This window comes from Lepisosteus oculatus, chromosome 3 (assembly GCF_040954835.1).
Source record: "Lepisosteus oculatus isolate fLepOcu1 chromosome 3, fLepOcu1.hap2, whole genome shotgun sequence".
In the NCBI taxonomy this organism is placed as follows: Eukaryota; Metazoa; Chordata; class Actinopteri; order Semionotiformes; family Lepisosteidae; genus Lepisosteus; species Lepisosteus oculatus.
Genome location: NC_090698.1, coordinates 34,855,464 through 34,927,552, shown reverse-complemented (window position 1 = coordinate 34,927,552; position 72,089 = coordinate 34,855,464). Strand labels below are relative to the sequence as shown.

The 72,089-nt window shown below is 38.1% G+C and overlaps 2 protein-coding genes across 5 annotated transcripts; one reads left to right on the top strand and one right to left on the bottom strand.

Annotated features, from left to right (window-relative positions):
* The first annotated feature begins 7,660 nt into the window (after positions 1-7,660).
* Positions 7,661-11,042, top strand: klf4 (Kruppel like factor 4). Of its 2 annotated transcripts, XM_015337261.2 has the most exons (6): positions 7,661-7,981; positions 8,102-8,210; positions 8,909-9,698; positions 9,785-9,949; positions 10,493-10,628; positions 10,907-11,042. In XM_015337261.2, exons 1-6 carry the CDS (start codon positions 7,977-7,979, stop codon positions 10,938-10,940), a joined length of 1,239 nt encoding a protein of 412 aa, XP_015192747.1. In that variant the 5' UTR covers positions 7,661-7,976; the 3' UTR covers positions 10,941-11,042. The 2 variants fall into 2 exon arrangements, with proteins under 2 accessions (XP_015192747.1, XP_015192742.1); XM_015337256.2 differs by having other exon boundaries at positions 7,663-7,981; positions 10,493-11,042.
* A 10,993-nt stretch (positions 11,043-22,035) lies between these two features.
* rad23b (RAD23 homolog B, nucleotide excision repair protein) lies at positions 22,036-71,787 on the bottom strand. 3 transcript variants are annotated; one of them, XM_015337275.2, is made up of 11 exons: positions 71,554-71,787; positions 57,280-57,361; positions 39,235-39,314; positions 36,574-36,785; positions 36,044-36,099; positions 30,805-30,932; positions 29,947-30,082; positions 28,791-28,918; positions 26,665-26,811; positions 23,176-23,272; positions 22,446-22,576 (listed from the first exon to the last, which is right to left on the bottom strand). In XM_015337275.2, the coding sequence occupies exons 1-10, from the start codon at positions 71,617-71,619 to the stop codon at positions 23,210-23,212; spliced, it is 1,098 nt and encodes a 365-aa protein (XP_015192761.1). In that variant the 5' UTR covers positions 71,620-71,787; the 3' UTR covers positions 22,446-22,576; positions 23,176-23,209. The 3 variants fall into 3 exon arrangements, with proteins under 3 accessions (XP_006627060.1, XP_015192768.1, XP_015192761.1); XM_006626997.3 differs by lacking the exon at positions 23,176-23,272 and having other exon boundaries at positions 22,036-22,576; positions 71,554-71,786; XM_015337282.2 differs by lacking the exons at positions 23,176-23,272; positions 57,280-57,361 and having other exon boundaries at positions 22,036-22,576; positions 71,554-71,786.
* Between the last annotated feature and the right edge of the window lie 302 nt (positions 71,788-72,089).

The following is a 72,089-nucleotide window of genomic DNA, read 5'->3' as shown; positions in this document are numbered from 1 at the left end:
ATGGTAGGAGACCGGAGTAATTTGGGAGAGGATGCGGAAAGGACCAATGAACCGAGGACCGAGTTTCTTAGAGGGTTGGTGCAGATGTACAGAAGGTTCCTGGTGGAGAGCCATACACATTTACCCCTCCTAAGTCGAGGTGCCGGGCGGCAGTGGCAGTTGGCGGCCCCAACATGACGTAGGGAGGTCTTCTGGAGAGCAGCCTTGGCAGCAGTAATGGCGGACAGAAGGAATATCTGTGGGCAGATATCCCAAAGAGCTGAAGAAGGGAGACAGTCCCATGGTTGAGATGAGTAGGGAGGTGTGGGCATATTCTTCCCAGGGAAGTAGAGAAGACCAATCATCTTGAGCGGAAGAGGTGTAGGACCTCAAGTAGGTGAGAAGGGTTTGGTTAGTCATTTCAGCTTGACCATTAGCCTCCGTGTGGTAGCCCAAGGTGAGAGAAACGGAGATGCCTATAGAGTTGCAAAAAGTCTTCCAGAATCTGGAGATGAATTGCGGGCCTGTGAACGACCTTGGAGAACCGTTCTGTCACAACCATAATGGTGGTATTACCACAACTCTTGGGGAGGTCAGTAATGAAATTCACCCATAAGTGGGGCCACGGACAATCCGGAGTGGGAAGGGGTTGGAGAAGACCAGCCTTCTTACATCGGGGGGTCTTGGACCTAGTACACACAGGGCATTCCCAGACATAAATCAGAGATGTCCTGCTTGATTGAGGGCCAACAGATCTCTCGACTGATAAGATCCAGAGTACGCTTGGAACCGGGGTGGCTTTCTGAGCAAGAAAATATTGCCCCTATTGCAGGACAGAGGAATGTAGTGGGTTGGGTACAAAGAGTCTATCAGATGGGTATTGGTGGGGGGAACAGTTGTGTTGGCGAGGGCACATCTGACCTGACGGTCGTTGGAGCTCTGGGCAACCATGCGGATCTTGCTGGGAGGAAAGGTCTGGAGGGTCGTGCAGGCGGGAGAGAGTTTCAGCCTTCAGGTTCTTCGAGCCAGGCGTATACGTGGTGACAAAATCAAAATTGGAAAAGAAAAGAGGCCATCTTGCCTGTCTAGGATTTAGCCGCTTAGCAGACTGGATATAAGCAAGTGCTCAAGAGCCAATTTAATGGCTAGGAGCTCTCGATTACCCACATCGTAGTTGACCTCGGCAGGGTATAGTTTCCTTGAAAAAAAGGCACAGGGATGTGGAAGGTTCTTCTCCCCATGGCGTTGAGAGAGCATGGCCCAAACACCGTATGCGGAAACGTCCACCTCTACTAAAAACGGAAGGGAGGGATCTGGGTGACGCAACAGGGGGGCAGTGGTAAAGAGGTGTTTGAATCGAAGGAATGCCTGGTTGGCCTCTGGGGTCTATCTGCCAACATTGGGACCCTTGCGGGTGAGGACAGTAATGGGAGCTGCAATGGAACTAAAGTTCCTGATAAGAAGCCTGTAGAAATTGGCAAAACCAAGGAAGCGTTGAATTTGTTTTAGATTGCGATGGAAGGGCCAGTCCTGGATAGCCGAGACCTTAGCTAGGTCTATCTCCACACCCCCGGAAGAGATGACATAGCTGAGAAAATGGGTCTCGTGCATATGAAAATAGCATTTTTCCAGCTTGGTGTAAAGATTGTTCTCAATAAGGCGAGGTAGGACCTCGCGCAGGTACGCTATATGATCCTGAATGTTAGAGGAAAAAATTAGGATGTCATCTAAGTAGACCAATATGGATTTGTGGATGAGATCCCTGAAGATATCATTCATAAAAGCCTGAAAAACTGATGGGGCATTAATGAGTCCAAAGGGCATCACGAGGTACTCATAATGCCCGTGGGTGGTCATAAAAGCAGTCTTCCATTCATCCCCCTTTTGGATCTGAATAAGATTGTAAGCTCCTCTGAGATCCAACTTGGTAAAGATGGAAGCTCCACCTAACGATTCTAAAGCGGTTGGTATAAGAGGCAGGGGATAGCGGTTCTTAATAGTGATTTTATTAAGATCTCTGTAGTCAATACAGGGTCGTAGGGAGCCGTCTTTCTTCTTAACAAAAAAAAACCCAGCACATGCATGAGACGTGGAAGGACACATAAAACCAGACTGCGGAGATTCCCGGATGTATTTTTCCAAGGCTCCAGACTCCACCCTAGAAAATGTATAGATACGCTCTCTGGGGGGGAAGGGTTCCAGGAAGAAGATCTATCGGTGTGGAGGGAGTAACAGAGCCTTCTGTTTACTGAATACTGAGCGCAGATCAGCGTATTAAGACGGGATGAGGGAAGGGTTGTCCTGCGGGAGTTGGGCTGAGGAAATCCTGATAGGACGATGGCAGCATGACAACAAACCGCGGGGATTCCAGGAGAGGATTTTGTTTCGTGACCAGGAAAAGTTGGAATCGTATTTAAGAAGCCAGAGGTATCCTAAAAGGAGCGGGTGTGATGAAGAATCCAGGATGAGAAATTGGATTTGTTCCACATGGGTGGCGTCGACAGTGAGGATAAGTGGAACAGTTTGCCCTTCAATCAATCCAGTTGACAGGGGTGAGCCGTCCAGTGAGTGGACTGAGATAGGCAGAGATAGGTGCACAGTGGGGATTTTCCATTTCCTGACGAGTGAGGCGTCTAGGAGGCTTTCGGCAGCACCTGAATCAATAAAAGCCGAAAAGGAGATTTTAAAAGAATTCCAGGACAGAAGCACAGAAAGAAACTGACCCGAAGGCACAGAAGAAGGGGAGGAATTGCAAACTGTGGTAGAAATTGAGCGCGCAGGTCGGGTACTGGCAGGTTTAGTGGGACAGGAGGAAAGAAGATGTCCTGGAGAGCCGCAGTAGAGCCACAGTCCTTTCCGACGTCGTCTGTCCTTCTCCTCCAGAGTAAGTTGGGTACGAGACACTGCGGGTTGCCCTGGTGGTAGGGGAGGGGAGCCTGCATCCTCCTGGAGATGTTCTGTCTTCCTGCCCTGAAGGCGAGCATCTAATTCAACCACCTGGGAGATTGCGAGATCCAGCGAGTGAGGGCTAAGAGGAATAAAGACTAGGTGGTCCTTCAGATCCTTGGAGAGACCCTTATGAAATTGGCAAATAAGAGCTTAGTTGTTCCAGATGGAGGCAGTGGCCAGAGTCTGAAATTCAATGATATAGTCCTGCAGGGGTCGTGGTCCCTGTTGGTGTGAGGACAGGCGGAGATTGACGAGGACAGTCCGGAATTTCTCGATGAAAAGGTAAAAATCCAAAAGTTCAGGAGCTGCTCTGGACAGTAGAGCTGTGGCCAGAGCCCTAGCTGTAAGGAGCAAGATGATGAATCCAATTGCTTCACGATTAGAAGGAAAGCGTTCCGGGTGCATCTGAATGCATAAGCAGCACTGAGTGATGAAACTCCGGCATTTCGCAGGATTCCCGTCAAACTTGTCAGGAGGAATCAGCGGCAGGGCTGTAGCAAGCGGCGAGGCAGCAGAAGCTGCAGGAGCAGGTAGCAGGGCAGGTGCCTGGACAGGCGCTGGTGCAGGGGTTGGGGCTAGAGAAGCCGAGAGCCGAGAGCCGAGAGACCTGATCCGTGAGGAGCTGAAGGGAGTGATGAAACTGGGTCAGAGCTTGCAAGTGCTGATTAAAGAGGGAGGATATAGACTGTAGGTCCACGGGGTCCATTATTAGGGCCCAGTATTCTGTCACGATTGACCCGCTGAGGAAACGGGAAGATGAACCCTATGCGGTACCTTAGGAGGGCTAGACAAGAGGTGAAGTCCGAGAAAAAGGTAAGCTAGTAGGTTTCCAATCCAGAATAGGGCAAGGCTGAAGTCGTAGTCTAAAGGCAGTTCCAGAATCCAAATGGTGTAGGTCAACGAGAAGGCTTCCTAATCCGATGGGGCAAGACAGTAGACATAGTCTAAGGCAAGTTCCAAGGTTTGTAACAAGGAGCGAGTAAGAAACAGAATAAAAGGCAAGGTAGGAGCTCAAAAGAACGACCAATACCAGGCAAAGAGCAGAGGGTGCAGAAGGGCTTAAGTATTGTGCGAGGAAGAGGGTGTGTTGCTTGATGGGGTGACGTGGTTGGCTGATTTGCAGGAGTGGTGTCGTTTGTTCAACAGAAGTGTTCAGGGCTGGGGAGTAATTAGCAAGGGTGCGTTTCGTGTGGGAATGTGGTAGGCAGAGTGTGTGACAGCAGAGTATGTTTTAGGTTAAGTGTTTAGATCTGAGTGTAAACATGACAGACCTAATTTAAAAAACACTTCATTTGATTTAATTAGCACTTTAGCTGTGACCCTCACCAGGGGCAGACTGAAATTGGTGGATGGGTGATTTTCAGTTTTCTAAAACTTTATATCAAATGGGGTATCATTACCCCCTGTAGATTATTACATGTGCATTTTTTATCTTACATGTTTTTAAAAGGATACCATTATTCAGATGCATGATCTGTATTTTTGTCCTTTTTTGTGATAGAATAGAATACATAGAATTAATGGCAAATACTGCTCTGTGTAACAAATAATTAAATGTTTATAATTTAATAATTAAAATGTATTATATCTTTAAAAGTTTCTATCTGTCTGTATATATGTATTGTTTTCTTTATTTGATCCCTCACGGGATCAATTAAGTATCTATCTTTATATGTAAATTAGATCTTATGACCTGGTGGTTCAAAAGCAAACCAAAGCATATCAAAGACTTTGAAATGGTACCAGACCTGATGCCTTTGCACATGGAGTTCAGCATATATGTAAGACAGGGGTAACCGACTCATTATCTGTTTTTCTTGGATATGTCTTAGCACCACGTGCCTTAAAGTCTAAGAGTGTTGATATACTAAAGAGATTTATCTGCTCAAGTTGATGATGAATGGCAGCCTCTGTTAGTCTAGCCTCTGATATTTACCGTAAGTATTCAGGTGTCTTCTTCTTCTATAGTTTTCCTTTTTATATCCTGGTACTCCTCTCACAGAATCCCCTCTTTGTGAACAGTTATTATGCATAGCTCATGGAGATTGTCATGTGAAAACAATCTATTACACATACAGGATTTGCCGTTAAAATAGAAGGTACACATATAAAGGCAAAATATAATATTCTTCAGGATTGATCAAACCCTAAGGAGAGGAACTTTTGTGTGAATGTTTTCATTATAATAAATTAACTAAAATACAATCAGGCTAAACCTAAAATATGTTAATCATAATGAATGAATGTTTCCTGACCTTAACTCCATTAAAGATTGTTTTAGTTAATCTTGACATAAAATTGTAACCACATAACATACTGTATGATGTACAGTAGGAACCTAAAACGTTATATTGGACAGCAACAGATGGTGATACACTTCTAATATTGGTTAACATAGTATCCAGAAAATGTGAATCTGTAATTGCTAATAAGGCACTTTGGATGAGACGTGTCTACAGTAAAATGCCATTCAACGTCCTAATTTGAGGGTTACTGAATTTTCATATTCATTTACTGTATATTGATTCTTTCTTAATTATATGAAATTGTCTAGATGTCTATATAATTTTGACCGATTGTATAAATATAGCATCATACATGTATAACATCATACATGGAACATCATAAAAGCCACAAATAAGAGGAAATCATTCAATCCATCAGGTTCAATTGTTTCTGTTTCTTTATTATCACACAGAAACCACTGGAGTAGTGGCTGCACTGGAAACAGCCCTCACACACACCCCACCTTGAATGAAAACAATTAACCACCCCAAGAGAACAGGAAGCAATCAGAGTAATTAAACTTAACCAGCATGCCTTTGAAGTTGGAGGAAAGCAGAACACCTAGAAAATTTACAATTACATCAAGTATTCTACACACAGGGAGAACAAGCAAACACCACACAAACTGTCCAGGACACAGAAGCATTGAAGCAGTTGTGCTAGGCACTGAAATGACATGAGATGGAAATAAATATGTGACTGTGAATCACTCCATGAGACAGATATGGTGCCTTAATAACATTATATACAAAGACATCAAGTTTTGAAAGCCAAGTCTTATAGCCGTAGATTTATGAATCTTCTTTAACATCACATTATCAGCATGTTATTCAGTTTGGTCTGAATTGTGACCAAACTGTTGATTTGGATAAAAGTGTCTGGCAAATAAATGAATTAATGTAAGTAATCCTCCACGGTTTTCACACATTGCTGAAAAATGTTCCTAATTGCTGTTTGTTTTCAGTAATTTGTTTTGGTGGCAAGGGGCACTGCCTTTTTGGACTTTATTGAGTTCTGATTTTAACTAGACCTTTGAACAATGATAACAGATTATTCTAGGAAGTTTTGTGTATCTTGGTGAATTAAGATTTCCTTCAATGTACATTTCATCACAGGGCATAATGATATGATTATTGTGAAGATTTTTCTATTTATAACAAAGCTTTATCTGAAGCAGTACTGTGTACAGTATATACTGTTGATTCAATGTCCCTGTTATACTTCTCATTCTCAATACATCAAAATGTACGTGACATTCACATGCTTTTGAGGTTCTGTGTTTACTTCATTGTGCATAGTTTTCTTACTTTACTTTGACTACAGCATAGTTTTATTTCAATGACACACCTCTGTAACTGGCTAGGAGCCATATCCGAAAGCAGTGTTTCGAAATGTAGAAACAGATTCACACACGTACTGTATATAAAACCGACTCCACGCAATACATAAACCTGCCACCTCAACGGACTTTTGCAGGGGGAAATGATTTGAATAATTAATGCATTATGCGACTACACACCTTGATATTCATGGAGCAAAACATTTTTAACTGGAGCACTGCGGTACGTTCTCTCATTACATTTAAGTTATAAAAGGAACGCTAAATTGAATTGAGAGAGAGATTTATTTCAACTCACAATTAAATATATACAAATAATTATTTAATTGAATATATTATGGATTTTTTTATTATAGATCAACAATAATCAAATGTTTCTTTGGTGTATTGTTAAAGTTGGAGAACATTAAACAAGGAACAAGGAGTTGCTGTTTTTGACTATTTTTAAAACCACAACAAATGCAACCATCGCACATTACAACTACAGTACACAGAATTACAGTACATTTACCGTCATTTATGAAATGACGTACATTTATTATGAAATGTGGCGGAGAGTATTAAAGCTGGGTATCATTTAAACCAGGGAGTATTTTGTGAAAAGTGCAGTTTTCTTATCTTTATTGGATTGAATTAAAAGACAATGCTCCTCCGAAAGGACGTCTGGGTGCTAGCCGTACAGTTTCATCCTTATATTGAACTCTATACGCTTGTGCGTAATTAGAAAAAATAAGTAACTACCTTTGGCACTCCATTGTTTAAAAAAACTATTGTATATAAGTTTGTTTATATGAAAATGATATAGGAATCCTGCACTGTATTCATTCAACAGTTTTTATCCATGCATTATGGTCTTTATTTGTCCAAACTGTTCTGTTGGGTTGCTAAATCCGGTTCTTCGCATTAAAAATAAATAAAAGCAAACAACAGCACACACAGGGCCTCCCTGTTGCTATCGCTGTGTTTTGATACAAACACAGTAACAAGAGACGTCATTCGTTTTTTTTCTTCTTTGCAAACTAGCTGCTGCCAAGGCGCTGTTTCGTCACTGCCTCTACCAGTCCGCCGAAGTTACTGTTTTTTCCCGTTGTCGGAGCAACAAGGAAGGCGTGTCCTTGAACATGATTTAATAAGTAGGGAAGCCCTCTTCACGCGGTCTGTCGGTCGTTCGGGCAATAGAAGCCAGTCTCTCCATGGCAGCGACTATACCAAAGCGTAGAGGGAATCCCCGGGTCTCGCCTCTTTCGTGATCAATTTGCATCACCATTCCACAACTGCTGCTGAACTTCTCCATGTGCTGCTTCCTCTAGATATTGGCATAACGCACACTACCGCTGTATAAACCTATGCAAAACAGGCTGTGCAGTTTCTGTACAGAATATTTGAAATTTCTGAGGCGAATACAAAAACAAGTTATTTATTGATGAGGTGCGTTTTTATATTGCTGATGTTTTCCTTCTTTTTTGCTTTTAGTACTTTCTGTTGAATTCATGCTGGCTCTGGAAAAGTAGAACCAGAATGATTACATTGTTCTGTGTGTTCTCATAGGCAGCCACCAAGTGACTTCGATATGGCTCTGACCGGGACGCTTTTGCCATCCATATCTACTTTCGCCGGCGTCGAGGACAAGTCCATGGGACCTGAACCTGCTAACACTGTGAGTACACTTACACATTACCTCCGTAACGTCAGTGTTCAGGACGGTAAAGACAGATCATACAAGCTACACGCGTGCCAGTATAACATAAGATTGTGTTCTCTTGCACCGCTTCAGGATGTAACGGTAAAATTATGTTAAAGTCGGCTATCGTGATCATATTTGTTTACCTCAGTGGGAATCGTTTGCGGTTATGTAATTACAAAAAATACAAAAACAGAGATGGCATGAGTTCGGTCTCTAATGGCAAAGTGTGAATTGTCCATAGCTGGTCGTTTGTTTCAAATCACAGTAATGTATATATAGTACTGTTTCTAGATTGGAGTATTGACACAATGACAAAAGTAAAGTTTTATTCCATGCTGAAAAGAGAAGAAAAGAAACACAGTGTTTCAGCTATGGGGCCTTCATTGGGTGTGACACAGCCGAAACATTGTGCTTCTTACTTGCTCCTTTGCAGCCTACACATGCTGACCCGGCTACCTACTTGAACCACTTTACAAAATGATGTATTTTTCTGTTGAATGCAGTATTACTATTCTCATTTTTATAATGGTAGGCCAAATTTTAATGGTATTCCATACTTGACTTTATGTCACATGGTACACTGTATGTATCTGAACAACAAAGAAAAGCAGATTACTACTACTGCCAAGTGACAACTTTATGAAATGACACAAAGGTTTTGTGATATATAGAGATGGAAAGAGGAGCTGTCCCATCTGAAGAGAGCATGTGCTCCTGCTGGAGCAACAGGACCAGGCCAGGATAACCCCACTGCCTTGACCAAAAAAGAGCCTGAAGACCTGGACTTGTTGGACTATGATTTTATCCTGTCAAACTCTATGCAGCAACAAGAGCCAGTAATCACCACTTCCAAGAACTTGGCTCCATCTCCTGGCTCATACCCCTATCAACTGCCGTCACCCCAGGGCACTGCCAGCAATGTGTTATACAACAGGGACACCTCTGCCTCATTCACTATCCCAGACATCAATGATGTTTCCCCCTCTGGGGGCTTTGTGGCAGAGCTCATGAGGCCAGAACTAGATCCAGCATATTTGCAGATTACTAGTTTACATGGAAAATTTGTTGTCAAGACCACTATGGATATGGCAGACTACAGCCAGACCATAAATATCAGCAAAAGCAGTACTGTCGCAAATGCCTCTCTGCCCTTCACCTGTCACAGAATCAAACAGGAGAATCCCAGCACTTGCACCGTCACCAGACCTGTGGATCTGCACCAAGGAAGTAAGTCAGCCTCTGGGAGTAGCCAAAAATCCCTGGTGGACCAGCACAACTTTCCTTCTGGGCAGCCAGTGACAGGTTGCCCTTCCACATCACTCTCTGCAGAGGAAGTCATGAATAGAGAACACCATCTCTCCCCAGAGGTTTTAAACCACCCACCACTGTCTCTTCCCCAGGGCTACCATACTTCTGTTAACTACCCTTCTTTCCAGCAGCAATCTTCACTGCAATACCAAGGTCAGTCCTATTTAAAGATGTTTAAGTCTTTAAACTTTCCACATCTGGTTAAAGGGGTGATGCTGACTCCTCCCTCTTCATTTTAGAGCTCATGTCCCAAGGAAACTGCTTGCCAGAGGAACCCAAACCCAGACGAGGCCGTCGATCTTGGCCAAGGAAAAGGATAGCAACCCACACATGTGACTATGTGGGCTGTGGCAAAACCTACACTAAGAGCTCTCACCTCAAGGCACATCATCGTACTCACACAGGTAAGGTTTGATGAAAACAGGAAATAATATGAAATGCACATATAGTTGAAATATAGAAAGTGCACACGTAATATAAAAATGCACATATAATATAATAAAGAAAGTGTTCAATTTGTGTCAATCCAATGCATGTTCTTCACAACACTATTTTAAATACTAACTCACCAATGTTCATAGTATTGGACATAGCATGGCTTAATACAATGCTATATTATATGAAGTGTTTATGTTTTTATAACTCACTTTAGCAAGCTATTTTATGTTGTATGCAACAGTATGCAGTCAGAAACATAAATAAATATAAAATAAATGCTTTATTTTAGGAAATCACACTACGAGAGAGCTATGTTTTTTGTCATGTGACAAGTAGAATAGAACCATTCAGGCTGATGAAAATAATACCTATTTTGATATTTAAGGGCACAGCTTTGCATTTACCCTTTCATACCAGGGAACGTAAGGACAAGGTGGTGCTATATGTATAGATTACTAAAGGTTTTATTCCTTGTGCGGAATGGCAATGTGTTTTTTGTTTTGTTTTAGGGGAGAAGCCTTATCATTGTGATTGGGAGGGATGTGGCTGGAAATTTGCCCGCTCTGATGAACTGACACGCCACTACAGGAAACACACAGGACATCGCCCATTCCAGTGTCAGAAATGTGACCGGGCTTTTTCAAGGTCAGATCATCTGGCATTGCACATGAAGCGGCACTTGTAAATTGACAGTCAAAAAATAGGACCTGTACTAAACTGCCTTTGTACAGTCTGCATTCTAGCCTCATCTCCTCGGGGCAAGGAACTGCTGCCAGAGCTGTAACTTCAATGCTATGACACTAGTCTTCCAGAGCCTAGAGATTTCCTAATTCACTACAGATATCACAGATATTAGTCATCCCAAGACGATCACTCTCTGTTTAAGTGATGGTCTTCTGAACTGGAATTTCTGCTTTTACCAGGGCGAGACTTGGAGGACCAGGTGCCAAAACATGACTTGAAAATAGTAGACATCAGGGAAAAAAACAGAACGACTTTGACCAACAACATTCCCTTTGTCTTCCCTTGAATGTTGTTCATTAAACATATATAAACAGATATTTTTAATATTACTCTTGAAAGCCATTTTTTACATATATTCTTCAGGTACAAACGTATTTTATAGGATTTTATTGGATGGTGCTCATTGATATAAATGTATTTAAAGGTACCAAAGGGAAAAGGAAGCCATTAGTGCCACATGCTTGTCTGTGATTTTTATTGAAATCTCTCTCCCACATACTGTACTTGACCAAAATCAGGTAAATGTTTTTCCTTTTAATGGTGAGGATAATCTATCTGCTGTGGGTGCAATGTGCAATAACCTATAAAGTTTAGTTACAGTAAATTCAACATGCATTAAACACTCAGAACAAAGTATTTTTGTCTAAAAAATGTAAAATATTTTTAAGTAATGTTTAGTTTTGTACATCTGTAAATATAAACGTATTTCTTAAGGATGATGTTTTATGTATTCTTTTACAATTCCCTAAATAAAACAATAGTATTTAAATACATTTTCTTTCACAATGTTTCCAAAAAAATGTGTTCTTATCAACATATCAATGTACAGTTTTTTTCAATATTGCTCTAGAAAGGAACACATCTCTCATTTTCCACTCTGTCCCTGACAGTTACAACCAAACCTGTCAAAAGAGGTTTATATAAATGCCTAAAGATATTTTAACCACGAAAAAGATTTTTACTGTGATAGGTTCCCTTTAAGTAGTGTGATGTCACTACCATATATTTGTTTTTTGTTCTAAAAAAATAAATTTGTGTTCTTATGTGTAAATGTAAATGCATTGCAGTCTATGACAAATAGGAATACCCAGTCATTGTCTATTGAATGTGCTTGTGGGAAGCCTCAAATTTCTTAAGAAATATCAACAAACTGTTGCTAATATAACATTCCAGCTAATAACATTTTCCCCTTAATAACTTGTTAATGGGAAATTTTAAAAATAGAAAAAACTTTATGGAATTTGACCATAGCAAGAGGTTCTGCATATACCTGTTATTTATGCTTAAATTAAGTTCACCTCAATGTATTAATTCATAATGTATACATATGTTGGGATAACGCAAAACTATAATTATATATAATATGAATATTATATATATTATGTATACTATAAATAATAATTATATTGTAATCTTCAGCATATTTCCTATAAAAGCTTAATATTTAAAAAAGTTTTGTTATTCTAAAATGATTTCATAACACAGCTCGCAAGTGTCTTCATAAGTTAATGGGAAACTTGCCCAGAGCATGGTTAGGCAACATCATAGCTAAATAAAAATTATACCCTGAAGAGAACATATTAACAAAACCTGTTTCCATGCTATTCTTTTTTTTCATTATGTTATCTATTTACCAAGCGTACTCAGATTCACCACATACAGAACAACATATGTGCAACATATGTGTAAGTTATTATTCAGTTCTTGCTTATTGTCCTGTGAAAGTTTCAATTTACATTTTTCAACCTGAAATAATATAGTATTAATTCTACCAAACACATTTAACTTAACCTGCATTCTTCTCAAATGAATATAATTTTGTTAGTCAAATAAACAAGTTAAGGTAAAATAAATAGTGAAAGAAGCCCTGATAGAGATTTAACACCTAATAACAAATTCATTCAAGTCGTTTACACAACCACACATTGTATTAAGAGGAAATATGCTTTCTTTGATGCATTAATCACCAAATATGTTTTAAAATGTTTTTGTTTTTCTGCATATGTCCAAAAGCAGGTCTGGAACAAGGCACATACTGAACAAGACTGTCAGTGAGTGCTGCAGTTTAAAAAAATCAAAGCTTGTTGTTAAGTACCAAAGTACACTCCCCAGACTCAATTTCCTATTTTTAAGAACCCATATAAAATATGATTTACAACAAGACTTATGTGGATTTTATTAGCAGAAAGGATGACTTGATAGACAATTAAAATGCGTTAAAAGAAACATCAGTTTTGGAGAAGGAAATTGTCCAAAACCAAGGCATTTTTTAAAGTAATGTGGTGATGGCAGCTAATCAGGCAATTGTGAAGTATTAGGAAAAAGCCATATTTCCATCTCCAAAAAATAGTGGGAGTGTTAGCTTAGAGTATGCATTGTTCTTTCAAATACGCATCAAAAGGCATGTTGAGGGAGGAGTGGTGGCACTCTGGCTAAGGATCTGCACCTGTGGCTAGAAGGTTGCCAGTTCAAACCCTGTGGCTGGCAGAGAGATCCTACTCCATTGGGCTCCTGAGCAAAGCCCTTAACCCTAACTGCTCCAGGGGCACTGTACAATGTCTGACCCCCAGGCTTCTCTTTTACTGTCTGTGTGTCTGTATCTAATTGAGAGCATGCTGGGGTATGTGAAAAGATGAATTCATAATGCAAGAAATTGTATATGGCTAATAAAGTGAACTTATCTTATCTAAAAGATTTGGTTCCAACATTCTTACAGCTCTAAGAAAGAAAACAGATTCCGTTGTCTACTAGAACAAAAAGGAAGTAGGATAAAAACACGAAATGTTCTGCATTATTGTGTCATTATTAATGTCTTTTTACCCTTCTCTTATTCGGACACAATTCTTGGAAAACTGTTTTTGGAAGGGGCCAGAAGTCTGTAATGTTTTTATGGCTATGGCTAAAAGCTTTGTATCACCTGCTATAATACCATCAGTATCACAAAGCTTTTAGTCATTGCTGTAGTACTAAGCCTCTGGTAGTATATCAGTCACAATCCACAAATTCTAACCTTTACTGCCCCTTTAGGACTAAACACATCTAATTTCTTCCACTCAAAACATTTGAAGCTATTTGAAGTTTGAGTTGGTATTGTTCAGTTGCTTACATTCAATACTCTCAATAGGAGAGTAAATATAAAGAGATAATAAAGCATACCATTATTATATCCATTCATGTTTACAGTATGAAACAGCTTAAGCTGTTCATGCATATCACTTGTGAGATTGTTAAAAATGTACATTTTAGGTGGTCATAAACAACATAAAAACCACTTAGTACAATTACTTGTGGCTTTTGGTGTTAAAAGTACACAAATTTAAATGAAAAAAAGGAGACTTGAGTCATAGTGAATAATAATATTAATGATGTGGAAAAACTATACAGTATATTGTATACAGCATACAGAAGTCTTGTATTAGGAGAACATCTTAAATTGGTTTTAGTGAAAATATTTCATGAGTTGTAGGATAAAGAAGTTCTAAGAGCAACAAAAGCAGGCTTTACTGAGCAGAAAATAATATAACAGAGCCCTGTAAAAGCAGTATTTATGTTAATTCTCTCTTGGGTGGCACAAATTGCTTTTTGTTGGGAAACAGTCAAATTTGCCTTGCTTTCCTGTAGTCTTTTCTGCTACTTGGAACCCTCTCAACATGTATAGCACTGTTTCTGCTATACTGCTACTGCTACCAAGATATCAGTCTTTGGAGACTGACATTTCCAGGGAGCTCCTGTTGCATCCAGAGAGTAAGGTTCTGTCATTCTACCCAAATTACCATAGCATTTCATCATGGGTTCTAAGATGAATGACTCGTATACCACTAGGTCTTAAAGTAAAAAGTGCATGGTTTATTGAGCAGTAAGTGATAAAAGAAACCATGTAAGCAGAGTGGTCAGCAATGGGTAATTTCTGAACCTGGGGTGCTAACTGTGTGGAGTTTCCTCCCTCAGTCCAAAGACATACTGGTAGATAAGTAGACTTCTGGGAAATTTGGCCCTGGTGTGAAAGTATGTCTGTGTGTGCCCTGCGAAGGACTGGCATCTTTTACAGGGGTAACCTGCCTTGTGTCTGATGCTTACCAGGATAGGCACTGGCTTGCCCATGATCCAAGTACTGAATAAAGCGGTGAAAAGAAAATGAATGGATGGATGGCAATTAAAATTATAATGTTAATGCACTCCAGCATGTCCCTGGTATGTGAGTGTAACTGTAGGGCTCAAGATTCTTTTCTGTGTTTCTCCAAGACATAGTGAAACAACTTTTATATCTAAAGATGCTTATCTTAATATTTCTAGAACCATCTGTAGCATTTTCATATCAACTGGTATGAAACTAAAGAATTAAAAAAAACAAAAGATTCACAAAAATATAAATAAAACACATTATTGCTGGTTTTAAAAATTAAACATTGGATTCTGCAGAATGACTGACACCAGTACCTCTAACTCCACCTTGTGGATTATACTAGAATTGCATTCTGCTTTGAAGGTATGAAAACATCTTCTTAACAGTAGACAATTAATAATAATAATAATAATAATAATAATAATAATAATAATTGCTTACACTTTTATACTGCTTTTCTGGACACTTCACTCAAAGCGCTTTACAGGTAATGGGGACTCCACCACCACCAATGTGCAGTATCTACCTGGATGATGCGACAGCAGCCATAGAGAGCCAGAACGGCTCACCACACATCAGCTATCAGTGAGGAGGAGAGCAGAGTAATGAAGCCAATTCATAGATTGGGATTATTAGGAGGCTATGATTGGTAAGGGCCAATGGGAAATTTGGCCAGGACGCCAGGGTTACACCCCTACTCTTTTCGAGAAACGCCCTGGGATTTTTAATGACCACATTAAAAGGTTTTACATCTCATCCGAAGGACAGCGCCTGTTTACAGTACAGTGTCCCCATCACTACACTGGGGCATTAGGACCCACATGAGCCACAGGGTGAGCACCCCCTGCTGGCCCCATTAACACCTCTTCCAGCAGCAACCTTAGTTTTTCCCAGGAGGTCTCCTATCCAGGTACTGACCAAGCTCACGCCTGCTTAGCTTCAGTGGGTTGCCAGTTGTGAGTTGCAGGGTGATATGGCTGCTGGCCATTATTAGCAGTGAGATAAGTTCAGTATTTAACGTCTTCCCATATTACACAACATGTTACAATTTAAAAAAGCATAAAAGCAAAGCTGCAATATTTGTTTTTTAATGCCTTTGTGTATTTTTTTTCCATAAGAGAGACTTCTCTGAACTGCTGATTGTTAGTGGAAGATTTGGAGACCAGAGGCATTATACTGATGTCACTGAGAGCTTTAGAATCATAGGTGGAGCTGATTAGGTGTAAAATGTTGCCACGTACATCTATAAAGAAACAAAATATGTTCCTCTTTTGCAAAGTGAAAGTGGTCCAGAAATTTCCAGAAGAAGCTCCAGCAACTGAGAGAGCACCATGAGATGAAACAGGCTTGCAAATTCCATATGATTGGAGACATGCTCTTTATTTAATCAGCACCTCTATAGCAAAAAGATAATGACACAGAGGAACATAAGATCATAATTCTATCCTTCTCTTTATGCTAATCAAGAAGGAATGAGAAGGGGAAATGAGGTATGCCCAGTTGGCCCATCTTACTTGTTTGGTAGTTTGTCCACTAAGTCATTTAAACAACTCTTATTTTTATTCTATTTATGTTTTAATGAATTTGGACCTGAACCACCTTAATGAGAAGCCAGTTTTCAAGTGTCCAATGCTCTTTGAGTAAACAAGTGTTTTGATTTCTCTATCCTAAATCAATTTCACTAAGTTTACAATCTTTGTGACATTGTTTCACTACAGAGTGAAAAAGGTTCAACATAAGAGACTTTATCTATACCTGTACCACTTAGGAGTTTTTATACCTATATTTTTAGACCTGCACTATCTCCATTAAAGGGGAACAGCAATGTTATTTTTATATTTCAAGGTTAGAAAGAATCAGCATTGATGAGTACACTTCAAACCACAATAAAAGTAAAATGAACACATTAACTTGTAAAACCTCCAATTTACATTATAAATAAATAATTTCCAGGTATGCACAACACCATATTCTGAGATTCAGAATGAACGTCCAGTGAAGTGAAGCGGCCTTATTACATTGTAAAGAAGCAGGCTTGTGAATATATCTCTTTTAATCCAATAGAACTGCTCTTCAAGACATACTGTATATATTTTAATCCAATAGAAATATTGCTCTTCGACTTGGAAGAGTTTTGCCAATAAATGGAACTTACTTAACTCTGCATGTAGATCGTGTTTGAAACTTTCTGCAGTGAAATATCTGCTGCACAACCTGTAATTCGCTTGTACATCACATTACATTAATTACAGAGACTAGCGAGCAGGAAGGGCCCCATCATGTTACAATTCATGGGAACTCTTGCTCTCACCATTGGAGAGATCAGGGGTTTGTGATAACATGGTGATTTACAGTAGTTTCAGAAATTAATGTACTTAATTTGAAAATTGCTATACCATCAATGAATGTATTTGATGAAATTGATTTTAACAAGATTTAATAACGTATCTGGGAAATTGGGACTGCAATTCCCTTTTCTTCTCTGTTCTATACTGAAGAGATCTAGTTTCTTCAACTTGTCCATATGACTGTCCCCTGAGTTTTGTTGTTCTTTTCTGTGATATACCAACTAAAACTGAAAACAGTCTCTGTTGGACTGAAGATCTTAATTATAATTTCCCTGAATGTACAGTAAATACCAAACCTTTTCCTATATATCCAAGCATTGTTTGATTATTTTCCTCCATATTTTAAGGACATAAAAGAATCTAAATTCCAACATCCCTTTCAATGTAACTTCTTACAGGACCAGCGCATGTGACATGTATAGTCACATGTATAGTCACACCAGCAAATTTCACTAGTTGGCTATGTTGAAATTATTACTTCCATATCACAGATTGTTTTTCTAAATATATCATATCATCTTTACTGTACCCTAATGTCCAAGTTGCTAATCTTATAATTCTAGCAAATTAGATTTAGAAAGGGAAAGACTTGTTCATGTCTTTTAAAATTGTATTCGTCTAATTTAACTATCATTTCCATAATTTTTCTAGTAACATAAAACTGGTCTGTAGTTTCCTGGTTCAGTTGTCCTTTTTTGTTCATTACATTATTTATTATTTTGTGCATTATATATCTATATACCCTTTTATATCCCTGAAATGGGCAGCATGGTGGTACAGTGGTTAGCATTGTTTCCTCACAGTGCTGGGACCCTGGATCTAGTTCCTGGGAAGCCATCTACATGAAGTACGTTCTCCCTTGTTTGTGTAGTTTCCACTGTGTGTTCTGGTTTCCAAGATAGGCTCCAAATACTCCACAACCCTGTATTAGATAAAGCACTTAGAAAATGGATGGATGGATATCCCTGAATCATGGACACACAATGCAGTCCGTGGCAGTCCACTCCTCTGTTCCTTCTGATTTTTTTCTTTATATCTCCATTAAATCATTTAAGCTATATTTTCCTGGCATTCGACTTCACCATTTAAGTAGTAAGTTTGTTTGGACCTTTAACATTGTATTTGACATTGACTCTATATGCATCTGTTCAGTCTCTCATTCCTTCATTCCAGTGGTTCTGTGCCATCTCTTCCCTTAATTATACAGTTTTTTTAAAAAATCACTAAGAAATCTATTAAACCAATAACTTAAAGACAATAAGAACCTCGTCTAGTTGGTGTTTTTAAAACTAACTGAAAACGCAATCATTAACCTCTTCAGCCACCTAAATTTCAGCTGTGTTCTCCATCACAAACTCCAATTTCTGTGTGGAAAGCAGAAATTGACAAAAATAACTTACTAAATAGCTTTCTGATGTCATGAGAGAGTAAGCTATGTGCATCCATATTCACATTAGGTTGTTAAATCGTTTTTCTACTTTAACCTTTATGGATTCTGTTGTATTACTACCTTCTTGCTTCACTTCTCCATCTTAAAGGTTACTTTTGATACAAAGCCCCTGCATGCCTGACTGTGATTAAAATGATATACTACAATGGCCATTGCCGAACATGGTGCAGTTCATTAAGTCTTTATTGTTGCAATAATAAAGCAGAGCATACAGTTCTTAAATGTCCAGGGTTGTGAGTCACCAACAAATTGGTGGGTGCCTACTATGGCAGCAGAAACACTGCAGAGCCTTATGTTCCAATGTCTTTGTTATGTGTAATACAAAGTGGAATCGCCAGCTGCTGCATGCCAACACAAAAATAAAGGACAGCCTGACACAACAACAGATGAGTCTCAGGCTGGTAAGTCAGTATAGATCAGTGGTTCTCAAACCTTTTTGACCAAGTACCACCCCTGATCAAACCAAAGCATCCAAATACCACCTACAAGTCATCTTCTCAAAGGAACCACAGTAAAACTCAATGACCAACATGAGCATGTGCACACACACATAAAAATAGCACTGAGTACTAAGTTAATTTGGATCGTACTGCCTTGTTTTCCGACGTTTTCTAACACGACCAGTGCTGTCTGTGTCAGGTTCAGCAGAAGAGCTAGTGTCGGTGGCTGATAGGTTTACCATACATCCGGATTTTCCCGGCCACGTCTTCTGTTTTGATCTTTATATCTCCGTCTGGGGGGAATTTTGAAATATCCAGAAATGTCAGGGATTTCCATCCCATTATTTTCACCTTAAAGAATAATAAAAGTTAAAGATATAGAATTTCTGAACTCTAGTTTGCTTCATCACCTACGTTGTCGTTCAGGTTCTGTCCTGTACATGTATGATTATGTAACAAGAGTGAAATCGAGCATCAATATTAGTGTCTTTATTCAGTTTGTGCAGTGCAGAAGCATTTCCTCGAAAGGTTCCCCATTTTCTCATTTTCCTACCCCCAAACACAATGCCAAAGTGAAAGTGTCAATTCACAGCAGAACTAAAAAAATAATTTCAGTGTATTCGAAGTGGCAGGGAAGACTGGGAAGCTGAATGTTTGGTATGTAAGCCTGGTAGTTTTGTCTCCGTGGCTAATAAAGGTGTACTTGACTTGCAAGCTCTTGTTGACCCAGACAGACACAAAAAGGCAATTCGAGGAGAGAGTTCCTAAACCAAATTTACAGATTCTTTTATAAAATCTGGCAGCAAAACAGAGGGTACTGTTACTGCAGCATTGCACATAGTTAACATCAACGTTACTTTACCAATGAACATAAACGTGGGATATTTTAAAAACCCTCTTTATCCGGACCCCTTTCACAGATAAGGCAATAGGAATGTTTCTCAGGGTGTCCCCCTTTTTTTAACCTTTAGTGGCCGATATATAATCCTCCTCGATCTCAACAGGTATGCATGATCTATTGGAGCTAGTGTCAGAACTCTTGGCATCTATTTCTTTCAGCCATGACATACTTGATTTTTGCAATCTTGAATTTTCGATCACTTGATCACAGTTGGCGAATGTGGCGCTAAGCTGTGTCTGAAAGCTCGAGAGTATGAACACTCAATTATTAGCGTGCACTGTATCGATGTAGCTAAATACTGCTGTGTATTTGATACATAAACTAATTTTATTAAAATATAAAATAAGAAAACCCATCTCAAGCTTTCTGAAACCGATTGAATAAATTACAGATGATAAATTTACCTAACTATTCATTATTAAACTTTTAATTCACAAATTTTCAGTGCACACAACACATTTCTAGGGTCATCTGGCATACCACCTGGGGGCACTCCATGTACAGTTTGAGAAACAATGGTATAGATGAATCCACCACAAAGCCGGATGCACCAAAATAATACACCACAGAACTGAGGGCTCCAAGTAAACTGGAGTAAAAAGTGCAGAGTTTACTGAAGAGATGAGGACTCAAAATTTAACATCAGAAGTTACATAACTTGTAGCTGACTCAGTCACTGCCATTTCTGGCCACTGGTAATATTAGGAAGGTGGTAGAGCAGTACTGGCCAATAGGAAAAGGAATCAGATTTCTACTGCAATTACAAGTGAAGGATGTAGGTGTGAAACAGTTGTCCATACCCTGATGGCTTGAGTCCACAAGAGAAAAACCAAGGGGACAACAGTGTCGAGAGGTGTTAGTGCTTGGGACCCTGAGCCTGGGATTCTGCAAGCAAAGGGCTAGTGTAGTTGTGTTCTGACCTCGATCCCAGAGGGGGGATCACAAAAGCAAATATCAAGTGGATAACTACAAGTGAAGGGCTCAAATATCCTCAGTCCAGCTATCGTTAAGGAGTAACCAGAGTCGTCTAGATTAACACCACCAAACACCTCACATCTGCATATTACCTCAGAATGAGGCCAATATACAACACTAAACTCAGAGGAGAGTATATGAAAACCAGAAAGTAACTCAAATAGTAGAGCAGAAAATTTGGCTTGGTTTGTGGAGAGCATGGTGATGTCATGCATCCATCTAGATCAACACCCCTAAGCTTGTGCCACCCTACACGGCATCACAGATGTCACTGTTATATATTTAAAAATACAACTGTATTTTTATAAGTACCGTTTTTAATGCATAAAGATCGAAAACATATCTAATTGTCTCTTACAGAAATATCACAATGTAACTGACATCACTAGAACTATGCACATATTTCAATACGAGGTAAAAGATTCATCATTAAATTACCACAAACGCATTCCCTGGAAGAGGGGTAACCAATGTGGTGAAGAGTACTATTGCAATTAGTCCTGGGATAGGAGACATCCAAGATAAAACAGGCTGAAGTCTTAAATGGACCAGTCTTCCCTATGGACCAACATTTCTAAACTTGTGCCCCAGTATGGTTAATGGAGAGACTGTGCTGCAGTAGGTGCTGTTCTTCAGATGAGACATTAAATGGAGGTTCTGACTATTTGTCATTAAAAAGACCATGAGACTTTATGAAAGACTGGAGCATCCAAGCCCAAAAGGGCTACATACAGCCTTAAAAAAAAAACCTTCATTCAACTGATGAAACAGTTTCTCACTTCTCTAATGCTGTATAGTGTGACTGCTGTACATTACCCAGGTGGGAGCTATATCTAAAGATTAAATCTTTCTAGGTCATGAAGATTAACAAGCACTTCAAAATACACTATTCGTGCCTGCATTAAAGTCGTCTCAATATTCATTCTAACTTACATGTTTTAAAAAGTGTTTATTTTACCTTATAGGGTATATTTATATACTTTGTGCACATCCTTTAACAGCTGGTTTAATGCCAGTTCGGGAAAAAAATCTTGAAATGTTCTTCAGATAGAAAAGCAAATGAAAAAGAAACAATGTTTAAAAATTTTACTCTTTCAAACTGAATTAAGCAGTATTGGGAATCCCAATTAACCAAACAAAAGAAAGAAAAATTGTAAACAGGAAAATGACATAAGAATGACCATAGAACCCTCCCACCCCAAATGGTAATTTGTAAAACATATACAATGATCAGCATTGAAAATTGGATTTGCTTCCCATTTATGAAGAAAACAATAATTTTTGTCCTAGTTTTTTAAAAAATAAAAAGGTTGCGCACACCAGTTATTTCAAACAAAGCAAGTTGACTTGCACTGCCTGTTGTGAAGTCAGAAAGATCATTTTCCTGAATATAAATTGTTCATCCAGTGTTACCATGAAAATATATTGCAAAATCTAGGAAAGTAGCCTGTGTACAATATAATATTAAACTGAAAAAAATGCAGTTTCTATCCCCCCTTTAATCATCATCAAAGTTCTGTTGTAGAAGGAAATTTGCAGCCAAGTTCTCATTCTTCTCACAGGCAAAGTAGGCTTGAATTACAAGTCCTTCAGGGAATCCTAACGCTTTGAGCTGAAAGAGAAAGAAAGTAGAAGAGGTTAGTAAACTCAAATTAAGGTTTACATATTAAGAATTGCCCTACACTTGAACTTACAGGTTTACAATAGTGTAGTTTTCTGTGTTTATCAAAATCCATAAACAAGCAAAAAGCTTTGAAGATCATCTGAGAAATTACAAGGTCTCTTTGAGAAAGACTCACTGCTGGCAGCCTCTCAGCAGAGATGCTGATAGTGACTGTTCTGTCCACTGTTAATGACAACATCACCAAGCAATTCTGCAGCAAGGGCTACACTAACTACTAAGTAATCTGTAAGTTGGCTGGGAAAACGTCTGAGGTGAAAATTCGTCCATAAGGAGGACACCTTTAAAGCGGAGACGATGGCACCGAAAATTTTTTCTTTAAAGCCCTGGCCAAATACGAAGACAGTACGCACAGTTCAAAATTCAAAATGAATTAAAAACTACACATCCCAGTAAACATAGTGGTGCTTGTGATCCTTGCGTTTAACCAACGACACAGGGCAAAAATTATTCAGTCACATGACTTTGGTGCTGAGTTTCGAAAGCTTAACCTATAAGCTACAAAGTGAAATTTACAAACGATAGGCTACCTCAAACTGTCAGTTACACGACTGTGTACGTCGCTTAGTTATGGAGGCGGGAAAACGACCCCCCTCCCTTCCCTCTGGGTGCCTGACTTCTTGCCATCTTTAACCATTATGTGTCCGAATCGCAGCATAGGAGAGAGAGAGTAGGAATAGACACGTACAGAAAAAAGTGAATCCCAATACAAATATATTTTTGTAGTAAGGGTGAACAAAACATCAGTATTTACCTCAAGTAATTAGTGTAAGATTTATAGTTGAAATCTGAGCCCAAATATAAAGTTACAATCTCTATAAACAGAGCAATGTTGGAAACACTTTTTCTGAAGTGGAAATACTAAAAGAAAACAAATGCTTTTAGACATCTCAAATCAGTTTCAGTCAAGGTCCCCAAAACGAAAAAGAAAGAGTGTTTACATGGAATAAGTTAGATTTATAAGCAATCTCATTTCTTATTCATTTAAACAGTGAAATTTCAGCTGCAGAAGATCGCACCAGAGATAGCTGTAGCTCTTCTTATGTTCAGGAAAGGGTGAATTAAGCCTTGTCAAGTGCAATAACTTTAGTGACCAGTAATAAAAGTTTAAAAACTGTGCATTGAGCAATGTTAAAATGCTGGAAACCTCACAATTAAAGAGGTCTGTAGGACAAGTAACAAAAGATATAGAATACAAGCTTTTTTAGTCTGAGTCTAAAATTCAGTCTAAAAAATTAAGGCAAATGAAAATGTAGGATGTTAAAGTGTTAAAGATGTAAATATAAAAATACAAAAATGCACATGAGCAAAACATTTTTTAAATGGAGCATGTGTTGCACTGAAATAAGAAAACAGGCAAAAGCCATGACCAGACATTGTGAAGAAGAGGGATGCAGGAACACTTGCAAAGGCTTAGATATACCAAAAAAAATCACAGCTGTTACAAAAGATCACAGTGTATATTTTGTCGCAGTTGTTTGATCTGATCAGTATGCAAAGCCATTTGTGACAAACAAGTATAGTTTTGATCTTTTTTTTCTGAACCATGGAAAATATGATCATGTTTCTCTATAATAATAATAAACTTTATTTTATATAGCAACTTTAAAAGCAGCATCTCAAAGCAGTACAATAGGTATATTGCTTATAACTGTTTTTATACCTTTTACACAGGAGATGTTATAGGCTGCAGAGGAAGATGAAGTTAATGAACTCATTGAATATATGCAGTTGAATGTTTACATAGATACTGAAATAAGATTTTATTTTAGATTTTGTGAAGTTGCTAGTGTTGAACTGTGAGGCACATAAATTGAAGGAATGGGCAAACATAGCTGATGCTGTTACATGGAGCTACACCTTAAAAAGCTCCTCAGCCAAAATGTTGTTTCTTTTCTTCTCTTTTTATCATGGAATAAACCTTTACTTGTTCCTTTGCATCTTCTGTTTCCTTAAGCCAGCACTATAAAATAATTTATTCTCAGTGAGATGCTGCCATCTCATAGTGGATTTCTATCAATGTGTATAGAGTACCTTTTTAAATCTTCAATCTCTTTATCCAATACAGGGGAGCTGGAGCCTATCTGAGCAAGCAACGGACGCAAGACAGAATACACCCTGGACATAACGCCAGTCCATCACAGGACAGACAAACACACACACACTCACACCAGGGCCAGTTTTCCCATTAACCTACTGTAATTGTAATTAACCTACCAGTGTATGTCTTGTAATTAACCTACCAGTATGTTTTGGACTGCCAGGGGAAATCAGATCAGCTGGAGAAAACCCACATGCACCCAGCTAAAATGTGCAAACTCCACATGTATTATACCCCAGGAATTGAACCTAGGGCCCCAGCGATAGCAATGCTGAACACTACACCACAATTAGAAATTATATTAATAATTCCTAACACTTATATAGCACTTTTCTCGACACTACACTCAAAGCATTTTACAGGTAATGGGAACTCCCCTCCACCACCAATGTGTTGCATCATTCTGGATGATGCACCAGAACACTCACCACACATCAGCTATCAGTGGGGAGGAAAACAAGAGCAATGAAGCCAATTTATAGACTGGGATTATTAGGAGGCCATAACTGATAAAGGCAATGGGAAATCTGGCCAAGAAAGACACCTAGTCTTTTCGAGAAAAGCCCTGGAATTTTTAATGAACACAGAGAATCAGGACCTCGGTTTTACATGTCATCCGAAGGACGGCGCCTTTTTGCAGTATAGTATATTCTGCAAAGGAACAACTAACGGTTTATTCAATGATGAAAATAAAAAAGAAACGTTTCAGCTGTAAGAATATTAATAATTATTGATTGTTAGCAAAACATTTTAAATTATATTTTACCCTCATTTTGGATTTTACTTATTTTCTGATAGTCAGATTTAACGTACATTTGAATAATGACTTGTAAATTTCCAAGATGCGGAAAAGGGGGATGGTGCAGTGGCTCTGTGACGAAGGATCTGTGCCTGTGGCTGGAAGGTTGCCGGTTCATATCCCGCGATTGGCAGAGGAATCCTACTCCATTGGGCCCGAGTTATGGAATGGTGAAGTCAAAGCCCAGATCTTAACGCCATAAAAATGCTGTTGGGGGTCTTGAAGCGGGCAGTACACGCAAGAAAGCCCTCAAACATCACACAGTTGAAGGAGTTCCGTAAGGAGGAGTGGGCAAAAATCTCTCCAAGTCGATGTAGGAGACTGATGGACAATTACAAGAAACGCCTACAAGAAGTGATATCTGCCAAAGGGGGCAACAGCAGCTATTGAATCTATTTCAGTCACCAGCTTTTTTATCTTGAGATGTCAGGAACTCTTATGCTGTGGGTTTTTAGGGCCGAGGCAAAATGTAAACTGGGCACCAGGAAATGCTATCGAAAAATGAAGTAATAAAGCAGGATTATTTATTATAAAACCATTTGACAACACAGCACATGCATTTCAATGTGAAAACGCTTAGACTGAAACTGTTAGTAATATTGTATGCCCAACCAAAATCATATTAATATCACATATTGCAATATTAATATGATAAACAGTAGATATTATATCCTTATATATAATATTCTCCATTGTATTAAAAATTACAACAGATACAAATATTAAAACAAATCCAAAATATTTTAAAACAGAAGTAATTAATGCTACTTTATTTCACATCTGCATGTGAAATCAGTGTGCCCAGTGGGTATTTTGTTTATACTACAAATTAGTCTTTGGGCATACTGTCAAAATTCTGTAAACCTTTGTTGAGTTCTCATGAGACAAAGGGGTTCATTTTGAAAACGCGTGCACTGCTTGCAAAGTATGTGATTCTGACAAACTAAAACAGCAAATTTTGCTAGAAGAATTTAAAACTGTCTGCCTGATGGTATTGTAACTTATTTGAATGAGGAGAAAGTTACCTTGTTATCTGGATGTACAGTAATTTAAACCTACATCCAAACCAACACAGAGGGGAGTTTAAAATAACATTTAAGTAATGGATTAAGAACTTACCCTTTCAATGGCTTCTTTTTCCTGAGGCGTTACTTGAATGTAATTCATGGGTCCTCCTCCAGCTTCAGCCACCACCCCCTGACCTGCAACCTCCTGCGCAGGCTCATTCAGCATTTGGATAAACTGCTCTTGGTGGCTGCTGATTTGCTACAGCATTGAAAAGAAAATCATTTTAGCATTATTACAGGTGAGTTTACTCTAATAAAGCCAAAGTTCTGAACTTACATTGAACTTGCATTGCTTGTCTCTAGTCATCAATTTAACATTGGTTCAAAACATTAAGTAAAGGAAAGTTTTCTTGTTGAAAATAGTTGCATAACATTATGAAAGATTAGCTGGGAGAGACGAAAGCAGTGAACAACTTTTAAGATGTTTAAGATGGTTTTTCCGAACTCATACATCAGAAAGACCACCGAAACTAAAATTATTCTGCAGCTAGGATCACACATTCTCCCTTCCCTTAACGACAGATTACTGTTCTTTTAAATTTTCTCCATTCATTGGAAGTTTAATTTCACACCTCTCTGCACCCATTCTGACTTCACACCTCTTGATTGGCCTCTTTCTGTCCCCTGCTCCCGCCTCTCACTCCTCCTCCCTCCCAACCTTTGTTCTCTCACTACTTTACCTTTGCCTACTGCCCTGTCTCTCTCACACCTGAAGAAGGCTCCACGGCCGAAACGTTGTGTTCTCTTTCTTCTTTTTTTCAGCATGGAATAAACCTATTACTTGTTCCTTTGCAGCCTACGCATGCTGACGCAGCTACCCACCTGAACTTTTAAGATGCTAGGGATATCAATTTTGGCAAATAACTTATGCAAATTAGCTACTTTACTAGAACAGCTTCTCATCTTATTTAAGAATTACCTGACAAAGGATTACTGTTTACAAAACGTAAACAAAAAAGCTCCAAAAGTAAACAACTATTTACAGATTTTACAATGCGAACATCTTTGATGGCTAAATCAATGCTGATAATTTTCTATAATGCAAATTTTGTTAATTTCTGTTAAAATAAAAATACCTATTTTTCAGGGTCTGAATCATTTTGGAGTAAAATCTGATAACCATTTTAAATGATACCAACATGGATCAGGATTTGATAGTAGCATCAATCATTGTATAACAGTTTAGGTGGGTAGCTGCGTCAGCATGCGTACAACTCAACTCATCAACTCAATCAGGAACTCCCGTAGTAACAACCGCATTCCTTTGGTGCTTCCCTACAACCCCAACACACTTCCTATCCTCAGGACTATTAACGACAACTTTTCCATCCTACAGGATGATCCCTCCATTGGGGCCTTCTTTTCTGACCGCCCCATCATCTCATATCGCCGATCACCTAATCTGCGCAACCTTCTTGTTCACAGCTCCCTTGACCGCCCTCAGCAACCATCCAAACCAGACACTTTCCCTCGCAATAGAGCTCGCTGTAACATCTGCATCTAACACCACATTCATTCAAGGCCCCTCAGGACAATTCCGGATCACCCAGATGGCATCTTGTACCTCCAGCAACCTTATTTACTGTATCTCTTGTAGTAAATGCCCAGCCATCTACATTGGAGAAACAGGAAGGAGACTCGGAGACCACTTCAGAAAACAAGTCAGGACTGTGAAGATTAAAGATCTCTCCAAACCCATTGTTTCTCATTTCACCTTTGATGGCCATGACCACTCTAATCTCTCCGTCTGTGTTCTCAAAGATGGCTTTCATACATCAGAAAGACTACAGAAACCAAAATTATCCTGCAGCTAGGATCACACCTTCCCCCTTCTCTTAACGACAGACTACTTTTCTTCTAAATTTTCTCCATTCATTGGAAGTTTCATTTCACACCTCTACACCTATTCTGACTTCACACCTCTTGATTGGCCTCTTTCTGTCCCCTGCTCCCACCTCTCACTCCTCCTCTCGCCCAGTCTTTGTTCTCCTGCTACATTATCTTTGCTTACTGCCTTGTCTTTCTCACACCCGAAGAAGACTCCACGGCCGAAACGTTGCGTTTTCTTTCTTCTTTTTTTTCAGCATGGAATAAACCTATTACTTGTTCCATTGTATAATAGTTGAAACTTGTTTAAAATCTAAAAAAGGAATGAACTCTCACTCCATTCTGCAGTACCTGTAGTAGTTGAGGGTTTTCTCTTCCTATCTGCTGCAGTAAGGCTGGAAGCAAAGATGGGTTCTGTTGAATAATTTGTCTCATCTGCTGAAACTGAGGTTGGTTCTGCAAAAACTCCAATGGATTGGCTAGGAAGACAACGAGATAGCTCTTAGGTAGGCCTTCATTCATTAGGGCACTCTGGATTCTGCTGCAGTGTCTAATACTGTATTAATAAGTTAAATATCACTTCAATTACTCGGATGCTACAAAGCTCAAACTTTGGGTCCCCCAGCTAAAACATGGAATTCAGCTTTATTTTAATAGACAAAATACCAGACCTTAAATTTAGGAACTCAATTAACATATCTGCTAATCCACACCATGTCTAAAGATTCTTAATGGAATTTGAAAATGAAAAATAGGAGAGAAACAAGAGTACACTCTAAATAAAATGATCCCCAAAGCACTTTTCATACTTTCAAAAACATTGCCTTGAGAAAAAGCCGCTTTGGCTGAAGCACCCCCCTTTAACTATCTAAATTAAGGAAAAAAATAGTTTTACACAACAAAATATAGAATACATCATTTTAGAGTCAAAGTAATGCATATAGAAAAAAATCCCTTCACTGCTGAAATTCTGCTTCCATGTAATATGTAGTTCCAACTATAAATGCAGGAAAATGACAGAAGTAGAATTTTAAAAGCGTAGAATATAAAGTAATCAAGAAAAGGCATGGAAAGAAAAATAGCCTGTTACAATTTTATTTATATATTGTATTATTTGTATTCTAACAACAACAAGTAGCAATTTTCAGTCTGGCTATCATTTTGTGCTACTACAAGAGCCCAAAAAGAAAAGCTGAACTGACTATCAGAAGATGAATCAGAATGTTTATGTTTTAATTTAGTTTTTAGTCAAAAGAACAAGTGACTGCTTACGATCTACCATTTTGATGAAAGACAATGGTGTGTTATTTGATCAGCCAGTCACACATTTTTAAAGAATTTTTAAGTAATTCTTATGAACTCAGTGACAACAGAAACCTCAGTAAAAAAATCTATTAACTTTTTGTTAATGCATTTTTAACCATAATGACATGATCTAATATGCATAAGAGATGGCAGACAGCAAAGAGAGCAATATAACAGGTGCTCCAGTACAGAGACAACTCACCCTCTGTGGTTGGAGTTGGCTGCACAGACCCTGTGGTGGAAGGAGAGGACAAGGAACCTGTGATGGAAGAAGGAGTACCAACCTGAGGCATGACTGGGTCAGCCACCGTATGGCTCTCTCTCTCTGCTGGAATACCCTAGGGGAAAGGCAACATAGCAATGAGCACACTGCAATCAGGGAGAACAACCGTACTGCTTTATGTAAATATCTTATTATGCGGTACCAGTATCACATAAATACACATTCTTTCAGAAATTAGAAATCCAACATTTAAAAACTGCAGAGTTTTAAAAAAGATTTTTGTAAGGGATTCAGAGATTTCAATACTTTGCAGAAATTTGGCCTTGTATAGCCTTGTTATCTAGATTAAAGAATGGCAGGAAATATTGTCTGGCACAGTTTTCTACATGACATTCTACATGACATTCATGGAAAAAAGTAGACATTGCAATGGGGTAGGATGGGGCTGTGTATTCGTTACACCACAGATGGCACTATATTTAAGTAAAATAATTTTGTCAAAGCTTTAAACATTTAAATACAAATACAAAGAATGCCACAAAACTAATGGTGATGAATATTTAAAAATGTGTTATTTCAAAGTTACTCTGATAAAAAAAATATATTTTTTTAGGATAACCACATGGGTTGATACCTTCAGACTTTTATCTCAGGTGTTTAATAGCTACTAGTTGATTAAACTGAAGAGCTGTAGGCATACAGGTGCAATGATTAAATAAACTGTTTCAGATTATTTACATAAAAAGAAAAGGGAAGCATAGCATAAACAATGCAAGTTTAATAAAATTAATAAATTATAAATAGTTATTGCTCATAGAGCAGGGGCACTAAACTTACCGTAAGAAGGTATTCAACAGCTCTGTCAGGGTTATTAAAGCTGGCTCTTAGTGCAGCAACAACCTGCTCTCTTTCATACCCCATTGACATGATCTCGGTTACCATGTTTTCATAGGACTGTCCTGTCACTGTAAATAAAGGAAGTGAATTATGAGGGAACAAGCTCTTTCTACACTCCACAAAAGCCCAAGATGCCACATGTTCCAGCTCCTCAGCAAATGTTCAATGGGGCTCAGGGCTGGAGCATATGTCTTGCATAGTATACCTGTCAATGCAAGAAAGATAGTTACATGAGCAGCATGAGGACATTTTCCACTCCTCCTAGAATACTGTAGTGTCAGGTTGAGTTAGTGGGAATGGCTGCATGCAAAAAGTTCCAAGACATATTATCAATGCAGAACTGCACAATCATCTTGCCATTAATAACCGCTACATACAGCAATCAGCACACTCCTCTCAGGGGGAGCAACTGTACAATGTCCATTTGGACCTCTCCACCTACAACCTTGTGCCATATGGTCTTCAAGACCACAACGCTGAAGTGTCAGAATGTATGTCTGTAATGTGAACACTTCAAATTCAGTGCGTTGATTTAGTCTTGTGTACTTTATACACAAAGCAAATGTTCTCACAGGAGGTTTCGTGAAAACACTACAGGCGTGCCAAAATCGTTTTCTAACTTCAAGCTAACTTTACCCCGGTGTTTAACGCTGCTATGAAAAATAAATCTAAATGGTGAGAAAGCTATGCTTAAATAAACTACACTGCTGCCGATATTGTAGCAACAGACAAAATGAAACGCTTGGAGTTTGTAATGTAGGGATTCCTATATATCTTTAGTGGTTTAATTAATAACAAAGGCTTTCATATGGAAACATTTTGTCACTGCGCATAACAATCGTAGAAAGAACCCATTAGCCTAGTTTTTGCTTAAAAAAATCACGCCAGAGAAAGTGAAGTAGCATTAACTAGCAAAGGTATTTCGCAGACGTAGGCATAGTACGTTATTCAGGCTTTATGAACCCTAATAATAACCCTAATTTGCCCAGGCGAGAGTTCATAAAGCCTGAATTACGTACTATGCCTACATCTGCAAAACACCTGATCATTTACTCTAAAGATTTCAGTGCTTTGTGTATATTCTAATTGCAGTGGGGACAGGGTGCGTGGGGACAGATTTAGCCTGAAATTGAATTGGGGATCTGTATGCTTCACACCTGAAACATTTTCTCTGAAAGCGTTTTCCCCTTTAGCTGATCTTTTGCTGCCTACGCATGCTTACACAGCTCCCTAGGTGAATTATGATACTTGACTGAGAAAGCTTTAGAGAACTTAACATTTTTATTATCAACAAATTGTAAATATGATGTTTACACTGGCGTTAATTTTTCACTTAAGTGTATGGAGGAGTGTCGTCCCCCCCTCCCCCACTTAGGCTGGGCAAACAATTTTTTTAATTTTTAAAAAAGAAATAAAAAATTAGATGATGTGTTCCTGCTTAACTTAGACATTGCATGACTTTAAAAGCTATAAAAGCAGGTTTCGATAGTTAATAACCACTTTTTATGCGCTAAAAACGGGCGATTTTTCTTCGTCATAAGATCTTTCTTGGAAAAATTTCTTTATGGATTGTAAGAAACTGAATTGCTTTAACAAAATATATTTACAAATCCTTTCACCTGGTAATCTACCTGAATGCCCAACTATCTGAGAAAGGATTATCCTTTCAAAGCAGGAGTGTATTGTACTTCCTCTTGGGATCAAACGTGGAAAGATTAGATTGTAATCGTTTTTATATTTTAAATACATTTTAGAAAATTGTAATCCATACTAAAAAGTTGTATTTATTTAATACAACTTGATAAGTTACATTAATAGAGATAAGAATTCAAGTTGATACTGTTTAGAATTTTAATCATTTTAAACTGTATTACAGCATCTTACACATGAAAAAGTCAGTATATTTTATAAAAGCAAGATTGCTCAGTTGGACAGTAGAAAGCAAGTATGTTTTTTAATGTTTGTAATCACTATTCTTGCAAGTACAAACACAACTGGAACGCTACAGAACCCTTAACTGACAATTCACACTAGCCGAATATAGCTTTGTCAGTCTTCTGTGTAAGAAAATCATGGATTTGAACATCATTAGGTGCTGTTTTTAAAAAGCTGTTGAGTTAAGAATATGAATATGAATTTTCCTGCTGAATGAAAACAGGAAATAAAGAAAGGGTTTCAGAAGTCAAACAGACTGCACTGTTCTGCTTCCTATGGTTCTAAGCCGTATTGAGCAGTATATCTTGTGTTGTGAACGTGTGTACACAGTGGTCCATCAGTGTTTAAGTTAGTGCATAATTATGCATCGATGAAAAACCTGAGGTTTACAAAAAGAGAATTATTTCACTGTCTTATGTAGAGGCTGTGAAACATTTCACAAGTCAAGGTCTTTAAAATGCGTTTTGTGATATTTAGAAATACCAACAAATTCAATATATTTATATTCAATATACAGTCAATTATATTTATTATCAGTAATAAAATCAGTAGCAGTTTGGAATTATTCCTTGTTATTAATAAATGACTTAGCTTCAAACATGTTGTGATATAAAAAATGTCAATATAGCATCCATAATATTTGCTATTCTAGTTTTTCATTGAAATGTTTGTTAAAAGAAAACTCATGCCGATAGCTGGGTTTGAATGCCAGACCTCAAGACATATAAGGCAGACGCTTAAGCCATCATGCCACAGCCGGAGTCATGTGGAAAGCAGTGAAACATCCGTACATATCAATAGAAATTCTTATACTACTGGTTGTGTTACAGTACATGAATATAATTATACCGTTATTATATTCCCTGTTAAGCAAATTCTAAAAGTATGCTTTTGTTTACGCCAATAACAAGTGAATTCACAGAAAAGGTTAAAACACAATCACTTTTCACAAAGTATATAAACTTAATATGGTCAGAAGGAGCACATAAAAACGTTTCCAAAATAACCACATGTGAGACTTTGATGCTTAAAATGTTTAGGGAGAAAGTGGAATACTGGTGTGTATTTTTTCTTTAAAATACCAATACCAACCATATACAGTTTACATGAGATGTTTATGTTCCTAAATTAATATCGTTTATGAGCATGTGAAAGGCATGGTGATACAAAACTTACTTGGTATGATTGGAAACAAATACGTGATCGGATCAACGAAATTCTGTGGTGTTACTTTTTGTCAATGAAAAAATAGTCTTTTTGTTTACAAAGACGATTACAAAGAAATTGGACCAGGGTTTACAGCTTGTCCAAGGTCATTATTAAAACTATTAGTAATATCTTCAGTAAAGACTTTGATGCATAAAATATTTCTGCATAATTAAAATATTTATGATAAAGGTGGTAGGTTGTGTACTTTTTGTCCAACTGAGCAATCTTGCTTTTATAAAATATACCAACTTTTTAATGTTTAATGATTAACATGCTGTAATACAGTTTAAAATTAAAAGTCTAAAGAGTATACAACTTAAATTCTTAATTGGATAAAGATCGTTCCTCAGCGGTGATCGGGATTTGAAACCGGGTGTTTTCTGGTGACAGTTCAAATGCTGTACATGAGAGGTTAAGCTTTATTAGCTCCAGCTGGTGGTTGTACAAGGTGATTCTGGATACTATTAATTTAATTTGCATGTAGTAAAATGTGGTATGACGTGATATGATGCGTTATGATGCGACACACAGTGTACCTCGCTCGTTTAGAATGGCTGCATCTGTAGTTTTATGCACAAATGAATGGCCCTTCCAATAATAAAAGTACACAAAATGAAAACATATACTACCCATAAAATTAAACAATTCTGACACATAGTAAATATTTGTTAACATCTGAATGGTGAAATCTTAGGACACACATACCACCCCTTAGCTTATTCATAATCTTTACTTTTTTTTTGCTACTGTCATAACCATACGACTTTCCTTCTCTACACTACTACTTTCAGATGCATTGGGGTTTCATGCCATACTGCTTTTCAAGGCCTTTGAATTAATCAAAACAAAAGTACAGTCAAAAAAGCAGCCATGTCTTCACTGAAACTCTCAAGGTAACATATACAAGACAGAGAGGGGATTAACAACTACTAATGGGTATGGTGGTACAGGAGTCTGGGATGAATTACTCACTAGTGCACTGTAAATGTTAATCATCACTTACCTGGATTTAAATGACAATTTTTGCTTTATACCCAAGCATCTCATTCACTTTCCTTACCCATATTGTATTGATATGGACATGGAAGTATCTACAAAAGTGACCAGATCCCTTCTGTGTAGCTTCCTGCAGCTCTGAATGACACACACAATATACGGTGGGCACACACTATTACTATGTGCGGATTACTTTGAACGTATCAATGTTAAATTTTAATTGCAAATTCATCAACTAATTCCATGACGAAGTCTTTCAGCAATTGCTTTGCCGTTACTTGTTTGGCCCTGTAAATTTACCGTGCAAACTACATGGAAATCTGAAACCTCCTCGTACCTATGACTAGACTCCAGGGGAATAAAGCCTTTTTTTGGTATAGCCACACGGCTATGGAATTTAGACTTAGTCAACAGATAATCCAACAGATTAGATGGCATCCTCACATTTGTAACCTTTCTTATATCATTGTGTAATACAGTTATTGCAAAGTCTTCTGTACAATAGAGAGTGGGCACAAAAAGCAGCTGTCAACTACTGGTACTTAAAAAAAAGTACCAATACATTAATAATTACACATTCAAAGTTCTAAGAAGCAAATGCATGTTGGAAGTTCAAACATCCACTACTACTTTCAGGACTTAATAAATATATTAATGTCTAAAATCTTTTAGTATTCTTAGTTTCACACTTAGGAAATTATTCTTAATTCCTTGTCTGATTAGTCTTTTATATTTTAAACACTTGTATCTTGTAACTTGTAACTTTCTACTCCAACTGTTGTGAAAGTATGCAGTTCTGCTTTTGTCTATTTATGTTGAATTGTCAACATATGTTATGTTGACAGGCATAACTGCCATATGTCAATGTCAAATCCCTTTTACAGACCTTACTGTATAAAAAGACCACTCTGTAATACTTCTTTGAGTCTGTCCTGAAAGAGCTAGGCTCCCATATGCATATGTAATAAAGAAGACTTCTACTACATGGACACCCAAATTGCTGTCATTTGCTTGACACAGCATCATAGAAAATGCTTACCAAGAGCAGAAGTGGCCTCCTCAAAAATGTTAACATTTCCAGCTGGATTTGTAGAGCTACAGAAAAACAAGAAAAATGATGTTTTCATACAAACCCATTCGAAAACACCATTACCAAGGAAAGTTTCAAAATTGATAAAATTGTGCTGTTATTCTCTTTTTAAAACACAGACAATCAAGAAACTAAAATAAAAGTCAATTTATGATTAGAATTTGGATTCTTGCAAGTAAAACAAAAGGCCAAGCAATTTTCAAATCTCTACGAATTTATTTTATTAAATGTTTTGTACAGTTAATACTGAAGAGTGACGTGATGGATAGTACATGCCTGATTCTCAATACCTGGTTAGAAGTGAATTAGTTTAAAGTGAAAAACACACAATGCCATTGAACCTTAAAGGAAGAGCACATTCCTGAAACCGAAACTTGCAATACTCCTTCAAAATGTGCTTCCTTTTTTAAACTAATTCATTGTAGCATTAATCATACAAAATAAATAACCTGCAGAAAGCTAATGATTATAATTAGTACCTGATGGTAGATGTTGTAGGGTTGTCTGTGGCTGCTAGTGGTTTATCCTCCAGTTGTTCAAAGGGTTTGCCCCCCTTTTCTGCACTGGTTGGTGCAGCAGCTGCTGATGCAGGAGGTGGAGGGGCTGATATTGTAGCTGTAGCACTGGGAGATATAGTACTTATTGTGTTGGTAGTAGAGGAAGGCTGGGCAGCAGATGGAGCTGCCTTAGGCTGCAAGACGAACTTAAAATGAGCCATCAAAAAATTTAACAAACTTCCAATACGCTTATCCTCCCTAAAAAAGTTGATTCATTTGGACAGATACTTGCATACTCAGCATACGTGATGCTCATACTATGGATCTTCTGTCCTGGTTTGCTGTTTTGGAACCAAAGAAAGGGTTAGCTGCCAAACAGTCTAATTAGAGATTTCAGCCTTTAAGGTCAAAAGAAACTCGAAAACCTGCTGAAACACTTCTCATCTATTGCAAGTACAGAGGAAGCTAGGCCAGAGTTCACACTGCTGTCCACTGATTCATATGCTTCATTTTCCTTTCAACAGTTTGAAGAGACCGTGCTGAATAAGCGTAGTGGTGTATACACTGAAATGGAGAAGCTACTTCAAATAGCCATGGTGATACTAGTTGCAAGTGTGTTATGTGAATGTGGATTCAGTGCTCAAAACAGAATTTAAACAAAATTCAGAAATTCACTGAAAAACACAAACATCACAAAATCAATGCTCATTTCAGAGCTTAGGCCTTCTTGAGGATAGTTTAATTTCAACACTGCAGTTATGAAATGGAAATGAGGAGGAAGAGAGAGAGAATAGGGAAAAACTAAGGAAGACAGTGGGGAGAGAGAATAAGGAGAAGAACAATAATGTTTATAGTTTAGAGCGAGAGAGCACCTGAGACAGATAGAGAAGAGAAAGCACGAAGAAGAGAAACACTGAGAAGGACAAAAGTTTTAGTTATTTAACCTTCAATGGAGAGGAGGATGGCAATGAAAGACAGATTGACAACAAGGTAGGACTGCATTTACAATGAACATATGCAGCTCAGGTTGCATATTATTTCAACACACGAGTTTAGTATATTAATATCCCCCCCCCAAGATGCTTAAATCCCCCATGAGCTTTATTTAAAGGGGGAATTCCCACTTATTTTCAAAATGAAGTTCAAGACCTGCAACTTAAGACAATCCATTTTACATGTGTGATTTCATAAGCAAATGGTGTCACACACCTCCAGCTCAAAAGAAAAAATACAGAGAATTAAACCAGATAAGAATTGACTGAATCTTCTCGGTGGTGGAAACACATCTGATGACTGCACAACATTTTCAACAAAGATGAAAGACCTGAGTTGTAGTACCATCAGCACAAAAACTTATAGCAATTCAAGCAGAGTGGCTAACCTACAACCACACAGTAGGCAGTCACATAAGTGGTAATCATGACTGAAAAAGCACTTCCCTACATAAGACAATCTAACCCATTTTATAAGTAAATGATGTTGCGCACCTCCATTTCAAAAGAAAATACCTAGACTTAAACCAGCTAAGAATTGACTGTCTGCTTGGTGGAGGAAGCACTTCAAATAACATCAAGATCAAACTTATTTTAATCTATAATTCATAAACCAACTACAACAGTTTTATTAATTTATATAATGATATATTTATTACATAATATAAAATCATATATTAATTTTAACAGTTTATCATATATGTATTTCATATGTAGGATCTCACATGAATGCAGCATTTGTATCACTGATTTTAGAGTAAAATGTCTTAAATTAGATCTCTCCCAGAAAAGAGTGGATTGCTCTGTCCAGGTGAGGGGGAACAGAGGAATAGAGGAGGAGAAACAGTGGAGTTTAAGTACCTCAGGGTCTTTTGTTTACAAGGATAGAGGAGAGGATGAGATTAACCAGCTGCTTGGTGCAATGACTGTAGTAATGCAGACATTGTACAGAACAGTGGTGGTGAAGCAGGAGATTTTGGACAAAGCTCTCGGTCTTCCTGTCAATTGATGTCCCTATCCTCACCTATGCTCATGAGTTTTGGGTAATGACCGAAACAAAATATATGGGTGTAAGTGTTGGAAATGAGGTTTCTCCATAGGGCTGCTAGCCTTACTCTCTCTGACAGGGTCAGGAGGTCCGGGAGGACCTTGGGCCTTTGGATAGAGCTAAGGCCATCAAGGTGCTTCAGGCATCTAGTGAGGATGCCTGCTGGGCACCTTACCACTGAGAAGAGACCCTGGAGCAGGCTCTGAACACACTGGATTGATCTCTAACTGGCCTAGGATTGCTTGTGAATCCCTCAGGAGAAGCTGGAGACTGTTGCTGAGAAAAGGGGGGTCTGGTAATGATGAGCAATACCCTTTCAGAAGATCCCTACTACTTATAAATGAGTTCATGCAATAAAGATTCTAACACTAATACATATTTTTTCAAACTGAAGATAAACACACAGTATTCTTCTAGTTATTCTTGTTGGTAACTGTAAACCCATGAAAACGTTATTTAAGTCAAACAGGTACAAGTCCAAGAGAACCAAATCGTCCTGAAAGACGCAATCCTTCAAAAGTGAAAAGCACTTTACAGCTTTATTAGGCAGAAATAAACCTGGAACACAATCTGTCAATCCATCTCCAAATTTATCCTGCTCACCTTTGTCACCATGACCACCACAAAGTTCTTTTCATCAATCTTGTATTCCTTGAGGGCTGTATCATCATTCAGGATTTTACCTAAAACAAAAGGGAACCTTTGAGCAGGATATAACAAAAATATTTTATATGGCACCTTTCAAAATAGCTTCTTTAAACTCTTTACAGTAAGGAAAAATAATGATTGAAGATAGCACAATAAATACAAGGGTTTTGAGTGTGGTAGAAAATGCAATAGGGCATACACAGACCAATTAAGTAAAACCCTTTTTGAAGAAAGTTTTCAGTCTGCAAGAGATAGCAAGACAAGACCCTGTAACCCTTAATATGTAGACAAGTTTAAGACTCAAAGAGGAGACCATAGTCAGATGAAGAATGGTTGCAAGGTGGGGAGTAGGACGATATATTAGACAGGCACTGAGGTGCCAAGCCATGTAGAGCCATAGAGGTAAACATGAGGATTTTGAAGTCGAAGCGAATCCTGAAAGGAAGCCAGAGAAAAGGCTCCAGGACAAGAGTAATGTGATCACGTGCATGCGACTTGGACAGGATACTGGCTCTGAATTCTGGACATAATGAAGTTTGTTCAGTATGGATGTAGATACCCCAGCAAAAAGGATGTTGCAATAATCAACTCTAGAAAATACAAATGTGTTGACCAGCATGTCAGAAACAACATAGAACAGTCTGGCAATATTTCTTAGATGGAAGAGTGATGTTTTTACAATATATTGTATATGAGTAACAAATGTCAAATCTGAATCAAATATCACTTCCATATTCTTCAATTTAGATTGAAATTCAAGTACACTGCCAACCACAAACACAGGTTGCATTAGATTTAAAAAGTTGATGGTTTCAGTCTTATCAATTTAAATTAAGGAAATTGAGTAATCCAGGTTTTTATTTCACAGATGCAATCAGAGTGAAAAGACAGCCACTTTAGTGTCAGGTTCAGTATGCACGTAGGTTTGAGTATCATCAGCATAGAAATGAGAAATTAAATCCGATTAAGCTCTTTCCTGTTAGAAAAACTTTAGATCTCTCAATCAATAAAATCTCTCAATTAATGAATGAATTTGAGATTAAAATTGAATAAAGTCAGATTAAGACCCAGTATGTATATTATGTTGAGTGATTAATTTTCAAAAATGGTTTAATACCTTTTTTTCTCAAGGCTGACATAAAAATCAAAGATTGTGTTGAAAATTCCCTTTATTTAAATTCACCCTGCAACTCACATCTGGCAACCCACTGAAGCTGAGCAGGTGTGAACCTGGTAAACACCTGGATGGGAGACCTCCTGGGAAAAACTAAGGTTGCTGGAAGAGGTGTTAGTGGGGCCAGCAGGGGGGTGCTCACCCTGCAGTCTATATGGGTCCTAATGCCCCAGTATAGTGACAGGGACACTACACTGTAAAAAGGCACTGCCTTCGGATGAGACATAAAACTGTGGTCCTGACTCTCTGTGCTCATTAAAAATCCTGGTGCATTTCTCGAACAGAGTAGTGGTGTAACCCCGGCATCCTGGCCAAACCTCCCATTGCCTTTACCAATCATGGTCTCCTGATAATCCCCATCCATGATCTTCCTTCATCACTCCATTTTCCTCCCAACTGAGAGCTAGTGTGTGAGCATTCTGGCGTACTATGGCTGCACATTGGTGATGGTGGAGGAGAGTCCCCCATTACCTATATAAGTGTAAGCAATTATTATTTATTTTCATCTAAAGAAACAGCTACCAAGATAGTTAAAGTAGGTAGCTGCATCTGCATGTGTAGGCTGCAAAGGAACAAGGAAAGGTTTATCCCACACTGAAAACAGAAGAAATGTTTCATATATTGATACTCCACAGCTCAAAATGTTTTTCTTCTCTTTTCAGTATAGAAAAAACCTTTACTTGTTCCTTAGCTACCAAGATTGCTTTCACCCTGATACATCTTAAATTATGTAATCATCATGGAATATTAACAATTTCCTCCACTGTTGAATGATTAACAAAATTAAGGATTGGGCAGTAGAGCTGCTTCTGGAATGCAGATGACATACTTATGCAGATGACATACTTCATAAAAAGGAGACACCTCTATCAAACTGCCCCCTTAACAAAATTATTTTAAAGAGATCGGAGTGGGGAACTGCAAAGGAATACTTAAGGTTAATTCCATAATGGAAAGTAAGAATACAACATTGGCTGTGGTGACAAGATAATACTTCATTTAAAGGACAACCATAATTGCCACTTCTTGAGGAGAGACATTTCCAAGAATGTTCAGTGCTATTGAATAAATTAAATTTGGAAAAGTACAGAAGGGATATGGTAAAGAAGAAGTTCATTTTTTCAATGTATTATCTACCTTTTCTAATATCCTCACATTGGAGCACAACTAAAATTAGAACCCGTGTACTGAATTTAAATTATGCTGCATCCATGCCACATCCGATATATACATTTAGGTTATGTATATATTCAATTGCTCCTTAGTACATTAACAACCTCAACATGGTTTCTCTTTACATGTAGTTAACTTCTGTAATTACCATAAATGTTTTAATGCAGTCTTTACGAATTAAAAAAAATGTAAGATAACACACTCTCATCAATAGTACTGCTGCCTTCCCAGTTAGGAGTAACGGCTTAATTAACTCATGACTAGGCAGATTTAACTGAAATCATGAAGCAAAACTTTGTTTGCAAAGGTAACCTGAAATCAATTTGAACATTACATATAGCCTGCTGCAACCATGGCTGCTGGTGCTGCTGTACATGCCATTGTGTATCTCTATGTTGGCCAACCAGGTAAATACATCTGTTCTGACCAAACTATCCTATTCTCCTCCCCACATGTCAAGATGGTGCCCGGGCTGGGTACCATCTGAGTTGGATGCCGCATCACTGCCATGGATCCAAGAGGGACATCGTGGATATAGCCATCGTTTAGGAGGAATTTACTGGTCTACAGAGATCTGCATGGAGTGCTAACATACAGAAGACGTGATGGATGGATTAATACCCTCATTGTTTACTTTTTTAAATTATATAATGTTAGCATGCCCAAAGGGGTTGGGCAAGCAGTTGACCTTGGACCCCTAGAGGTTTTTTCTCTCCTTACTAAGGAGCTTTTGGTTCCTCTCCTCCTCCTTGTCTTCCGGTCTTCTGTTCTGTATTGACAAAAAGTATCGTCAATTGTATTGTTAAGCACCTTGGGGCAACCTTGTTGTGAAATGTGCTATATATAAATAAATTGAATTGACTTGAATTAAGGCCATCTGCCTAGCTTTAATGACTTTAATGAAGTGGCTCACAGCAGGGACACAGGTTCGAGCTGGTCCTGACCAAAGACACACTCCAACACAACGCATTGCGGGCTTTAGTTCAGACATACCAAAAGCAGTGGATAAGTATTCTGTTCCAGGCAGCAAGTATGGTAGTCTGGTGACCTGTAGAGTTATTACAGCACCAATGCATTATTAGGACCTTAATGCTGTAACCTGTATCTTCAGCCCTGTGGCTTGAATGGTAGGTCAGTAGCTGGTTCTGCAATACAGCAGCCTGTGCAGGAGCACAGCTACTTGTCTTCAGGCTCGTTTTACAGCCGAGTGGCTGTAATATTCAATTCCTCAATGGTCTGCAGGGAACACCGCAGAGCAGGATACTGTAGTCAAGCTGCAGTTCACAAACTGTTCATCACACTTAGCAATGCTTGCTTGTCGGTGCAAAGATATCGGGCAATGGGCTACAGAGTGGTGAACAAATGTTATATGGTCAGGTGAATCATTCTTCATTATGTCCTCAACAATTGGATGAGTGCATGTGTGATGCCAGTCTAAAGTACTCAATCAAAACAGCAATCCTGAGAACTGTTCCAACAGACAAGGGTTTTGGTGGTTCTATAATTTTGTGTGGTGAAATTTTCTTACATGTTTGGGACCATTCATTCTCTTAGAAGACCAGGTCAGTGGTAACTGCAATATATTGATAGTCAATGATCATCTTCAGCCCATGTTGCAGCATTTCTTTATCGCCAAAAGGGATGCCTTGTGAGATGACCATTCCCCCTATCCACAATGCAAACCAGAGGTTTGATTAGCGTGACACAGTTGTTCTTCCTATGTCAAGGCATTTATCAGTCATCAGATCTGAATCCAATTACTTCTTAGATATTCTATAACATTGGCATTTCCATTTGGTTTGTCCACTAACTAAAGATTGACTGGCATTTGGTTTCACAAACATGAAAAAGAAGTGTGCTGTAAATCAGGGGTGTCCAATTCTGGGCCTAGAGGGCCAGTGTATCGGCAGGTTTTCAAGGTCTCTTTGAAGCAGCAACACCTACATCCACTTAAGGCAGGCAGTAGCTTAAGTAGATACACCAAGCCTCTCCATGACTAGTATTGAAAACCCCAGCAGTAGTAAAGACAAGGAGTAGTAGCTGGTAAAGAGCCTCACAATAAAAACAGTATCTTCAATAAGTGCACAAACATGAGCCTATTTCTAAACTTTAAAACGTTTAAAGGATCAGAAAAAAAGTATAGCTGAAAGTTAAAAAGCACTCGAGTAATAAAGTGTGCTTATGGCTGCTTCCATTTTGAAAAAATGAAAATAAGATAGAAGGGAGTACTTTAAACAACACGCATCCACTACTTACAATTTTCTAGAATTTACTAGAAGTTATTGCTCTGCGTGCCGAGTCTCCAAAATCTACACCAGGAGGCATGAGTCTGTTAAACAACAGATGTATAGCGTAACTACTTTTAACTTGTCAACTGAAAATGATCTAAATAATCTGTTAAATTCTCAATATTCAAACTAGAAAAGTACAAACTACATCAAAATCTATTTGATCTATCTAATGTAAACTACACCAAAATCTATTCCTTTGAGCACATCCAGATACAAGAAACATTCAAACCGCTGTACATATAGAGATGTATATACATTGCATGTTGTGCAAAATGTTATTTAACTAAATAAATCTCTATTATATAAACCTATAACAAAATCCTACAATTAATAACTTTCAAGCACTGACACGCTGTGCAACATACATATCATAAATAGTATGTTGAAAGAGTCCACAAAATGTTTGAGGAACTGATGAATCAATACAATCTTGAATAGAGTATTTAAGAATGTTAAGGTTTAGAACAAAATGATATGTGGAGAAATAACAGAAAAAAAATTACATCGAGTAACATTCACATCCTTCATGGCTATACAGCTCTCAGGGCAAACTTACATATTACTGGACCTTTAACTCATCAATATCTATATAACAAAAGAAATGTCTTTCATACAAATATTTGGTTTAGAAATTTACAAATGTAAAAATTAATACAACATGAACCCTTTAATTCAGGTATGGACTGTGCTGCTTCTGGATTTTTGGCACGTCAGCAGGTATAGGTCTCTTCAAAACACCAGCACTTCAGGATTGGAAACTGGTGTTCAATTAAGTGCATTAAGATGATTTAGGTTGGTAAGAGCTTTGAATGATTGCAAACCTCACCCTCCAGAACCCAAAACGCTATCTCTCCTCCAATGACTAGTTTTGCCACGAGAGCAATGCTGTGATTTAATGCAGTGCTGCCAGTGAAAGCTACATCTAAATTTTAGTCAATATTGATTCTATGTGGAGACAGCTGCACTCATGTGGAAAAGCAGCAGGACTAACACTGAAAGTTTCAGAACTTGGAAGTCCTTACCTTCCTGTGCTACAGTGTGGACTGTACAGGAACATTCAAATCAAAATTGAAGGGAATTAAAAAGGATACCTTACAAAATCCAAGCTAATGAAAAAATGAATCCCATGGTCTGTGTGGAAAAATATGCCTTATGCACCTGAAACAAAAACCCCTCGTGTAGGATATAGTCAGAATCCACACTTAATCTGCTGTCCCACTACCAAACAGCTTCTCGGGCTAGTCTGTACAAATGACAAGGTGGGAAGTTAATACTATTGAGAGGTTTCTAATAGTATTAGCACAGATGTTGACTTTTGGAAATTACTTGATCAAATATTTTTCATCGCTTCTTCAGAGATGCAGTGCTTCTTAATGTAGTGAGATCCCTCACCCATTAAACCCCAAAGAGATTGAGTAAAACACTGTGAAATGCATTTTACTAGCTGAGGAGGAAAACTGATTTTGCCGTTATGTACTGTATTTTGTAGTAATGTACTGTAATAAACAGCACAATAATAAGAAAGTAAATTAGGTGTACTCACTTCTTCCCACTCAATCAACCCAGTGCCCTGCTCCTGCATTTGTCTAATTTTCTTCTTTAATTTGTACATCTAACAATGTACATCTAACTCTTTTTCGACTGAATAACTAAAGCTTAACAAACATGTAAAATCTTGGTATGCCTTTACTACAGAGTCCGACCCTGGCCAGGCAAAGTAGATGCGTTACATTAAGATAGATAGATACTTTATTGATCCCGTGAGGGAAATTGCAGTGCAACAGCAGCTTAACACACACAACACAGCCACAGTGTAACGAATTATATAATAATAGTACAATACATACAATACAATACAAGAGTTACTCACAGTCCGGACACACAAGAGCAAACTAGAACAGAACAGTACACAGAAAATCGTATCACACGTATGAATATAAATATAGATGTAACCATAGATATAAATATAAATATAAATGTATTGCACAGGTCCCTGGCGTATATTGCACAAAAGTGGTTGTAAACGGGAAAAATAAAAATAAAAAAAGAGAACAGATGTAGCAGTAGATGTGTATATGCGTTTAGTCCAGAAACAGGTCACTGTCGATGTTGCCTCTGCCAAGACGCAAGGTGGATGCGTTGTACAGTCTTATGGCAGACGGCAAGAATGACCTCCTGTAGCGCTCCCTGTCGCACCGTGGATGAATCAGTCTATTGCTGAACATGCTCTTCATTCCTGCAAGCCTGTCATAGAGGGGATGGGAGAAGTTGTCCATGATGGCCTCTAGTTTGGACATCATTCTCCTCTCAGCCACTACCTCCAAGGGGTCCAGGTCAGACCCAATGACAGAGCTTGCTCTCCTGATGAGCTTGTTCAGTCTTTTGGAATCTACTGCTCTAAACCCAGAGCCCTAGCACACCACTGCGTAGAAAATGGCACTCGCTACCACCGACTGATAAAACATGTGTAGCATCTTACTACACACATTGAAGGACCTGAGCCTCCTCAAGAAGTTAAGTCGGCTCTGTCCATTCTTATAGATGGCCTCGATGTTCTTAGACCATTCCAGTCTATTGTCGATGTGCACTCCCAGGTACTTGTACGAGTCCACCATCTCCACGCCACTCCCAAGGATGTAGACAGGAGTAGGTTTGACCTTTTTCCTCCTGAAATCTACCACCAGTTCCTTTGTCTTTGTAACATTCAGTTCCAAGTGGTTCACCCCACACCACTCCACAAAGCTGCTGACCAGTCCTCTGTACTCCTCCTCCTGCTCACCCTTGATACATCCCACAATTGCAGAGTCATCTGAGAACTTTTGCAGGTGGCATGACTTACCCATTAAGATGGGTAATTGGGTATCTGCATTTACTGACTTACCCATTAAGATGGGTAATTGGGTATCTGCATTTACTCTCCTACTGTGCAACCCAAGAACAGACACTTTTTGTCTGCAAATGTGGAAACATTTTGCACAAACATACAAAAATGCAAATGTGGAACTCGCAAATAGTGATGTTTCAGAGTCCAATATTTTATACTGGCTTTTTGTTTGAGCTCTCATTGATAGATAGATACTTTATTGATCCCATGAGGGAAATTGCAGTGCAACAGCAGCTTAACACACAACACAGCCACAGTGTAACGAATTATATAATAATAGTACAATACATACTGTGATGGTCAGCCTGGCCTGGGGGATGGTGCTCATAGTGCTTTCAGTGCTGCAGGTGTTAATGGCGGAGGTGTTGGAGAGTGGCAGCTGTGGCGGATGGGTGGGTGAGTAGCTGTCGGGGGTTGTAGCTGTAGGCAGCCATGTTTGTGGGGGGATGGAGGAGGTGTTGGGCAGTCGCAGCTGTGAAGGGTTAGGGAGCGTATGGCTGTGGGGGGATGGGTATTGCCCAATATTGCCAAGACTGCTGTCTTTCCCAAGGAATGCCAATGACTAAAATCCACCCCAAACAAGAGACAAATTTGCAGACAACCAGTTCATATAAGCTTAGCTCAAGGACAAATTAAATTCTTCAAGAATAAGTGAATCTTTGAAAATGTTACCCATTAGATATCACAATTTTCCAACTGTACTAACACCAAACTGTTCAAGAATACCTCAGGAAAAATATTTTCTTCTAAGAGTTAAATAATCGTAGTTAATGCACTGTGACTTAACAGCCAGGAACTATAAATATTTTATACACCAGCAACTGTCCCACTTTATGATCAATAAACAAAAAAACTTAATTTTGTGCAACTGTTGGTTTTCCAGCAGATGGCAATAAAAGTACTAGCATTCATTTAAAAAAAGTTAAAGGAACAGAAAGGGTAGCTCAGGAATTTACACTAACAAAATCATTGGTAGAACACCATTCTGAAATTATCAGGTAATTTCAGGTTCAGTTGTACAAAATTGAAATGCTTAACAGTATACAAAGGTAAGACAAACATCAGTTCTCATGAATAATAAGGTATTGTGTTCATCACAAAACAGCACTTAATATCTAGAAACAATAATGACAGTCATACATTTATACATGTTTGATAGCCAAAACCAAAAAATCTCCAACTGCTGTACAAGCACATATACAATCTAATCTATATAAAACAGCTATAAGAAAGTACAGTAAACTCTGAAGAAAGCAGCAGCCTGGACTGAGAAAGCTAAACTGACATTTTTGGGTCTGCATTGTTCCATATTTCAAAGCATTTATATACACAGATGACAAGATCATGCAAGACAAATGCAGTAACACTGGAGTATGAATTAGTATTTTCAACTTATTATTCACTGATCAAACTAACTTGGTTTTACAGGTGGATTACTTTACCTTAATTTTTAAATGTAACCTTCCAGAACAGGTTTTCCTAATCCATGTCCATCTGACCACAAGAGCTGTTGGTTTTAGCTTAGTGAAATTGTCCCCTTCTCCCCCACAATCATGACTCCCATTACATTTGTTTGTGCCACTAAAATAAGCATTTGTGCTACTTTTATTCTCAAGATACAATAATTTCTTACAAAGCACTTATAAAGCAATTTTCTAGACTACCCACTCAAAACACTTTAGAGGTAATGGGGACTCCATTCAGCCACCACCAATGTATAGTACCCACCTGGATGATGCAACAGCAGCCAAACTGCACATGTAAGATGTGTGGTGAGTGATCAGTGGGGAAGAGAACAGAGCGATGAAGCCAAAGGATAGATGGGGTTTATTAGGCCATGACTGGTAAAGGCCAGGGGGAAATGTGGCCACAACATACACTCCCTACTCTTTTTGAAAAACGCATCGGGATTTTAAATGACATAATTACATTATCAGGGTCTAGTCCATCTAAGTCCTTTCCATTTATGCCTACCATTAGGGTGGCATCCTACCCAACCCTCACCCTTCATTTTGCAGGTGGTGAGCCCACAAGACGGCCCCAAATTGCCTTTTTGGGCAAAGCCCGGCTGGGTTATGTGGGCTGCCCAACCACCAGGCACTGACCGACAAACGCCACCCAGGGGCAGGTCCCGTTAACACTGTCCCAGGCAGGGACAAGTGGATACAAGCAGCAGAAATTAGGTTTCTCCTCAGAGAAGAGCTGCTGCTCCTCCATATCAAGACGAGACAGTTGAGATGGTTTGTGCATCTCATTAGGATGCCCCCTGGTCGGCTTCCACTGGAGCTGTTCCAGGCACATCCCACTGGGAGGAAACCCTGTGGCAGACCAAGGACATGCTGGAGGGATTATATCTCTCGGCTGGCCTGTGAGCGCCTGGGAAACACCCAGGACGAGCTGGAAGCTGTTGTTGGGGATAGGGAAGTCTGGGCTGATCTACTCGGATTGCTGCAACTGCAACGCTCACCAGGAAAAGCGGAGCAAAAATGTATGGACAGATAACATTGTGGAAATATTGCCTCAATATATTAAAATACTGCAATATATATGCAATAATATTGTCCCACGCACAGTTTGAATTACATATAACAAAAATACCGTCACAATCGCCTTTGGGCAAACTAATCAGTAAAAGCACTTGTAATTAATAATAATAATTAATAATTGCTTACACTTATATAGCGCTTTTCTGAACACTCCACTCAATGCGCTTTAAAGGTAATGGGGACTCCCCTCCACCACCACCAATGTGCAGCATCCACCTGGATGATGCGACCCATGGTGCGCCAGAACGCTCACCACACATCAGCTATCGGTGGGGAGGAGAGCAGAGTAATGTACCCAATTCATAGAGGGGGATTATTAGGAGGCCATGATTGGTAAGGGCCAATGGGAAATTTGGCCAGGACGCCAGGGTTACACCCCTACTCTTTTCGAGAAACACCCTGGGATTTTTTAATGACCACAGAGAGTCAGGACTTTTAAGAATGTCCTGACTTTTGTAATGTCTTTTGTGTACAGTACATCAAGTATAAAATTCTGGGGCTGTTTCACAGAGTAAGATTACTCAGTTAGCCTGACATTTAAAAACAGTTTATTATATAGTCTGTTGTGAACACTGTTTTTTCAGGTTTTATATTTATATTTGGTCTTAATGCTAATTACACAACCTAAATGATAAAGGGAAACCAAAATAAACATTAAAAGACAGTTTGTCCTTTCTTTTGTGAAATAATTTATACATAATGGGAAAAATTGGGGATAAGGGAACACGGTCACCTTAAGTCCCCTTTAGCACTACAAATCCAGCGTTTTTCTTCATATCTCTGCTCTTATTATTAGTTAAGGTTAAGATTCACGCTTAAGAACATGGCCAGGTAAAGTATAACTCATACTACAGCATGACTTATCTTACTGAATTTCTCATGATATCAAATTCCTCGTTTTTCACATTTAATCTGTTGCTCTCCTCCTCGATCTCATCTCTACTTTTGCAGCTACCCCTTGGTCACTTCTCACTCTGCAAGGAGGCCCAGTCTCCTCATCCTCAAAGAGGTAAAGGGGAGGAGGGAGATTCAAAGGAGATGCAAACATTTTTGGTTTGGCTTCATAATATCACTAATCTTAAATTTTTGCTGTTTATTGTCTTTTTAATGCCACTTTGAAGTGTAAAGTAAAATGAATCAATTCTATTCTAATATGAAACTATTCTAATGCCTTTTTTTCTTTAGAAATACTCCCTGCTGTCAGGGGATTTTGATATTTGTAGTATCTGTTAACAGGTGGAAATTTATCAAGATTCATATTGAGAAGATTTTCCAATCAAATAATCATAGCCAACAAACAAATTAAAAAATAAGCATTTCTCTGTGTGGATTTGCATTATTTGCATAAACAAATAAATACAATCATCAAAACCGGAATGTTCTCTGTGAAAACACTAAGAGTGAACATGTACACCCAACCACATCACTGATACAACACACGTATAACTCGCTATATGGGCGGTGCGGTGGCACTGTGGCTAAGGATCTGTGCCTGTGGCTGGAAGGTTGCCGGTTCAAATCTATCGTCCGTCAGAGGAAGCCTACTCTGTTGGGCCCCTGAGCAAGGCCCTTAACCCCAGCTGCATTTATACCCCAGGTGTGTATAAATGGCTGACCCTGCGCTCTGACATTAAACATTAAGCAAGCTGGGGTATGGGAAGAGACAAATTCCTAATGCAAGAAATTGTATATGGCCAATAAAGTAATCTTATATTATGCAATAAACAGTATAATCGCACTTAACCTGTATTAACAATACTGCACTATACATTGAATTAACAGGTAAATCAGATACAAATTCTTAACTGTGCAATCTTTTAACCCATTAGTGCTTTCCTGTCTAATCATACTGTATTCAAACTGAACTAGCAACAGTATTATTAAAAGATGGCAACCAAAGTACGCCAGTACACTCATCACACATCAGCGATCGGAGGGGAGGAGAATAGTAATGTCGCCATTTCATAGATGGGGTTATTAGGAAGCTTTGATTGGTAAAAGCCCGGGGGAAATTAACACCCCTACATTCTTCTAAAAACACTCTGGGATTTTTAATGACCACAGAGAGTCAGGACCTTGATTTTACATCACACCTGAAGGACAGCTTTTTACAGTGTGGTGTTCCTGTCACTATACCAGGATATTAGTACTCACAGAGCCCATAGAGTGAGCACTTTCTACTGGTTCCATTAACACCTATTCCAACAGCAACCTTAGTGTTTCCCAGATCTCCCATTCAGGTACTGGCCAGGCTCACACCTGCTTAGCTTTAGTTAAGGCTGTCAGTTGTGAGTTGTAGGGTGATATAGCCAGCATCCATAATTAATAAATATCACAGTAATTTAATATTTAACACAAATGTACTTGCAGCTAAATTATGAATACATGTTATCACCATTTGAATCAAAATTATAATTAGTTTGAACAATTGAATACAATTTGAGTGTCATTTAACTAGACAATTTCTGATTCATAGTAATTTGAAACAGATTAAATTTAGTGGTTGTGAGCATGTTAAGCATATTTATGTTGTTGCAGGGAGATGTTTTTCTCAACCAGTCTGTTTTTTTCAGATGAGAATGAAATGGTTTGTGTCTTGGGCAAGTTCCTGGAGGGGAAGCAGGACAGCATGTTTGAAAGGTGAATAAACTTGTCTGTGTGAAACAAGATGAAAATTTCTAATATTCAGTAAAATTATTTTCTCTAGCTGCTACCAAGAACCAAACAAGATGCAAAACAGTTTATAACCTCTTAATTATTATTATGAAATGCTGGTTAAATCTTTTTAAAGAAAATTTAAGTGTTTCATAAAAGCTAGCAAATGTGTGAGTCTTGCAGTGAAGAGAACCAGTTTTACCAGCCACTGGTCCAACAATCTTCAGGGTGCTTGAATAGAGTAAGGGAATTTAAAGATGTCCTTAAACAGAAACTGCAATTGAATGTGTGTGTACATTTTTGAGAAAATTTGTGAACCCTTAGGAATTATATGGATTTCCACATGAATGTCTCCTACAATGTGATCTGATCTGATCTTCATCGAAGTCATAATAAATAGTCTTATTTAACAAAAACACTTTCTCGTCTCCGCCAACCCGTGCAGCAGCTGTTACTCCTCTCAGTGCTTCCTTTCTAAATCTCCTCTTAGTGACTAGCACGCACAAGTACTAAGAGAATTGTCAGTGACTGCAATTACTGTCTTCTGCCTCTCTTCCTACACTGCTGACTCTGCAAAGAAAAACTGCCAAAGGGGGAGTTATTGCAGTATGTTTCTCTCAGTTTAATATCTAATATTTAGAAAAACATACTGCAATAACTCCCCCTTTGGAGATAAATGGTGATGCAGTAGTTTGAAATGCTTCTGTGTGCTGGGAATCTGCTAACTGATTGTGGTGCAACTGGTAACTATTTAATGGGCTTAAGAAATTGTGAAGGTAAAGCATACCCTCTCTGTCGAAACACTCTGAAAATAAATTTATCGGTGAAATGTAATCGGTTTTGGTGATCTCTATTCTTGCTTTACGTAAAGCTTTCCAGACAGTTGCTTCAATGTCAGCAGGATCCCTGAAGAAAGGTGATTTTTTGCAGGGCGCTGACTGGTCTGAGCTCTTAACTATAATGCCAGGTTCAGTTAAAACTAACCTGCTCGAAGCAGGTGAAGAACAGAGGATATGTTGCTACAGTTATTTAGCCAGATGCAATTTAATCCTGCTTTTTTAAAAACCGATTTAGAGACTTTTGTCTGTGTAATAACGAGTAATAGCTTCTCGTTTAATAAATATTAAAAACTGTTCTAATTTATCTAGCAGGATAAACTGCGCAGACCAGCAGTCTTATAGAGTAGTTCAGTACTGCATCAGATTATTCAAAAGAATAAAAACACTGTTAACACCTTGCGTATTCTAGATGGCTGCATCTGTAGCTCATTCTACTTTTCTTAAGGTGCCACATCACTCATTCCACCTACAACTGTGAAAAAGTACCCAACAGGTCTCATCCTTTTGAGCCATTAAAACAGCATGTGTTCCTTTTTTTACCGAAATAACTATGTGGTATTTTGAGCTCTGCTAAAATATAAACATAGAATAATACCAGACGACTGGATAACTGTCTGTCTTCGTACTGCCATTACTATGTACTGAGACAACTATTTTAAAACAAGTCAGTAAAACATTATAATGCTACAACCTCATAAATGTAATCTAAATGAAATACAACTGAAGAAGTAAAGGTTTTCTCCATGCTGAAAAGAGAAGAAGAAAACTTTCTGGCTGTGGAGCTTTCTTCGGGTATCTTCTTTTGTGGTCCCAACTGAAACAATTGTTTATGGGACCATAGAATTTGTTACAGTTCTTATATACAGATTATATACAGTTTAGATTATGTGTATGTATTATGCATTTGTATCTTGATTATCTTGACAGTCTTGCATCAGGTCATACCTGGCCACACTGCACATCAGTTAAGTTTCTACCATTTTAGAGCTTGAAGACCACAATCAACCAGCTGTTAACTTTATGTATTTTATATCTAAACATCTTGCAACATGGTGGTGCCAACTGTTGCTTTTAAGCAGGCATTATATGAAACAAATACATAATACAGAACAATACAATATTCCAAAGAAATAAAAAGGTAGGTACATTATAAAACTCTTCTTGATTTTAAACCAGACTTCACCCCAGCTGAAAGATAGTCACTGCTTCTTCCAATGACTATATACAGTCAACTCAAGAATTATTGGCAACCTTCGTGAAATTGAGCAAAAATTACTGTATAAAATAAACAATACACAATGATTCAAATATTCTGCTCAAATGTTTTTGGAAACTACTTACCTTTGTTCTAATAGGTTATTCTTATTACATCCCTAAAGAATATTTGAAATAAAACCAAACAGTCACCAGGAACTGTATTGCTGCCTTTCACCAGTTTCTGGCATATAATTATGAAGTTGCACACATGTAAAATCCCTTTGTCATCCATCACCATGGTTAAAACCTAGGAGCTTTCAGCTGAAAAAAGACAGATGGTTGTTGACCTACACAAATCAGGTAACAGATATAAAAAAATACAGAAACAGTTGAAAATACCATCAAGCACAGTCAGGGAAATTATCATAAAGTTTCAAAATGCTGGAACAGTTGCAAATTTTCCCAAGAAGAGGACGCATGTGCATAATGCCACCACGCACAGTGAGGAAGATGGTGAGGGAGGCAAAGAAGAATCCAAGGATCACAGTTCAGTGAAATCTTGGGGTAATTGAGTTTCAAAATCAACTGTTAGTTGCCATCTCCATGTCAACAAGCTTTTTGGAAGGGTTGAACAAAAGAAACCCTTACTGAGAGCAACCAATAAAAGACTGCATACAAGGAAAAGCACCTGATACCCACAGTAAAATATGGTGGTGGATCATTGTTGCTTTGGGGCTGTTTTGCTGCTAGTGGCCCAGGCGTTAAGATCGATGGGATCATGAATTCCACTAAGTAAGAGGATATTTTAGCCCAAAACCCAGAAGATTGAGACTTGGCCTTAGATGGACCTTTTAACAAGACAACAATCCCAAACATACATTAAAATCAACACAGAAATGGTTGCGGGAACACAAAATCAATGTTTTGCAATGGCAATCCCAGTCTTCGGATTTGAATCCTATTTAAGAGGGCAGTCCACAAGCAAAAACCTAAGACTATCAAGGATCTTGAAATGTTCTGCATGGTGCAGTGGTTCAAGATTCCTCCAAAAGTGTGCTCCAACTTTGTCACACACTTTACAGGAACAGGCTCGGTATTGTTATCCTCTTCGGGGGAGGCTTCACCTCTATTGATTGTAGAGGTGCCAATAATTTAGAAACCTATGTTTTGTAGAAAAAAATTGTACTACTCAATAAAATGTTTTCTGTTTGAAAATGTATTGCGAAGAACATGGCTTCCCCATATGTTTGAGCCCATAATATGACTCATTGTATGTCTTTTATTTTATATTTTGCTCAATTTCATGAAGGGTGCCAATAATTCTTGTGTTGACTGTATACATGTTTCAGTTGGGGTGAAGTCTGACTTAAAATCAAGAAGAGTTTTACAATGAGTAAAAGATCTTAGCAGCTTAATATCTCGGAAATCAAAGAAGCAAGAATGTTGGTTTCAATTCTAAATGAGCTGGGAGTCCCTGTTTGTCCAGTTTGTAGGGAAGCAACTTCAGAGGTTGAGTAGCATCACTCTCCCAAAAAAGAATCCCTAATATCTCAGAATCCAAAACAGCACAAATGCAGCTTTGCAGCGCTTATCAACAATACAGATTTGGTTCTCTTAAGCCAATATTACTACCTGAAATTAATGCATTATATCTTAGAGAAGAATGCACCATAAACACTGTATTTAATGGCACAAATGTAGCACATATGTACTAAGGATGCTCCGTTTGATCTACCATCGGATGATTTTCACTCCAAATGACTCAATCAGTCAATTGACCAATCTCAAAAACTGATTTTGCACTGACTAAATTTCCGACGTTACCACACATCTACAAAAGACAAAAAAATTGCAGTTTGCAATACATGTGCAAAAGAAGTCGCTCGTGGGGGATCATCAGCTAAAATGTGCAACACCAGAAACTTTGAGATATTTGAAAAGTCAACACCAAAAAGAATATGCAGAGTATGAAAAATTAGCATGTGCAAAAGCTGCGCCAACTAGCAAGCCAACTCTCGCTCAGCCATCAATAACAGCAACACTTTAAAAAAAACGAGCCTTACAGTAGGAAATTGAAAGTACTACAGACAGGATCTTTGCAAGCGATGTATGAGGAAATTCTAAATGAAGATAAAAGGGACGGCTAGGATAGGAATGACTCAACAGCGTCGGAGGTAACCTCTACCTCAGTGAGCAACTCATCTTAGGAAGCGCAGAGCCAATGGCCTTTTGGAAGTGCAATAAAAGCCGTTTCAGCAGCTTGGGTCTACTTTACACTCCCTGTATGAGTGTGGACAGCAACCGTCTATTCAGTACAGCAGCACACATTTTGGATGAGAAGAGGAACAGATTGTCTTCAAAACATGCAGAGACGCTCATATTCATAAACAAGAATCTGCCCTCGATGATTAGTAAACAATAGGCTTAGTAGGTAAAGAGTTACATTAGGCTGACTTGTTTCCTTTTGGTTGTAGTAGGCTGCTATGTCTTGTTATGCATCTTATTGAACATCTTATTAGAATTGTGGGTTCTGATGAAGACAAGCCTTTTATTTTGTTTTAGCTTGTTTTTTGTTATTGCTATAAATATGCCATATGTATATCTAATATGTATACATGTTTTGTGTACGTGTTTTATTAGTAAAGTGTCTTTATTTTAACCGATTATTTTATTTATTTTAGTAAGAAGTGTTTTTTTTATTGTAGTTCAACAATAAACCCACTACATTTCATTTTGTTAATAACACCTGTGGTCTACAGTTTATTTTAATGGGAAAAATAACATGGGTATGAGGCTTGTACATGGCTGGTTAAGTAGGAGCTTAATGAAATGTTTTTTAAAAGAAAGAAATCGGTATCGGCTGATTCTAATGACATGGAATCGGTGATCAGTACCGGCTCTTAAAAGCCTGATCGGAGCATCCCTACTATGCTTATCCCTACTATATATGAAGTTTCAGTCTAATCTTACCCTGGAGCTTACCCTTGAAAACTGAACCACTTATTATAATTTCTAAAAATAACATACAATCACATTTTAAAAAGTAATTACAGAAGACATTGAACATTGAAAAGTTATCATTGGTCTATGGCTTTCTCCTTGATTTTTAATTCGAATACAAAAATGAGCTGAACAGAGTATGTATTTTGTATAAACTGAAATCAATATTAAACTAAATTAGAAATTACTACTATGAACAACTTTAAAACTTTAAAAAACAGTTGTACAAAGGATAACATACCTGCATATATCAATTTTTGTCCAGCTACTGGAAAACCATCTTTTCCCTTCTCATTTTCAATTTTTTCCTTTAGGGCTTTTACCTAGGTAAAAAAAACGTTACGAATGAAAAGTTTAACAAACCTGGTTCCAAACTCAAAGTATGACTAGACAAACAGCACATGTAATGAATGCATTTAATAGGATACGATTTTTTGGTGCAACACTGGTTCAAAGTATCACTCTAAGGTTTAAAAAAAATCTTCAATGGATCTGGTAGACCTTCACATGCTAATTGTTTAATATGTTTGCATCCTCCAAAATGTTCTAAAAAACTAAATGCCTGGTAAGTGCCACGGTAATCTGGTACCAATTCCAGGTAAAAACCTATCTTGGGAGCATAGGATACAAGTCATGGCACACACTATACACACTCACAGGGACAAATCAGATATACCAATTAACCTGGCCAGCATGTCTTTGAAAGGTAGGAATAATCCAGAACATCTAGCAAAACCTACTCAACCTTGGGAAGAACATACAAATGTTACAATGAAAGTGTCCCATGTTAGTATCAAAAACAGCAGTACTAAGTGCAAAACTATGTGTAATGTACTTATACTTAACACAATCTACTTACATGCTTCTTTAAATGCTCGGTAATGAACCTACTACTCTTATTAAAATCTCACCTAAGCAATCAATGAACCTGCCTACTTTGAAGTGTTGCTGAATAGTCCCAACTCAAGTCAGTTTACAAGCACAGCAAAATAAGAACTTCAAGAACTAATTTAAGTAATAATGACAGCACACAATTCCCACACATCAGGTAAAATAGACAGGACCCTCTCATGTACTGGGACAGCAAATTGAGAAATTATCGTTGCTTAACAGTGAATCAATTTGCATTTAAAATCTTGAGATTAAAATATAAAAGTACAATGCAATATTAAAATAGTACAATTGAAAATACATTATACATTCTGAAATTAAGTATTTTGTTGCAAATCCCTTACAGACAATAGATGGTTTCCTCACTATCTACACAATATGTACTTAAGGCTCTGTTAATGAAAAAAGAGTGCATTTTGAGGGCTTGGTTATGTAACCGTCCTTATTGTTACTGCAAAGTTCTTGGAGCTTGAGGTACTTTGAAAAAGGGAGATACTCTCATAAGGCTGTCGAGAAAAGCTGAGATGGGACAGTTGCATGCTGAGAAGATGGGGTGTAAACCCGACACCCCTGGATGCCGCTTCTCAGCATGCAACTGTCCCAACACTCACATCTCAGCTTTTCTGAACAGCTGCCAACTTATGTGAAAACTTGCTGATTCAACTCTTATGTTATTTAGAAGCGGTTACACTCCAGTCTGGGTCCCAATCCTATTCTTTTCTCTTCTTGTTGTGTGAAACTGATCAGCAGGTCTTTTTTTCCCCAATCAGAAGCTCTGAAAATAGCATACCGCCCACTGCACTCCGTCAGAGAGGGGCGAGGCACCGAGAGAGGGAGGAGGCGCGGAGCTCAGCAGTACAGAACGAACGTTCTGTTGCCTGGAGCACTTGTGGCAGCAATCGCCTCTGCATTTATAACTTTTAAAATTAATCAAGCAATATGAAGCATCTCTTTTTACTTCTAAGTCCTTTACTTATCATTAAACAAACAGCTGTTTCAACAAATTAGACGTATCATTTTATAACTGTTAAAACAACATCTTATTGTACTTCCTAATTATATTACACGTGGAAAATAATACATTTTTAATAATCTTTAATGATTTATACATTTTGGAAAGGTTTCATCTATACAAAACAGTGTTATTATATGTATAATTTATACTAATTGTCATACACAATATAAGGTATGAATGACAAATATAGAAATATTAAAATTGTGCTGGAATTAGTTTTTGCACTTTTTTCTGTCTTTTAAAACGTAATCATTTACAAGACTTTGGTCAAATGTGCATTTGATCTGACAAAATAAAAATATGAAAGTAAACAAAAAAGTAAATAATGAAATATAAACTATAACTGAACAGCAAACATATTCAAAGAAGAACATGTAAATGTTAAAAATTATAACTAACGAGTAACTATATACAGTGCTGGAAACCAGCTCTCAGAAGGCACGGGAAAGTTACATCAGCAGTTATATATAGAGGATTAATTTAATATTGCTGGCTCCAGGGATCAGCCTTTTGACCTCCCTGGCGCATCAGCATCCATAATCTGCATGTTTTCAAATTAATTTACTTCCCAGGTACCTACAAATACAGATATCTTAAGATGCTGGCTCCAGGGATCAACTTTTCACCAGCCTCCCTTGCACATTAGCATCGGCTACAAGATGTTTTCCTATTCGTATTCCTCAAAATTATCTGTATCTGACACACAGTGTAACATTAGCAATAGCCTGGAATTTAAGAAACCTAAGCAACAATCCTCACCTCATTATTCATGTAATCATCTAACAATGGATACTCAATTATGCCACTAACTTCATCATCGCCCTCCTCTACATAATCCACAACAAACAAGTCTCCTGTTCTATTCACATTTACTACCCTGCCTGGCCACCAACATTCACTCCCATCTTCACTACTCACAAACACGTGAAACTACTTTCTTGCCTACAAACTCCTCTGCACTAAGCAATTCTAAATAACTATCCATATAATCTTTCCACAAAGCAAACCACCACATTTTTCTAAATCCATCATATTTTATTTTAAAAATATACTCCTGGCCACCTAGTCTAATTTCAGCAACTGTGCCCTTGTACCTCACCTTCCTACCTTTCTCATCAAAAGCATGTCTAACTCTCTTTCCTAACAAGTGTTCTGGTTTAATTAACATAGAAATTCTTAATCCTTCCATACCAACCTTTTTTCACCTAGATCTCCAGCCTTAAAATGCTGCTTAACAGCCTCCTTTAATAACTCTGCCTTTTCTTCAACAATACGTTCTGATGGTGCCAAACAATCTTTGTCTTCTCTAGATGTAGCTGGGATTTCCTCTGGCCTCCAGACAACACTTTTTAAGTTAACAATCACCTGTTCTAGACTAAGCCTTTTCCTGTCCTTTGAAAAATTGAAAACTCTATTTTCATTTTTCATTCCTATCACAAATCTCCTAAACTTCAACTGTGCTGTAACTGCAGGAAGCTTCTTGTCCTCATCTAAATTCCTCAGTTGCGCATCTATTTCTGCCTGGCTGTTACCTGTCTGCAACCTGGCATCTCTTATCCTAGCCATCCTCTCACAAAACACACCCCTCTGCTCTTTAACTGATTCTCTAGCTTGAGATAAAACTTCTGTCTTCTTTTCAGAATCCAGTTTTTCAAGCCACTGCCAAGACCTGTTCTCCTTGAACATAATCATACCCTCGACAGCTAATGCTGTTGCTCTGGCCTTAATTTACTTAAAGTTATCAAAGATTCCAAAATCACTCTCACAGGTTGATTCAAGCTTCAGAAATCAAAAAATGTCCTTCTCAGAACATGCTGCATCTGAATCCTTGATCTTGCACCATCTCTCTAACTGTGTCAAATATGCACTGAGCTGAACCCGATGCCTGCTCTCCGAGTCCTAAATGCATTACTATCCTGGAAAGAAATCCCTGCAGTTCCATATCTATGACCATATTCAGTGGTCCATCTGTGGCAAGGGTTAAATTACTTTCTTGCAACAGTTTTTCTTTCAGATGTTGCAAAGAAACTTGCCTTGCTTCTAACACAAGATTTTTTACAAAAACTTTCCCCTGGTAATCTATCTACATGAATACCTACCAATTTATCAAAAACTGGTCTGACTATCTGAGAAGCCTTTCATGCACTAACGCCCATGTTTGCTACTAAATCCATATAAGCCTCTCTTACAGCATTACTATACTTGCCCTTTTCATACATGCTAACATTGTGACTCACTAGCCTGTCTATCTCTGTTTTCAAGCCTTCATATTCTCCCTGCCAGAACTGTACCTCCTCATTCAGGTCCCTCACCCTATGTGCTAAATCTGCTTCAGAATCACATTTCCTTTTATAATACACAACCTTCTGTGATTCCTTTTTTTTTTGTATATCTAAGCTTTTCCAACTGTTCTTGCAATTCATCAATACTCTTCTCTAGCTGTGCCTTTTCCTTTTCTGACTCACTTTTCTCCTGTTAATTCAAAATGACTACCTGCTCACACTCCACAACTTTTTGCTGTCCAAATTTTACTATCCCTGAATCTAAGCCACATTCCTAACACTTCCATGTCCTAACTTTTCATTTGCCTTGCTTAATTTATTTGAGAGCTTGAATTTCATTTTTAGCCTTATAAAGCCTCTCTCTTTTTTCTTGTCTAACCTAGCTCTTTCATCATCCAGCTTCCTGCATTCTTCCATTAACCTATGCACATTTTAAAACTGTGCTCCTAATTCACTAACTACCTCATTAGTGCACTTTACATAATTTAATTCACTCGTTCCAGATCTTACATCACAAGCTGAGCTAGTGCTAGCTGTTTGCTGTGCATCTTCTGCAGCTGAAATTTCACTGCTCTCCTTTCTTACAAGGGGCAGAGCAAAGATCTGGCGGTCAAAATCTTCCCTTTCACTTTTTCTTAAGGGGGATTTCTTATTGATGATCCTCTGTACATACAAACTAATAACTCGCTGAAAATATTCATTTCTTAAACCTAGGTCGAAATTATGATTTAAGATATCAAAAAGCATCTGTTTCCTATTTGATTTTTTGGCTCCGGAAAATTTGTAGATCTCCATCATCGCTCTGTTCGTCAAGATTTTAACATCTAGTTTTTGTATTCGTTCAAATTTTAACTCTACATCTATCCCCAATTCCTCGAAGTAGCTACTGATGTATTACTTCCCCTTACCACCAGGGCACACAAGCGTTTTCTCTGGATTCATTTTTTTTTATTTCTCGGGGTCTCTCTCATTCGCTGCGGCTCGGCACAAGAACAGTTAAAGATGGCGTCAACTCAGGCACCCAGAGGGAGGCGGGGGGGCGTCTTCCCGCCTCCATAACTAAAATGCCAAATAGGATTGGCTTAAGCGACATACACAGTCGTGTAACTGACAGTTTGAGGTAGCCTATCGTGTAGATTTCGCTTTGTTGCTGAAAGGTTAAGCCCCAAAGCCATGTGACTGATTTTTCGCCCTGTTTCATTGGTTAAACGCAATGATCACAAGCACCACCATGGTAACTGGGATGTGTAGTTTTTAATTCAGTTTGAATTATAACTGTACGTACTGTCTTCGTATTTGGCCAGGGCTTTAAAGGTTGCGCCAAAAATTTTCAGTGCCGTTGTCTCTGCTTTAAAGGTACCCCCTGTATTTCCTTTTTAAAATACATAAACACTGCAGCAATGTGAACTACACTACTTTTCTGATGCACAGTTTGGTAAGTTTTTTGTTAGTTTACCATGCGTTAAGCCCACTTTACTGATCTTTTCATTACAACACTAATACATCGGTCCTGGGAGAACTCTTTCAAATGTATTCTTTGTCAAGATTGTGTTTTTCCAGCATGTTGCAAGGGACTACTGCATGATTCGGTGACCTCACACTATTTGTGTGGTTGTGTTGCACATCTCACATTCGTTTTAGGCAGACGAAAAGGACAAGAAAATGGGTTGATTTTGATTAAAATGGTTTACATTAGTTCAACATGAAAGCTTCAAAATCTAGTTAGTCAATTTGATAAGAAATGGAGCGATGGTTGAAAAGAAAGTCTACTTCTGGAAAGGCAAGCTCTCAAGAAAAAATGCCCCTCGAACTACAAAGTGCAATGACGGTGATCAGGAGATTGCCAAAAGAAGCAGCGAGGAGTAAGCGCTTAAAGATAAGTTTCAGGCAAGTTGGCTGGAAATATACCCATGGCTTGAAATGAAAGACAGAGAAATGAGCTGCTCAGATTGCAACATGTTCAATAGTGTGAGGTTTACTAGTTGGTGTTTAAAAAAAAAATCACAAATTAGACACTTGAATGCAGTTGCTCATTACGCAGCACTCTAAAGAAAATGCGAGGCAGAATCACGTAATGCTGTGGCTAGTGCAATCAAAGCTGCACAATCATGTGGTGAGGAAGGGGTTAAAGGGCTACTTAAAGCTGCATACTTTGTTGCATAAAACGAGTTAGCATTTTGAATTTCATTTAACTTGTGAGATTCATAGAAGAAATGGAATTTCGTTATTTAAAGCATCTTAAGATTGATGAACTGTGGAAGCTATCTGGATGATAAAGGTTTGTCAGAAATGCATCAAACTATTGCAAACACACTCCAAGAAGAATTAGATGCAGCTGTATGGACAAGTCCTGCGTTTTCTTTAATATCAGATGAGTCCACTGATATAAGTAACAGTAAGCAGCTCATACCTATGTAAGGTACATACATGAAAAAGTTAAACTGAAATTGCAGATGGAAGGGGAGAGACCATTTGATATGAAGCAAATAATGAGTGAAAAAAAAATTAAATGGGAGCAAATATGTTGCAGTATGCACAGATGAAGCTGCTATTATGACAGGAAGCCCCCAAGGAGTTGTTCAAAAACTCAGGAAAAAATTCAATTCAGAATGAACCAGGTTAGCCATACAGTGTAATCTGCTTGCCATTGCTCCGAGCAATGCAACCACAAATGTGGAAAGTGAAAAGGTTCCAGCAAGACTTGACGGCAAGTAAGAAGAAGCAACAAGCTTTATGAGTTGCAGAAACAACTGGAGGAGCCAACACTGAAGTTTACTGCATACAGTGAGGTTGTTCTCAATTCAAAGTGCAGTCTCAGTTGTATGCAGATCACTAAAAGCCATGAGAGATGTACTAGAACACATGGCTGCCTCCAACACTCAGGACTAATAAAAGCAAAGGCCTTCTTATTGGTGTAGTGGAGAGGCTTATTAAAGTACAGGGTCTTGAATGCCCATGAAACTTTCAACCAATGAACGACCGGTAGGTCCTCCAGATAAAACAGGCAGTGCAGACCCCCTCAGTTCGGGGCCTGCTGGACATTTCTGACTCTGAGCGCCTCCTGAACATCCTCAGACCTCAGACCACCACGTAACGGCCAGTGGCAGAGTGCCAGAACTTTCCTTTGTTCTAAGAGTCGAGAACGGAGGTTGCCAGCACGTAACCAAAGGATCCAGTGTGCACTGTTTGAGTTATCCCGCATGGTTGATTCTAATAGTCATCAGAAGAATCATTTTGTGACTTGCTGCTACAATAAATAATTGTCCCAGTTAAGCACAAAACCCCTACATTTACTGCTGCTTCGTGAGAGGATGCCTACATTGGTGTCAGACAATTCAACTTTGTGGCCCTCTGTCACTTGATGAAAGATGTACTGGTGTATTTCTCCTCTTAAAGTACTTTAGAGGGAAGACCGTCTTCTCCAGAGTCCAGCATACTAAAGAGGCATTGAAAGAGGTATTAGTCCATCTTTGTCCTTCAGAGCAGGATTTTTTCAGCTTTCTTGAAGGTAACAATTTTGAAGGAGACAAACTGTTTGACTGTCATACACAAGAGCCTGCCTTTGAAAACATGAGAAGCAGATACATGGGTTTGACGAGGAAGAGAAAAAAAACTATCATCCTTCTCCTTTAATGTTCTTTTACCTTCAATGTAGAGGAGGCTGGCAATGAAAGATGGACAACAATCTGCATTTAGGTAGCACTATTTAAAATGAACTTATGCAGTTTGTGTTGTGTATTAATTATTTCAATACACTCGTTTCATTAGTCTATTATTCCCCCACAAGATACTGAAATCCCCCAAATGACCTTCATGTAAAGGGGGAATTCCCCATTATTTTCATAAATGAATTTCCAGCCCTATAATATTTTAAATGATATGTACACTACATTGTACATACTACAACAGTATTTTCTTTTTGTTTGTGTCAACTGCAATATCTTAATATGGTTTTGGTTAAGAGCTGCCATTTAATTCCCTTAAAGGGGAAAATTTGACTACCACAAACTGGGCAAAAGTTTTTAAAATTAATACAGTATCTAGAATAGGGCTGCAACCAACAAATATTTTGATAAGTGATTATTCAGGCAAATATTACAATAATAAATTGGCTTAGCTGAAACTTATGGCTTGTAAATGAGAAAGGCTGTGACAATGTTTGGCATTGTTCAGTAGCCATAAACCTTTAATCAATAAAATAATGAGAAACAAAAAGTCTCAACTTCATTAACATCTTCCTACTTCTTACTGCATTGTCTTTCACATAAATTTCAGGAAAATACTTTCTTTTGTACAAAAATAAAATTCAAAATAATGTTCAGATTAAAATATAAAAAATAAAATAAATAAAACAGGATTTAAATAAGTTCAAAGTTCAAAATAAACTTTAAATAAGTCACTTGAAATCCAACTGTGAACTCAGAACACCAGTAAGTAAATGTTTCGATTGACTGTAGGATTTGCCAATATGAGCTGCAGTGATGAACACGGATAAATAATAAACATATAGATTCTCTCTCTCGGCTGCAGTATCATTTAACCGTGTTAACACCGTATTCTATTCTGATCGTATTTTTATTTCACGAGATGAGCTATATATGGCAGTAGACGAGCTGTGTATGAATAGGTTTACAGGACGAGCCATTTGTTTTTAGGCTAAACAATTTTACGTAACCCAATCGATGTAATGCAACGACAGGGTGAGCTGCTGATTGTTAAATAATTTTTGAAGTAGCCCATATTTATTTCTTATAGGATGACAAGCTTTATTTTCTTGTATATTTCTTTGAAAAGACTTCTATCTATATGGTGAGGGTTAAGCAAACCGAAATATTGCTGCAACAGCATATTAAGTTGAACTGCAACTCTGCTAACTTTAGGCTAATAGACAAATGAGTGGTATTTCATGATTGCTAAATACTTCTAATTATTCAGAAACATTTTCTTATAACTGTATACTTCGATAAAATATGGTGAGCTTCAGTGATTTTGGTAAGGGTAGCTCATTCCGACAAATTACTCCAACCATTCGAACTATGGGTAGCTCACCTTGAGTGGGTAGCTGTTTGTCAGAACACCGCCCATGCCACCGAACGCCATGCATTTGTAAATTATAAATTAAATAAATCCACACCTCGTCGCTTAGTAATGAAAAGCCTGTGGTTTTAATTAGCTAATAGTAACCTTTTTGCACAAATGTTATTTTATAACCAGACTATTAGTTTTCCACAACTATATTTTTTCTCCGATCTGTTCTATAGTTACAACGCTATAGCAGCATTGCTGCCCTCTTCAGGTTAAGTCATTAACTTGCTGGAGGTTGGAAGCCTGTCTGAAAATGTAAGCAAAAAAATAATTGTTTCAGCCCTGACCTAGAATACATTTTTCCTTAGGGTTTTTCTTTAATCAAAGAAATGTTAAATCCAAAATTCACAGATATTATAACCCGTTTTGAGCTTGTGATATGCTGCCTTACAGTGCCCTGAAAAAGTATTTGATTTCCTATATTGCATTTTTTCACAGTAGATGTTTTCAGGTCTTTAGAAAACATCTGAAATTAAATAAAGGGAACCAAAGTGAACAAGTAACATTTTTTTAATATTTCATTTATTAAATAAACAAAGTTATCCAACACCCTTATCCCCTGTGTGAAAAAGTAATTGCTTTAATTCAGAAACATTGGTAAGTTTTCAAGCATGAACTGCTAATTTCAGGTCCTGGCACACCATCTCTATTAGGTTTACATCTGGACTTTTACTAGGTCACTCCAAAATTTTAATTTTGGTTATTTTTAGCCATTCTGGTGTGGAACTTGCTTTTGTGTTTTGGATCATTGTCTTGCTGCATGTCTACGCTTCAGTTTCAGCAGACAGATGACCAGACATTCTCCTTAAGAATTTTCTAATAGAGAGCAGAATTCATGGCTCCTTCAATTATGGCAAGTTGTCCAGGTCCTGAGGCAGCAAAGCATTCCCACACCATCACACTACCACCACCATTTTTGACTGTTGTCATGATTTTCTTACTGTGGAATGCTGTGCTTGCTTTACGAAAGACATAATGGGACCCATGTCATCCAAAAAGTTCTACTTTTGACTAATCTGTCCATAGACCATTCACCCAAAAGGCTTGGGGATCATCCAGGTGCTTCTTGGCAAATGAGAGACGAGCATTTTTGCTCTTCTTGGTTTCTGCCTTGCAATTCTCCCATGAAGCCTAATTTTGCCCAGTCTCTTTCTGGAATCACGAACACCGACCTTAGCTGATACAAGAGAAGCCTGCAGTCCTTTGTGACTTCCTGGATGATTTTTTGCTGCATCCTAGGAGAAATTCTGGCAGGCCAGCCACTCCTGGGAAGATTCATTACTATTCCAAGTGTTCTCCATTTGGAGATTATGGCCCTCAGTGTGATTCGGTGGAGTCCCAGAGTAATAAGCAGAGCCTTAGAAATGGATTTGTAACCCCTTCCAGACTGATAGACATCATCAACTTTTTTTTCTGATCTCTTCAAGAATTTCCTTTGATCATGGTATAATGTACTTGTTGAATCTTTGTGCTGGCAACTTGACTCTGATGGTAAGGGTCAAAATACAGTAAGTGAGGTTTATTTTGAGCAGGGCTGGCTGTAATCAAACCTGGCTGTGTTCAATCAGCTGCTTAATTATCCCTTTAATACTTTTTCACAATTACTTTTTCCACACAGTGCCAGTTGGTGTCCATAGGGCTTTGGCTGTGTATGGACTGCGTGGTGCCTCATGGATACTAGTGTATCAGGCTGTGCCAATCTCTCTTCACCTTTGTTATCTGATTGTCCCTCATTTCCAGCTGGTCTTTTCCATCCCTCATGTAATGAATTCTTACCTTTTAATTGATTGGTACAAATAAACAAAGAGACTTATACGCTATATTAATTAGATTAAATATTAAAACTAGAGCACTTCGCTTAGAAAAAGAAAAGCCGTTGAAACATAGATGCTTATGGCACTCTATGCTTCCACCTGGAGTCTGGCAGCACTTCATACACAATAAGAAAACCAGGAAAAGCTCTTGTAAGACATTACTGAAGATAGAGAAACGGAATGCAGCTACATTATGAGTGAAAAACTACAACAAATATGAAGCGCCATATGAATCACAGCACCCAGACACTTTTACACTGAAAAGAGAACCGTTTTTTACTTTGTAGCTAGCCAACACATTTAATAGAAAACTAAACAAGAATAAACCATATTTTATTGTTTGCACATTTAGAAGTTACTAATTCTGTGTCTTGGCTAGAAATGTCACACTTTTAAAATATAGTGAGTTCGACCAACTCTCACATGTGCTGCATTTCAGCTTCATAATAATCTATCTTTTCACCTGAAATAATATGGCAGGCTTGTTGTTAATATTACACCAGTGACCCAGTGAGCTGAATGTATATATTACTTGTCTTGTCCAGTTTGAATATTTTTAAGTAATTCATGCAGTAATTTCCCTGTATTTATTGCAAATTCAGGGGCCACCCCTGATTAAGTTAATGATAATATTGCTTTGAAACTTTGAAAAAAGTTGCTTTGAAATAATAACTTCAAAAAAATATTGTATAAAAGTAAAGAACCATTACTAACAGTGCCAAAACAGATTCTTATTCATAAGAAGTATCTGTGTAGATTATTTATTAACTATTTAGTACACAATTATTTCTTGTATTTGATATTTGACCTCTCTGGTGATTAATGGTGATCTAATGGGTATCAATACACTTTAGATTTGCAACAAAGACTTGTGCTTTTTGATATAAGGTTCTTAAAAATACATTTTATTATATTAGTTGGCTAAAAGTAAAACTAAATAGTGAAAATGTAATCAACTAGTGAGGGGTGATTAGAAAGTGACTAATACTAATAGGCATTTTAGTTGACTTGACTAAGACTATGATATATCAAAAACTGTTGACTAAATTAACACTGGATATCATACAACTGGTGTCAGAAAAACTCTCATAACTGTCAGTGATGATTTTTTTAGGTATATAGTCAAAGTTGTACTTGCTGCTTTTCAGAATACAGATGTGGATGAACACATTTAGATAAATGAGTAAACATAGATTTTTCAAACATTGCACAACGACCTTTTTTAAACATTCGTAATTGCCAATATGCTTTTTGACATTCTACGTACATTACAAACCTGGTTCTGGTGACAATCCAGTACACTGTACACGTCACCCTTGACTCAATGTTTTTAAAATCTTTAGAAGGCGTTTGCACAATTATGCTGTATAGTGACCATTTGGAAAGGATATCACAATAGTTCTCAAGGACAACAGCTGGCCATTCATGACTGAACAATATGACTAAATCAAAACTCCAGCAGCCATATCACTCACAACTCACAACTGGCAACCAATTGAAGCTAAGCAGGTGTGAGGCTGGTCAGTACCTGGATGGGAGACCTCCTGGGAAAAAAACTAAGGTAGCTGCTGGAAGATGTGTTAGTAGGGCCAGCTCACCCTGCGGTCTATGTGGGTCCTAATGCCCCAGTATAGTGATGGGGACACTGTACCGTAAACTACTTTGGATGAGGTGTAAACCGAGTCCTTAAAAATCCCAGGGCGTTTCTCGAGAGTAGGGGTGTAACCCCGGCATCCTGGCCAAATTTCCCATTGGCCCTTACCAATCATAGCCTCCTAATAATCCTCCTCACTCGATAGCTGATGTGTGGTGAGCGTTCTGGCGCACTATAGCTGCCATTGCATCATCCAGGTGGATGCTGCACATTGATGGTGGTGGAGGGGTGTCCCCATTACCTGTAAAGCGCTTTGGGTGGAGTGTCCAGAAAAGCGCTATATAAGTGTAAGCAATTATTATTATTATTCCAAGTCTTTCAAAACTAAGAATTGACAGGTGACTTATAGGATCTGCAGGGCTGTGGGTATCCAGGACCACTGGAGTTTTAGATTGACCCCAATCTAGTTTCACTGTAAATTTCATCTTGTAGTCTGAGAGTGCAGCTGTAGTGAAGAGAGGACAACCAGTAAAGCAAGTTTTCCTTTCTTAACTGGAAAAAAAACTAAAGTCTTAGAATACATTTAATTTGTCTTTTTGTAACTTGATTGATATTTTATCATCAGTTTGGGCTGATTCTTGCTTTTCAATGTTGAAAAGACATCTGTTGCAGTGTCAGGGCGGGCTAAGCCTAACTGTTCTTTACTGAAACACAAGCTTCTATGATTTACTAATGCTAACTGAACATACTACATTACTGCTTTCATATCTCTTCAAATCATTTTTGAACTGCTAGTATTAGGATATGTGGAGGGAGCCCCATATTAGAATGAGTGAAAGGTAGAACTCTACAATTTTACACCTCTAACATGGTTTATTTTCAAAATAAACTCCAGCTCAGTTTCCACATGTAATCAGTCTTCAGTCATAACTTGAATGGAAGGCTGCAATTAAGGAGAGGAGGTCCATAACAGCTTTCCATCCATTTCTCGTCTAACGTTCGTCATACCTCTGCATAAGAACAGCTCAGTGAAAGTTTTGTGCTGAGATTAGGATGCTGTCCATTCTTAGAATCATCATTATCATTTTAAAATGACTAAACAAGCTTAAATAGTTTAAAAATAAGAACATAAATCTAGAAATCACTACCACATTCCCCTAAATCTTGAAATACATTTGATTTCATTCAAACAAGATTCTGTTTTTAAAACATCTTAAACAAATATTTAAATAAAGTCTAAATACAATGAATATAACGTAACGTATATTTACATGTACATAATTGTGAACATATATACAGAAACAAAATATGAGTTAAAACTATTGTCATGACTTTTTAAGTTAAATGTTCTAATGAAAACGGCCTGCGTGAATCGGCAACTACGGCGCCAATTTATAATTACTTGAATTATCTTAAACCGTGTTTTTATTTTTCATTATGATGCATGGGGCAGAATGGTCCCAAGCTATCCTTTAAGGCAAAAACGACACTATTTTAAATTTAACATAACTTAAACTCATTTTCGTGGCGTTGATTTAAAAACAATAATGAACGTCCATTCAGTAGGCCTATAAAGTACGCATTTTCACTCACGGCTGTGTTGAGGACAGAGAGACAGCCACAGCCAGCCAGGATATCTGCACTCAACAACAACGTAAAACCAGTAACTCCTTAACAAAGATTTCAAACTCTAGCATTCCCTCCAGATTTCTCTACTTCCACCTCACACATAGCAAAAACCGATAACGTTTCAGAAAAAAACTTTTTTCTCCATTAGGGAGTATTAATGTTAGGTTTTCAACCCTACCTTCCACCATTTTAACCCCCCTCTTACCGTCTCTTCTCCGTCGATATCGATTTTGAACGTCTGTTGCTGAAGCGTTTTAAGTGTAATCTGCATTTTGACAGTTATCGTTACACCGTATGTGTAATATATTTCCCTTGGAGTTTCGTCGAAAAGTTGAATTCAGTTTGCAGGGTATTTTCGCTAGCTCATCACGGCCTAATCACCACTATTACTCTCAACCTTTTTTCAGCGCATAAACAAATCTGCCAACCAACGTAATGAGCATGCGCCAACAGTGGAGGCAAAGCAGTCCCGGAGGTGGGGGGAGGAATTGCGCAGCAATCGGGGTTGTTTGGAAGGAGCACATACCAGTATGACTGAGCAAGTTTCTCAGATATGAATGTGTGTGACACCACAGACGTTTGTTTAGGTTTGTTCTGATGTGTTGTTTAGTTGTAACTACATAATTGTGGAAAAGCCATCTACAGATTTATGCGACATTAATTATATATATGTTGATTGTTTATTCATTACGGGTGTTAAGTGGTGTAGAAACATGAGAAAGGGTTACAAAAACCTACCCT

Coding starts and splice junctions, on each gene's coding strand:
- klf4 (XM_015337256.2), top strand. Junction 8,211..8,908: donor GACCTGAACCTGCTAACACT/GTGAGTACACTT, acceptor TGTGATATATAG/AGATGGAAAGAGGAGCTGTC. Junction 9,950..10,492: donor ACATCATCGTACTCACACAG/GTAAGGTTTGAT, acceptor GTTTTGTTTTAG/GGGAGAAGCCTTATCATTGT.
- rad23b (XM_006626997.3), bottom strand. CDS start 71,619: ATGCAGATTACACTTAAAACGCTTCAGCAACAGACGTTCAAAATCGAT. Junction 57,362..71,553: donor ATATCGACGGAGAAGAGACG/GTAAGAGGGGGG, acceptor TTTTTTACCTAG/GTAAAAGCCCTAAAGGAAAA. Junction 28,919..29,946: donor GCCAACTCCAACCACAGAGG/GTGAGTTGTCTC, acceptor TTGTCTTCCTAG/CCAATCCATTGGAGTTTTTG.